The 59,139-nt window shown below is 38.8% G+C and overlaps 6 protein-coding genes across 6 annotated transcripts; 2 read left to right on the top strand and 4 right to left on the bottom strand.

Moving 5' to 3' along the window:
- Positions 1-1,050: 1,050 nt before the first annotated feature.
- LOC145485954 (mediator of RNA polymerase II transcription subunit 17-like) lies at positions 1,051-16,956 on the bottom strand. Its single transcript, XM_081464621.1, has 14 exons — positions 16,829-16,956; positions 15,482-15,646; positions 15,000-15,135; positions 14,006-14,201; positions 9,124-9,315; positions 8,243-8,349; positions 7,073-7,144; positions 6,858-6,929; positions 5,884-6,086; positions 4,702-4,758; positions 3,616-3,753; positions 2,226-2,340; positions 1,944-2,092; positions 1,051-1,630 (listed from the first exon to the last, which is right to left on the bottom strand). Exons 1-14 carry the CDS (start codon positions 16,954-16,956, stop codon positions 1,423-1,425), a joined length of 1,938 nt encoding a protein of 645 aa, XP_081320747.1. The 3' UTR covers positions 1,051-1,422.
- Positions 16,957-21,381: 4,425 nt separating this feature from the next.
- LOC145485950 (uncharacterized) lies at positions 21,382-25,406 on the top strand. The gene has a single exon (XM_081464615.1). The coding sequence runs from the start codon at positions 21,382-21,384 to the stop codon at positions 24,550-24,552; it is 3,171 nt and encodes a 1,056-aa protein (XP_081320741.1). The 3' UTR covers positions 24,553-25,406.
- A 1,046-nt stretch (positions 25,407-26,452) lies between these two features.
- On the top strand, positions 26,453-28,861 carry LOC145484904 (tRNA-splicing endonuclease subunit Sen34-like). The gene has a single exon (XM_081463523.1). The coding sequence runs from the start codon at positions 26,626-26,628 to the stop codon at positions 27,697-27,699; it is 1,074 nt and encodes a 357-aa protein (XP_081319649.1). The 5' UTR covers positions 26,453-26,625; the 3' UTR covers positions 27,700-28,861.
- An 81-nt stretch (positions 28,862-28,942) lies between these two features.
- Positions 28,943-36,500, bottom strand: LOC145485948 (uncharacterized). Its single transcript, XM_081464613.1, has 2 exons — positions 35,076-36,500; positions 28,943-33,683 (listed from the first exon to the last, which is right to left on the bottom strand). The coding sequence occupies exons 1-2, from the start codon at positions 35,363-35,365 to the stop codon at positions 33,119-33,121; spliced, it is 855 nt and encodes a 284-aa protein (XP_081320739.1). The 5' UTR covers positions 35,366-36,500; the 3' UTR covers positions 28,943-33,118.
- A 2,986-nt stretch (positions 36,501-39,486) lies between these two features.
- Positions 39,487-42,853, bottom strand: LOC145484939 (uncharacterized). Its single transcript, XM_081463558.1, has 2 exons — positions 42,416-42,853; positions 39,487-40,224 (listed from the first exon to the last, which is right to left on the bottom strand). The coding sequence occupies exons 1-2, from the start codon at positions 42,709-42,711 to the stop codon at positions 39,600-39,602; spliced, it is 921 nt and encodes a 306-aa protein (XP_081319684.1). The 5' UTR covers positions 42,712-42,853; the 3' UTR covers positions 39,487-39,599.
- An 8,222-nt stretch (positions 42,854-51,075) lies between these two features.
- Positions 51,076-56,454, bottom strand: LOC145485963 (uncharacterized). The gene is made up of 2 exons (XM_081464632.1): positions 55,523-56,454; positions 51,076-53,503 (listed from the first exon to the last, which is right to left on the bottom strand). Exons 1-2 carry the CDS (start codon positions 55,816-55,818, stop codon positions 52,909-52,911), a joined length of 891 nt encoding a protein of 296 aa, XP_081320758.1. The 5' UTR covers positions 55,819-56,454; the 3' UTR covers positions 51,076-52,908.
- Positions 56,455-59,139: the final 2,685 nt, after the last annotated feature.

Here is a 59,139-nt window from a genome sequence, read left to right as displayed (position 1 = left end):
GATGATCCTGGAAGCTGATTTACACTTGCTTGTGTCAAAGCGAGGGAATCTATTTGACGAGAACTTTGACGGAGTTCAATACTTCAGTAATTGCTGTGACTAAGATGATAACTTATAAGTTTCTTTGTGGTGTTCTGCTCAGGATGCATGGCAGATCTGCCGATGGTGTTTTTTACTTAGCGATTTTAGCTTTACTTAAGACTAGGCAAACTTTGATTGTTTTTCACTAGTGCCCGCCAAGATTACCGACTGGTAAGTCATCTATATAAATTTTATTAAAGAAATATCTCTAAACTTTTAGCTACTGATATTCTCGTACTAATTGTAATCGGCTTTCATCGCTTCAATGCGCTTGAATTTTCAGAACCGGGCTCTTCCTAATTTGCATAATCCGTAATCGGCCCGTGGGCATTACGGGAGAATAATGCCCTACAATTCAGTGACAATTAACCAATCAGAGCGCGCGTAATATCGGCCACAAGTCAAAGCCATATAATAATCAGCTGTAAATAACCAGTTTTATAATTGAGACAAAATTTCACCTGAAAAATACCTCTGGACATGCGAAAGCCATTTTTACCTTTGTTTTTGTTTTCTCACACAACTACAAGTGTCTTTGATATAATTTTTGGCTGTAGTCCATGAACGATTTTTTTCCAAGGAAATGTCAACCTCGTCCTCAGGGCTTTTCCCTGGAAGGTGAGGGAAAAGCCCTGGGGACGAGGTTGAGGAATGTAAGATGCAGCAATACAGACTATTTTTAACAAATCGAAAAACTCCCGTAAAACCTGAGAAAATTAAGATACGGTACTTATTTCTGTCACATTACAGGTTTCGGTTTAGCACTCTAATGCGGATGGCGAGGTCGCCTCACAGTGTGTTTGTCTACAAACCAAACTGTTTTCTTGGGCAAGACACTAAACCGTGTCACAATTCCTCTCCAACCACGTGTATTGCTGCCAGGGTAACCCCCATTTCAAGAATCCTGTACAATTAGAACAGACGGATCAAGCTGGACACTGGAATTGTACAGTTAAAACAACTACGAAATTCAGACAATATTTCGATAAATTTAATCACTTCTTTTTCCTATAATTTAATATAAAAAATACATGTGATAGCATTACTGTTTTGCTCCAGGAAGATGATAAAACTCACCAATCTTCATCTTTACCATTGGGAGCCTGTAGGCACGTCACGCGGGTTACGAGTGAGTCACGCGTGTTTTCTCGCGCCGCACGTATTTTGCGCTCGACAGGAAGTGTGTTTGTGTGTGCGTGTTGTACATGTATGTTTCCAGCTATCCGTTATGTGTCTAACGATTTACAGCATTAAACCTGTAGTCATTCTTGTTGTTGTTGTTGTTGTTGTTGTAGCATTATTTTATCACACATGGAGAGGAGATATTCCTCACAAGTGTGATCAGTACATTTCTGTTGCCAACAATAAAAACAATTTCTGTACAAAGGTTCTTCCTGGCATTTTAGACCAGTGTACTTCAATGAAATCTCCACCTAAGCTCTCCCAGTTCATGCTCCCTAGTAACACTGGCGCCACTCCATGAGGGACTTGAGGGCGCCTGACCAGAATGCGCACACCGCTGGTCGGCCCTGTGCGGACTGCAATAGCTCTGGAACAAAAAGATGAAAAAAAATGCCGCATATTTAATATACGAGGGTCCCACAAGTAGACAGAAAGAAACCGTCTGGTATACCTTACTGATCATGACAAGTGAAAGAACATGTAAGCTAAATAGACCTTTCCAGCAATCCACTTCAGTGCATAAGAACAATAGCATCAGAGCGAGGTTGGAATGGACATTTTTTTGTTGTATTTTTGTCCACCCTTGGCCTCGACTGGGCCCCATTGTTTGTTGGAATGCGGGAACGGTTTAATTGTCAAATACATAACTAAAAAAATGGTTTAACTTATTTCATTCTTACTTGGAGCCATTTGGAGATTTGACCATCAATCCACCCACGTGACCCTGCCGTTCTTTTGGTCCAGTGCCCACGTGACGGCTATAGTGGATCACGTGCCAGCCCAGGCCCTGTGCCAGCGAGTGTGCTACTGACAAGCGATGATAGCAGACCTGTAAAATCAGAATTATGAAAATCTCACGTGAGTTCAGTCCACAAACAACAATATAATGACTTCTAGTAGAGAAAGATTATCTTGACCAATGATTACCAGTTCTAAAGCCAAGATAAATGTTTTAAGCACACCTGACTAAGAATGAAATCTTCAAAATCTTGAGCGTGAGTGGACAAGTCCAAACTCTCGCCATCACCATTGACAACATGTATATCTCGTACTCCCACATGCAGCTGAAATGATGATCTGTTAATAACAAATCACATCCTTTGATTAACATCAAGATTCTCAACACTGGGTTTCTTACATCTTTTCTAATTCCTTTAAGAGAATTTTATTCTTAATCAGAGGCAGAGTTACCTTTGCTCTTCCTGAGTTTCCATTATTTTGCATTAATGTTTTGTTTTGTTTTGCAGCTGACCTCTGTTATAGCGAGATCAGTGGATTAGGTGTCTTGTGTCGGTGACAAGTGAAGACAATGAGTTAACTATCAACTTCAAGTTGGAGGAGTTAACTGTCACTTAAAGCCTTCTTTAGAGGTAATTTAATGTGATAAAGCGATGACCAAATGGTGGATACCTAACAAAGCCTATATTATTCGACTTGTAGGCTAACAGCAGAGGGTTTGTTCTCTAGTCTGCGTTTCTTTGTATCCAAATATATATATATTTTTTTAAGAAATGGTAGACAACGGGAAGTTCTTAAAATCGAAATGTTAATTTCTGGAACTCTTTAGCGTCTACTTAAAATCTCTGCAAAACTGTGGCAAATTGAATTGAAAGTTCTTAGAAGAATAATTCTAATCATCTCAATTTTTATTTCATTTAGGACTGATTTCCTTTATAAAGTCCTGTATTCTAAGTTTTCAATTAACCAAATGGAAATATTTTTTCACCTTTTTAACTTCTTGTAAATACTGTAGTTCATGTAAAAAGTTAAATTATCCCTTTCTAATAGTAAATACTGTTCTTGAAAAGCCCCATTGAGAAGGTGTGATGAAGTATGTATGTTGTGTTGGCTAGGAACCCAGGTTAAGATGGATTCCGCTCAAAGTTCGAGCAATAAAAGTGCAAAAATTATTTACTTAAAATCTACTCATAGCGCGGTAACTTTTTGAATACTATTTAAAACATCTCACTTTAATTAATTTCTCCTAGCAACCCCGCAATTAAATTCTCAAGCATTCTCGAAAAAGTTCATGTCAAACCTCGTAAGAATGCTTAATGCGTGTGTTATTGTGTTTTCAACTAACGCGAAACGTCCGTTTCAATTGAAATAAATTATGGATAACTTCAAGTTCAATTTTCTCTCGCGGAATCAGCTTGAGTCTCAATAAGTTCTTCTTACCTTTATTCAAAACATTACCGTGCTATGTGGTTTTTTGGTAACTTTATGTTTGCTATTATTGCTCGAATGTTCTGCAGGAAATCATCTTAATATGTGGAGTGCAGTTAGTTAATTAATAATGAGTGTTTTAACCAGAGCTGAGTTCAACTAATATGGTCCCAAGAGCCTTCCAACCTTGCAAGATGTCCAACCTCTGGAGATGTGATGTGAATAGTCGCTAATGTAGTTGTATCAAAGCCGACACTGCTCCAATGACATGTAATACACGGATCAGTTAGTCTCGCCTTCACTGAATCAACCACCTCTACAACCCTGTAGTAAAGTATAAAAGAAAGAATGAATGCAGTTAAATGCAATTTAACAGAGTCAACAACAAAGAGCACTTGCGCTCCCCTGGTAGTCAGCGGTGTCGACACATATGCGCATGTGTCGGAATTCCACGTGCTTGCGGATCGTAGCGTGGAGTAAGTACAGGAGGCGTTTTCTGGCATTTTTTGTAGTGTGGCAGCTCATTGCCCAGGCAGTTCCCCTCCCACCCCTTTCCCTCCCTCTTTCCACTGTTTCAACAGTGTGATGGGTGCCTGTTCCTCTTACTGCATGGGGGCTCATGGCTGGGTTTCCAGGATTTGCCAGCCATGGGAGCAGTCTTCATCTAGGAGCTGGCTGCCAATAGTGGAAGCTCCTGGATGTCTCAGGAAGCCAATCTCCATTTTCGCGATGCAGTTGTTAAAGCAATATTCTGAGGCCAAACCATTTATATGTTTATCTGAAAGTACAGGTATTGTGTTTGAGAATTGTTTTCCCACCTCTCCTCAAGTTACAACCATTTAGCCTTATTTTGCCTTCTTTCAAGTACAGTAAAAACCTGCATGTAAGAACCTTGTGGTTTAAGAACCTGCTAGCAGAAATCTGCCATTTTAATACCCAAAAATATAAGAACCTGTACAGCCAAACAAGATCACGCACGTTCTTGTATACGTGGGTTACAGTTAAATTATGATAAACATTTCAACCAAGTTAGGAGAATAAACTTAAAGTTGTGAATAAAATAATAGTGCATATTCAAGGACCAATACCACGTTTATTTATTGTTTCTGGTAATCAACAACCATATCTCCTTCATAGAAATTAACATGCTAATTAAGCATCTACTTGGCCTAAATTGCCAATAACTGCCCCAAAATACAAGAACCTATTTTGCTAGACTTAAAATATAGGTTCTTGTAAACATGGGGATTTTTACTGTACTCAAGAGCTTACCCTCTTTGAAGCACCTTGTGCCTTGAAATATTCAAAACAGTTTCCAATAGCCCATCACTGTGGAGTGAAACAAAAAGAAAAACTGTTGACCAATATGTCCGAGAGTAATGACAGTGTGAAACAAAATGATCATTCAAACAGAAAGTACAACCCATCAGCCATGTAGCTGGGTTGAAACCTCCCACCTGATGGATTCCTAAAATGGTTAACAATGTATGTTTGTAATGAGTAATATTAATATCAATTTCACGAAAGACTGTGTTAATGACCAGATTTCCAAACACTGAGAAGAGAGTTGAAAATGCGATGCGCAGTGGAGTATTTTTGACGCACTTTGAGGCGTTTGGAAGTGTGGTCAAACTCCATCTGGAGTGTTTGATATATCTTCTCAGTACAAACTAAAGCTAAGGAAAATAGAGAAATAAAATCGTAGAATCTATGCTAATTAAGATCAGATATTCAAACACCATCACAGTCATGGTGTCCTTTGTTTCTGGCAGTGATTTCCCTTGTTAAAACTTGATGAATTATTGACGAGTTTGAGAACCACCGATAATAAACATTTTGTACAGTGTACAATGTACCTAGCACGTTTCATAAGCACAGCCAAGAAGCATGTGTATGTATTCACTAGCCTGAGAAAACAGATTGAAATGTCATCTGTATGCAAGCTGAATTCTTCAATCATAGACATAGCAACAGACAGAGATTACGTATTTTCCTTGGTCGCACACTCAGCCATGGTAATAATGGTGTGTCTCATACACTTGACAAGTAGTCTACCAGACGCACCAGCTAGTTTACAGGTGCACGAAGAAAACAAGACCCAAGACCTGTCTGAGATTCTAACTCACACATTAATTCCACACTGATGACATATAGGTAGCTCTACAGAGGGTCTTGGATTCGCTGTTACCTGTACACAAAATTTCAACTGAGTACTAAGAAACCCGAGACATTAATCCCTGTAGAGCTACGTCAGCAGTTTGGAATCTTTTGGGTCAAATGTCTGACGTAAATAAAGTTGTTATATGTAAGAGGAATCATCCTTTTCAGGCTAAGATATTACCGGAGTATCTGGTCAGCCAAACAGACCCACATTAAACTGAAACATTGTGAAGACAGCTTGCAGTGTAGATCCATTCATTTAATAGGACAGTTCACAGTGTAAGTTCCACAAACCTTTGTAGATATGGAGTTACCTCAGCTGCTGTCATCGCCGAGGCCCCAGCAAGGCAGAGTCTCTTATTCCCACCCTGCATGGGGTATGCTGTGACAGGACGAGGGGTTACCAGAGTCTGTGTCTGATGGTGCTGCTTTCTGAGAAGAGAGTGAAGAGCATACTCCAGGGAATGTACGCGAGGGGCTTTCTCTTTCTCTGCTGACTGCAATTTACCACATGAAATGAACAACAACAGTTTGACATTCAGAGATTCAAAATATTACCAAATGGCTAGTAATAACATAAATGGAAACTGAATAAACAGTGACAAAACAAAACTACATTTTTGCAGCTACAAGTGAAATAACAGTAAACAATAGAAAGCTCTGTATAACAGAAATGTACACTTTGCTATTATATACAAATAAAATACAAATTAAAAACGCCCCCAAAATATAGAAAACTAAACTAAAATAAAATATAATGTCAAAAAAAAACATGCATATGCTTACCACATAATAATAATTATAATAAAAATAATAAAAATAATAATATTAATAATATTTGTATATACACAAGATAACCCTGTCAATGTAATAAACACTGGCATCTGGTATCAAAGGAGGTCCTGTTATTAGAGTACATAAGTAAAAATACGAAAGGTTGAAAAGGTAAATATTCACTAAGAACATTGTCACACCGCCAAAAAAATATAAAAGAAGTATGCATCTGCACATAAAACACATTTGCAAAGCATGGTATAATAGCACACAATCCATGATGGCTAAGCCAATGAAAATTCTGGAAATACATTATCCAATGATCCAGCTTTTAATAAATGATAATAATAATAATTTACCATGCTTGGTGATTCTCTTTATTCTCATCACCTTTCTACTGAACAATCTATCGACATTTAAAGGAGAAATAAGATATTGATCATCCTAATAGGAATTCGGCTCAATGGCTACAACAAACATTTTAGATGTTGTACCTTTTTACTATTTTGCTCTGAATTGTCTTTTTTGCAACTGTATGTGATGCAAAGATCTGTCCCTGGAAAAATCTGTGGAATGAAATAAATAAGTCTGTATCTAATTCAAAATCTGACTTAAAATTACTTTGAAATTTAAAAGTATACAAAATTACATGAGTATGTATTTCCAAAACTGAATAAAGATCAAGATTAGTACAGAATTGGACACTCACCTCAGCTCTAATTTCGTTTGCCATCACAAGGTGTGGTCTGTTTTCTTTTGTGCTGTAAGCTCCTTGTGAGAGCTGTTGATGAAAGAAAATAAGGGAGACTAAATAAATTAATAAGACTTTGTTATTCAAAAATTAACAAGTAAATTTATTTAACATTTTCATGCTTTTATAACATTAAATAATACTGTGGTCTCCTATTGGGATACAGATATAAACTTTAACATAACAAAAACATTTGACATAAATATATACACCTGCAAGATGTAGCAACTACATGTATCATCAATAAGTAAGTAAATAAATAAAAGGTAGATAGATATAACAAGATTTTTTTGATGTGCACTGAATATCCATGTATGTCCATCCCATAAATGGTAAAAAAAAAAAATAAAACAAACAATAAAAGAAACGTCTGAGATTTGGTCTTCAGAATAGCTTTTTATTATATAGACATGAGTGTTTTACTGGAAAATACACCACTCCTAAATTAAAATTCATACAAAACCACATCTGGGACTCGGGTAGCATATTTTCAATACCCTCACCAGTGAAGATATCAATGATTTCACTGATATCAAGTTTGCCTCTTCAATTGTACCTAAATTCGTTGGTGTATGATCAAAACATTTTCGGGTCTTCCTCAAAATGCTTCGACAATATTAATCTTCAGCGATCTTCGGTAATCGTCGGAAATTTTCGGAAAATGTTCGACAACGTTCGTGTGACCTAATCCAACAAGTTTTGGAGAATCTTCGGAAATCTTCCGAAAATCGTAACAAAATGCGGTCATCAGTATGTCTGTGTAATAAAAAGAACATTACACATTAGCTCGAAGATATGAATTTTATGTTCTCGTGGCAAGAACAATATCTCACTCATGAGATATTGTTCCTGCCACTCGAACATAAAATTCATATCTTCTCGCCACCGTTTAAGATCCTCTACATGTATATATCCAGCAAAAATCAGATGAGCTAAAATCACAACCAAACCTTACTTTTGAAGTGGTTCAAACGTAAATTTTACAATAATTACATTGTAACATGAACCAATTCTCAAGGCAGCAATGATGGAAAAAATAATCATACAGTCAGGTATATTTGCCAAAATGAGACTTGGGGATAACAATTAAGCAATGTTGACATAACATGCACAAGGCCTGCATTCAACCTGCACAAAGAGCTCCTTGCAAAACAGGTTTGAGTGCGCTGATTCCAGCTTCTGTTGCCAGGATGGGATGACTGTTGGCATGTTATCATAGCAACCACTCATCAAACCTAACAGAAACACAATTTAATTTACAGTTTGATCCTCAAAAAGAAAACAGGTAAAACAACATGACTAAATTTTAATTTATAAGAATGACACATCATAATAATAATAACAGTTATGCACTGAGTTTTTACAACTTTGTAAGCTCAAGGTTTAAAGAGATTATGATTACAACTTTTCACAATTCCTTCTATACATATACTTAACAGTTGAAAACAGCATTTACATTAGAGCCAGCATTTTCACCTCAGTGATGACTACCACCTTCATTAAGATTTGTTGGTGTTAACTAAAGATACATTTTCAGTTGATAAGTATAGTCAATTATTTACTACACTTAACAATTAGATTATGAGCAGAAGATTTCTATCACATGATAATTGGTGAGGGCGCAGCCCAAGTCAACTATCACGTAAACAAATCGAGAACAAATACAGTGTAACCATTTTTTTTTCCTTATAAATCTACTATTCAACTAGCAAATATCTAAAGCTTCTCTACAGACACTTCAAAAATGCAAAGAAGCGTCCGCCATTTTGTAACAACTGCACAAAATTATGCTAGGCTACTCAACTGTCTACAACAGAATATATAGTGAGTAGTACAGCCACTAAGATAACAGTATTCTTGATAGAATGCTTGTAGATGTATACAATAATAACATGTATATAGCTTGGCTATAGCACATCACTTTATTGCAGATTGTGATTTTAACACAAATTGTACATCAAGTTGGATGTCTGTACTTGGAATTTTGAAATATAGTTAACAGCTCTTACCTCTAACTGTGGCAATTTCTAGCTCTTTTCCAGACTGAACAATAGCAACTCTGATTTCTGCTGTCCCCTCCAAATCACTTCCTACAGCCACCTCAAGTGCTCTGTTATCTTCAGTGGATTGCTCAGTTCTTTCTCCAGCTCTTGCTGCTTTTGTGACTTCAAATAAACCTGGATTTCTAAACTGGGAACCAGCTGGTGAGAGGGATGGCATTTAAATCATGTACAATGCTTTCCACATTACCATACATGTATGCAAATTTGCTAAATGTCAATGGGTGAAATCATCACCTTCTTTAGACTGGTCAAGAAAGGCTTATCATGCGATCATTAGACAGGCATGAAAATATTGAACCCTAGAGTGATCAGTATATTATTTCTCCTGACAGTATAAATGCATTGTGCAGAAGACAGGTTGTGAGAATAAAGGAATCATCACCTAATGGTAGGAGATGTTGTCTTGATGTAATATAAAATTCTCAAAACTAGATGTTTATGAAAGGAAATTTTGTATTGAAATCAACAAGGAGAATTAACACCAATGGAAGCTTGGGATCTGTTACTTAACTGGACTTCACAGTAGACTTTTTTGTTACCTTTATATTGACTTCAATCTGCATGAGCACATCTGTACGTACTGTAAATGTTTACCAGCTATACATGTAATTAAAAACCTAAGCTGTGAACTTTTGTTAAAGTCTGTATAAATTTAACAAGATCACTCTGTATCAGTTTAAATTAATTGGTGTGATACAGTCATAACATTTCAATAATTGAAATGACACAAGGATGTCTATGGCAAGCCATTTGTAGCAAAATTTAATCCTTACAATATATGTTTAATCCTTTAAATAACGGTTTTATTTAAAGATAGAAAAAGGCATTCAATCCAATGGTAAATAAAATTTTTGGTTCAATTCAATCTTTTAATTTTCATGATTCAATCCAATACCTGGAATATTGATTCAATCCAATACCTAAAATATTGATTCAATCCAATACCTAAAATATTGATTCAATCCAATACCTGGAATATTGATTCAATCCAATACCTAACATATTGATTCAATCCAATACCTGGAATATTGATTCAATCCAATACCTCAAATATTGATTCAATCCAATACCTGAAATATTGATTCAATCCAATACCTCAAATATTGATTCAATCCAATACCTCAAATATTGATGCAATCTTCCTGGGCTGAGCGCAGCCAACAGGAATGAGAGTAACTGAGCACTAGAGAGCACTGAAAACATGGTGGACGAAGGAGAACTAGATTTAGAAGTTGAGTTTCCTAAGTTTCTTGCAGACATCTTGGATAAAACGGAAATAATTTTTGAGAATTTTGACTCAGAAATTGGAATCATGGAAGACCATTTCTTAAAATTCCCGTTGAGGTGCTCGAGGAACTTTGAGGACTAGGATTCATCTGGACAACGATAACAAAGATGATTGGAGTTTGGAGACGGACAATTCACAGAAGATTGACAGAGTATGGCTGAGAAGATATGAGGGGTTTCAACAGCTTACCTGATAAGGAACCGAAATCATTCAAGAGTATGGATATAATTTCATTGCAGGTTTCTTTAAGTCCATCGGGTTACGGGTTCAACGGAGAAGAATAAGAGAAAGGTTAGCAAAATTAGATCCCCAAAATACTGTTTTGAGATGGGGTGCGTAAATTCACTTTGGCATCTGGATGGACATCACTCTCTGATCCAATAGAAAATACTAATTCGGCTGTATAGACGGATTTTCTCAGAGAATAATGTTTTTGAAATGTAGTGCCAACAATAAAGCAGAAACAGTTCTTGAATTGTTTCTGGATGCCGTTAAGAGGGATGGAGAATTTTGGCCTTCAAGAGTACGAGTAGATCATGGTGTTGAAAACGTTGGTGTGTGCGATACAATGGAACAGGTTAGAAGAGAGGAGAGGGGCAGCTTCACTGCAGCGCCATCAACACAACCAACGAATTGAAAGATTGTGGAGGGATGTTTCCGTTGTACTTCCCACTTGTACTTTTACACTTTTTGTAGTATGGAATTGTCAGGCATCCTGGACACTGATAATTCAGTGCATCTTTCCACCTTACACTTAGTTTTTCAACCAAGGATAAACCTTGCTCTTTGCCAGTCCACTGAAGCTTTATATCACCAAAATGTAAGAACAGAAAAAAAAACTGGTTGCCATACCAAATGTGGCCTAAAAACCCCCTTTCAAATGGAAAGTCATATGATTTTGAATACTATGGTGATGACCCTGATGGTCCAACTCCATTGGACAGTGATAACAATGTTGTAGTTGAAGAAATTGACCTGGGACAACATGATTCAGTGCAGTCATTTGTATTGGAAAGGCTAGATCCCTAGAGCCAAGGTTTAACTCCGTGAAATATGGTAAGCACTTGATCAGATATCTAGGACCCAAATTGTGGTCAAAATTACCAAAGAGCATAAGAGAGGCCACATCTCTCAGCACTTTTAAGACGAACATCAGAAATCTCAACAATCTTGATGCATTATTAGATGATGGCTGCAGAGGCTGTCCGCTCTACTCCTCCTAAAGAATTTTTTTAAGTATGTATTATTGTATTATAAAATCCCCTGTACATAGTTTCATAACATTTTTTAACTTGGATTTAAATTTTACCATTGTAAATAGCTATAGGTTTTTTTTGTTTTTGTTTTTGTTTTTGGTATTTAACCCGTTTTTGTTATGTCCCCGTATTAGTAGGGGAGTTTTTCCCCAGCTAGGTGGTTGATGACATTCTTAATAAAGTTTCTATCTATGTCAAATGGGAGTAGACATCTTCCAAGAGGCTCTAGAACTAGTGACAGTTAAACATGTGTGTGGGCTGGGTAAAGGAGATTATGGCCCTTAAAGTATTTTTGCAACTCAATTCACAACAGAAAACCTCACCCTGCATCAAGTAAATTATTTTCTCATCTTCCTTTTCATTGATATACAAAACTCAGAAACTGCTTGAATTACAGAATGCCTAACTTCTAGCAGCACAACTAAACTGAAGAGAAATCAGGGCATTTGATAACTGCCATGTGCACTACTCTGCCTTGTAGATTTTTCAGGTGCTTATCAAAACAGATGTTAAAATGTTGCAAGGTTAATTTGTTATCTTATTTTCAAAAGTACCCAGGACACAAGACTAACCTCTTGGTGCACTGGCGTAATGGCTACTAACAGGACTCATGTCACTAGCCAAAACTAACTTTGCACCAGCCAGCTTTTTTCATACACAGCTTCACTGACTTTTTTATAAGAGTGGTCAACCTTGGACATTTCTTGTTGCATCTAAAGTGTTAATAATAATCACTAAGAAAATTTCACTCCCACAAACACGAATCCTGCTTTTCTTGAATATGCTTATGTTCAATCCCTGATGTACTTTTATCAGTGTTGCCATTTTCTTTTATCTCCCTTTAATAGTTAAATATTTATCATATGCTTATTAAGGCAATTATTTCCATGAAATCCACTCATAGTTTCCCTATTTTCATTAGTTTCTATTCTCTTCAGTTTACTTTGTCAGGACAATTCTCAATTTTGTTTTCATCCAGTAGACCAGTACTCCATTCCATCGTGATTGTCACAATGGCAAGTGAAAGTGCAAAATCTACTATTCAAAACTGAAATGTGTGGCTAGTTGGCAGTAGTGTTAGCCTTGAGCGCTGGGTACGCGATAATATTCACAACAAATTGGTCCCATGTTTGTCATAGAATATCAAGAAAAACATCGTTTTTAGGAAAGAAGTACCACGTGTGGGTTAAATAATGCAAAACATGAGACAACAACATTGAAAAACTTAAAACACATCCCAATGTTCAATGATTGCTGTCTTGTAAAATGTAAAGGTTCTTATTTCAAAAATAACTTAAAGCCAGGTTTACACAAGCAGTTTTTGTGAGGAACATGTTTGACTGTGCACACGGCACAGCAAAAATTTTGTTTACAGTTCAAACTTTAGTGTGCCAGTAATGATTGGACAGCAGAAATATGCACAATACCAAAGACCAATGTGGTAGGAAAATTTGCCACAGTTTATGTTATTTGCCAAAAACGCTAGCACACACAGCTTTTGATAAACAAATATGTTTGTCACATAAAAATTGGTTAACTTACATCTACAAAAGCGGCAGTAATGGAATCTAAATTTTTCGTGTCCCTTGTGTCCCGGTTGTAGCAATGTCTCATTTACCTAAGCAGACTAATGGTTTGATCAAGAACTTCGGCATGCACTTCTGAAACTTCTGAGTCAAAATTCTCAAAAATTATTTCCGTTTTATCCAAGATGTCTGCAAGAAACTTAGGAAACTCAACTTCTAAATCTAGTTCTCCTTTGTCCACCATGTTTTCAGTGCTCTCTAGTGCTCAGTTACTCTCATTCCTGTTGGCCATGCTCGGCCCAGGAAGATTGCATCAATATTTGAGGTATTGGATTGAATCAATATTTGAGGTATTGGATTGAATCAATATTTCAGGTATTGGATTGCATCAATATTCGAGGTATTGGATTGAATCAATATTCCAGGTATTGGATTGAATCAATATGTTAGGTATTGGATTGAATCAATATTCCAGGTATTGGATTGAATTAATATTTTAGGTATTGGATTGAATCAATATTTTAGGTATTGGATTGAATCAATATTCCAGGTATTGGATTGAATCATGAAAATTAAAAGATTGAATTGAACCAAAAATTTTATTTACCATTGGATTGAATGCCTTTTTCTATCTTTAAATAAAACCGTTATTTAAAGGATTAAACATATATTGTAAGGATTAAATTTTGCTACAAACGGCTTGCCATAGATGTCATTTGCGTCAATAACCATTCATTAACCATTTACATCTTTTTTACCTGAGCGGTATGTCAAATCTCCAATTATGGATGCCCCTGTTCTTTTTAACCTCCATCTTTTTCGTAGCAACATAAGTTCTGAGTGAAAATCTTTCGCATTGCTTCCCTGGTTTGAGTGTTGATCAACTCTTTCTCTTACTGCATCTTCCATTCTCTGTGCTCCTCGCAGCAGAATATCTGCAGCATTGGTTAGACTCTATAAAGATAAGGCACAACATGCTTGAGCCTAATAGATGTAATCATTGTACACTTTATCTGATCAAAACACTGTGAAGCCATATCTAAATGAAAAAACAGGTCTTGGAGTTATGTCAAAGATGGTATATCTTAAACACTGTCAGATTAAATAAGTTTAGAGTAGGTAAAGTCTGCATATGAGCCAAGTGGCTCATCAGGCCAGAATGTATCCCAGTTTCTGTAACAGAAAGCGACTAGGAGTATTTCTACTCCCCTCTGGATGGTATACTAGTCCACTGCAGGGTACCCCCAGCATTAAGTTTGCCAGATTAACCCATTTCTACCCCTAGGTAGAAAGAGGCACTGTGAGAGTTTTAAAAGTGTCTTGCCCAAGAACACAACAAAATGTCCCCAGCCAGGGCTTGAACCCAGACCTCTCAATCTGGAGATGAGTGCACTAACCATGAGGCCACCCCACCTCCCAGAGTAGCTAGCCTAAATTTTCAAATTTTCAGCAAGTGACCATAATCATTATTACACTGTATTATTACAGATTATTATTACACTCAGTCTCGATCTCCTTAGCACATTTGTACATGTAGCCATCCTTCTTCTTTTGTATCTCTCTTTTTTATTATTATTACATTATTTTATCTTTGGGGTTTTTTCTTAACTTGGTAGACTATTATTCTCAGTTTCATTCATTTTGTATGGAAACTCTTTCCATCATTCTATCATCATTCATGGTGCCACCAGGTTTTCATTACGTGATACGGAAAAAAAAAAAATGACAGTCAACTCGTGTTCCTATACAAACCTTCTTTTTAGTAATCAGAGAGAGGGTAGCTTTAGGCGTGGCCTGGTTTTGAGAAACTGGGTCCAACACCATGTATTTCTTGTCACGCACTACATTCAGCACATCCGATAATACACAGACCTCAGTTAATGACTTCCTGTGGGATATGTAAAAACAGATTAGTCAGAATTTCTTTACACTGAAGCATGTATAATTGCCATGGATAAACAACTATGACAAGCACAAAACATTCACATACCTCCATATCTGACTACACATGCATTTGATAACACACTTTTAAAACATATCTAACACAATAGAATCTACTCCCTCCAGATGCAACTTGTTACAAATACATGCCAATCAATAGCAATCGATAAACAGTTTTTCATGTGACTGCCAATTGATCATCAACCAATACTAATTTTATTGACTGGCATTCATTGATTGATTGCTTTTCTAATCTTTGATCTTCACTGATTGATCACCCTGGAGAATATTACCTCAAGTTTTCTCTGACAGAATCCCAGGGCCACAGAGATGGTTGAAATGTGACAAGTGATTTCTCTTCATCCTCTTTATCAGCGTCTTCTTCTTGTCCTCTCACATCTGATAGAAAGTCTATTTTGTGTGCCAGCTTGGCCAGTTTCTCTGACATAGATAGCTGACTGATGGCGAGAGAAATCAACCATGAATGAAAATCATCATCATCATCATCATCATCATGCTTATTAATGCTGTGTTTAGACTTGAACGGTTTACCGAGGTATCAGAGTTTACTTACCTAGGTAAACATTTTCCGTGTGTAAACGCCAACTGATACTTTGGTAAATGCCGCAAAAGACAAAAGAAATTTAACCGAGGTAAAAGTTGTAATTACCCTGTGATCAGGCATGGTTACAGTTGGTAACCAAGGTCAAGATGACAGATATATCCGCTTGTGGCGGCGTAATATTTCATTTCCCGCGGTGTGCAGATTGTGTGACAAAATGTTTCTTTTCCAGTTTTGACAATCTTGACAAATAACATGGAAAAATTGGATCGATCTTCTTACGGCGAACAATCCGTCGCATAAAAGAAAGCATTGTATTTTTCATTCTCAGTATTATTTACAACTTTCTCTAGACAAACTTTGATCCTCTGTTATGTAATTATTGTCAATGTATTTTGCCACCTGGGAGGATGCTGCTGCATACACAACGTATCCACGTTTCTACGCATATAACAATGCTTACTCTGGGTATGATCAAGCAACTGAATTTTCACCGCAATATTATGTAATGCAGTCCTCGCCTATGAAAATGATGGCACCTCAATTTGCTCCTGTTCCACTACGGTGGGATCCTCGTGCAAGTTCGATTTCATGACGTTGTTAATGCAGCGCGCGCAAATGTTGAAAGATTAACTTGAGTTATTTGAGCCGGTATAAACACTGAACGAATGTACCAAGGTTAAGTAACTTGACCTTAGTAACTGTTTACCTTGGTAAAAGCTCAAATGTAAACACAGCATAAGTTAGTAAATTAAGTTGGTGAAGCATCACACCAAAAACTATAATTACCGGTATAGCAAAAGTTGCTTAGATTACAAAGAAAATTTTCCAAATAAATAACTGTAAGTCCACTGAGAAAATATATAAATAAATATTTATGATTAACAAATGCACCTATGCCCTTCCTTAAAAGTCAACGATCAAGGACCAGACCGTTGATGATGTAAATTAAACGGTCAATTAACTTTGTAGGTGATTTACAGCGCCGTATATCTGTGGAGGCAAGCCGGTCCGATCATGAAGGACCATGAAGGGACAGTCGCCCCTATATTTTGTCATTTTGGCAAGAAACACTCACGGCACATATTTCTCTTGTCCATCTCTAGAAATTTCCTCCACTTCATTTTCCAAAAGGCTTTCTATTGCGATATCCACAGCCAAGCGAGACGCCATTTTGAAAGATTTTGACATCCCGAAGTAGCGCATGTCATGGGATCATGTTATGGATCTAAAATCGCGGGCTCGTACATGCAGGTGTGAAATTGAAAAAACATGGCGAGCTGAGATGGCGATCTTTGAACAGTTGGGCGTCAACAGTTTCCCTACTGGAGGTGAATTTAGTACAATTTGCTGAAAAGGTTGGTCAATTTTAAGCGTATAATATTTGTACGTTTACAACATAAGCTTTTTGAGTTCCCTTTATAAAAAAGACAATATTTGTTCGTCATTCAATCGAGTTATTTTATAGTAACGCGAGTAGAATTTTTGGATAACGAGAAATGCTGTGGGAATACGAGCGGAAGGCAAGTAAGTGCCTCCGCAGATTTTTTCGAACTCTCTGAAACTTTCATAAGACTCCACAGAAACACAGAGGAATTGCTTTCTATTTCTTTTCGACTAAACTACGAGGAAAAGACATGATTTCGATTATCAAAAAGGAAATGCCATTGTTTTAGGGGAGATGTAATCTGATTGGCTGGGCTATCATACACTTCCAGCCATTTTGTATACAGTAGAAAGACGTCATATCCAAATTGGTGACAAATCAATCAAAACCCTATTTGAACGAAATTAGTAAGAATTTTTTCTATCCCGTGAGCAGAAGTCTGCTACTTCCTCTGTTTCACTCAAAAAAAAATGATGGCTGCAAATAGTTGTTGCTAATCGTGTTATTGTATCCTGCTGTTTAGGTTTTTTTGTTTTTTTTGGCGACCAAAATTTTTCTGTTAGTAGCCAGCTGGCTCCCGAACAAAAAAGTTAATTTCAAGCCCTGTTGTTAAAATATTGCCTTATAGAATTTGACACCACCTACGATTTGTGTTTTGCTAGTACAAATTGTGTTAGCTTATTTCTCTTGCAAGATAGTTTAACTTTTAAATTCCCCCTGAACTTCAACAAGATTTCTGTTGTTCTGTGCTTCCAAAGGATGTAAAATGCAACACACAAATTAAACATGTTCAGGCAATCAAAAACCTGTCCAATGTAGGCAGCCGAACACCCTATATAGATTGTGTCAGGTCAGATATCGTGCTGATAGCTGGTCAGAGTCAGCACTGTCGTGCAACAATTGGCGTATGGTCGCCAAACTCCAGCAAAACATGTGGATACTGGAACACAGTTAATAATGGCAAGTCCCTGACAAAACTAAATCGATGACCAGTGACATTTAATCAATGGGTATTATCAATGGGTAATCAACTTATTAGTCTTTGATTATTGGCAATGATCATTGAGCAATGAATGACCAAAAATTTTTCTTGCCTATTGGTTACACATGAATACATTGATTACTCCTCAATGTCATAGATTATACACTGATGCTATCGAATACTCATCAATTACTTACTGATTACCTGTTGTTTACTGAATGATTGCACATATTGTATTATGCTGCACATCTATTATAATTTTCCAGCATTTTTCTTTATTGCAGCTGACTTTTCTTCCCTAAATTTGTATGTGAATTATGGTGTGAGATGATAATAACAGGCAAAGAGAAATAGTACATGTACCTTGAAAAATTTCTTTATTTTATTTCTTTACAATTTTTGATTTGGTATTGGGCCTACTCTCTTATCTACTATCACCTCATAGCGGGTCGTACAGGGGTATTCTTGTGATGTGTAATTAGCTGATTTTATTTTTCATGAAATATGAATGTAAGAAATTATTCTTCATGATCCGTGTCCTGAAGGTTTTGTTTGACCCATGAAGACCTTGAATTATTAAACGATATTTGTGATTTCACCACTCTATTCTTTGTGATTTTGAGACACAAGTCCAATGAAAGATTTGATGTTTCTTTGGGCTGTTACTATACAATGTATGAAGTGGACGAATGGTTAGAGTCGTATATCGAGAGTGATTTAGGTATGCGACTTAGCCTTTCACAATTTTGCTTTCTTCAAATACTCTTTCTAGTGTAAGAGCAGGGTTTTTAAAAAGAGTTCCTTGCTTATTTTCGTGATTTGGAAAGTGAAATTTTTATTTCCATGGTCAGCAATTCGCTATTTTTTTCATTCGTGAACCATTTCAGAGACCCTCCTGTACAACCCTCCTCATAGTCATAGATACTTCCAGTCCATAATCTAATTGTTAAACCGAGTGCAGTTACCAGCACAGTCTTCTTTACAGTGTGTTTTTGTTAGTAATAGTTGCAGAATATTTTTCATTATTTTAGCTATGGTTTCCTTCAGTTCTTTGCCTTCTGCATTGGAAGAAAACAGTCCATGCATAGTTTTGAGATCTCCTATGTCGCTAAGCAGAAAGAGGACACAATATTGTGGGAGAGAGTTTGCTTTGGGGTTACTTGCAATTGACTTAAGATGGTCACATTTTTGTGTCTCACTTAAGGACGGTGCCTACTTTTGTTAGTGCGCACACATTCTGCGCATTATGCAAGGCATGGTTTAAGCGCCAGGCGCGCGCTGGGTTGACATGATGCAATCAACTACGCTACCAAGTACACGACTAAATTGAATCAAAATTTTCCTACTGTGACCAAATCAAGTTTAATGAGCCTGTACTTAAACCAGAAACACCAGAACAGTAGCATATCGCTAACCACTAACTGTTAATGTCTTCCAGCTGAAAAACTAGCTGTTATTTGTCAAAAATTATACTGATTTCCAACTGTAAACATGTACCTGCAGATGGCGTAGTACGCGCGCAAAACGAGTTCAAGATAAGCAAATGTTTTACTTACTGGGGAGGTGACAGGAAAAAATGTAACAAGCACCGTAAAAAGTTTAAAAAAGGATCAATAACTTTAAAAAACGCGAGGTTACTCCTATATTTTATGTTATGAAATGGAAGTGGCAAGCCTATTCAGCACATAATTAGTTTCTGGTTGTGACCAAAAGATATTTAGACTGTATTTTAGCTGAAACGGAGGAAGGCTGTCAGAGATGCTAAAAGTGCTGTTGCAACGATTTTGTTATTAAAAACATACCAAAAATAGTTTTTATGGTACCATTTACCATGTAGTTTTCAGATCTTTATAAATGTGTTTGTTTTTCTGTATGTAAAGGCGAATTCTAAGGAAAGCTATGAAGAAATATCCTCTCCTTCTATTTTCAGAAAAATGCTGATGTCAGCATTTTTGTTGAGATTCAAGGCTAATTATCCCGAAAAAATGCGTGGCTACCCTCTTGTTTCTTTGTGGATTCCGAGAGCCCCTGCAAAGATCTACTTTTTCCGCAAGGTCCTAACCTGGCGCAAAAACCTTTGTATTTAGTAGGCACCATCCTTAAAGGCATAAAGTGGAAGGGGGGTGTTTGACCTTGGAAATCCAGGTGTGAGGGGCATCTAGCTTTCACGAAAATATGTCGGCTGAAGGGGGGTTCAAAAGAATCGTCCCATCCATCAGCGATGATTGGATTTTTTGTGGAAATATCAATAACCAATGTCTGTTGGAAAGTACTGAGAAGGTCCTAGTCCAAATTGAAAACTGGGTCAATTCCAGCCTTTGGGTATACATTTGGTATATGTTTCTTCAATAAAAATTGGATAATTGTAGATTTTTTGTTTTAAACTGAAAATAAGTCACCCGGAAGGTGTTAGTCAAGTTATCTCATTAGTACCAGCATTATGCATAGTTATGGTATTGTGTTATTTTATACTGCTGACTACGGAGCAAGGTTTCTGAATTGATTTATTATGATTTGAACAACGTAAGTAAATGATAAAGCATGTCAACCGAATTTTTGTCAGAATACTCGGCAAAGTTATTTACAAATTATGCGAAACTATTATTACCTATTTATTTAAACATCTTCACCTTATACAGAAGTCCGAGTGTGATTGTGAATAATTTCAGCGTATTTTTAGACGTGACGTCTCACTTTTGTTTACTTTCGGATTTTTCTGCCTTGATTATCAGCATGGGTTAATTGTCATTTTATGCTAATTGCCCTCTCGGGTGATTCAATTTTTCCATGAAACAAAGATGAATTTGCTTGCGGTCGGTGGAATATTATTAAACAGAATCAAACCTGACAAAAACATTGCCCCACGTATTGTTAAATTGTGACACAATGCGATATGAAATTTTGATCTTTGAAATGGAAATTGGCAACATGACACTGAATGCGAAATGCTTTTAATTGATGATATCATTTGTTTATTGTTTTTAAAAGTTTCAGGTTCTCCTTGTCATCTATTTACAGACCAGATCCGTCGCTGAGCGAACCCAGTGAAAGCTAAAGATCACTCATGCGGAACCAATAAGCTCATGGCGTGAGTCAAGTCAGCTGGAAACCCCGTCACGTGACGCGATAAGAAAACAACACTTCTCGAACGCTATTGTGAAGTTCATTCAAATCAAATATGTACGCAGCGCAATAAACACCGGTCGCCTTCAGGAGTAAAATAAATCGTTTTTAATTCCTTCTGGTCGCATTTCTGGACACTATGGATGGCCTATATCTTAAAATAACCCAGGATTTTACACCTGACCCCAAGGAAGCAAGGTTCGGTGGTAAAGATGCACCGATGGCTGTAGAAAAGGGCGATATTATTTTTGACGTTCGGAAACGCGGGGATGGATGGATGTATGGCAAGAATTTAAACAGTGGAAAGGTTGGAAAATTTCCTGAAAGTTGCGCGGCGAAACTGACTGGAAATAACAAGATGGGGAGCGGCTCGGGAAGTCCAGATTCTGACAAGAAAGACGAGAAAAAAGATGACAGAAAACCCGCCGTAAATAACGAATTAGGCAAAGAGAAGCCCGCGTGGCTTCAGAATCGAACGAATACGCCTATTACGAAGAAAGCGCCGCTTTACCCGAAACCTTTTGCCGGAAATATGAGGCAACCGCAAGAGAAAGAGAAAGAGGAAAGGAAGGAAACGTCGGGTGACTCAGGAGTTGTAGAAGATTCTCCAGATGGAAATTACTGCAATGATGATGAAAAGCCAACGAACCGAGACGCTTCGAAAACCGGAAATACTGTCAAGGATGATAAACATGAGCCAAAGATTGGACTGAGATCTCTTCAGACAGTTCACAAACAGAAACCAGAAGCTAAGGCGACTGAAACCGACCGAGTTAAGGCGATCGGAAGGCCTTTCAAATTGAACTTAAGCAAGAGTGGCGAAGGATCAAAACCGAGTGAACCCAGAGCTGTGCCACGGTTGAATACGAAGAATACAACAACGGCAGCGAGAGACACTCCGCGATCACTACAACCCACGCCACAGGAAGATTTGAACGAAGACCAAAACTACGAACCGATTGAAAAGAGCGAGAAGAAAAAACCTCAGGCCAAAGAAACGCCTAAACCTGTTCAACCGAAGGAAGAACCCAAAACAGCCGATATCACGGCGGCTAAAATTAATCCGATAGGCAACCAAAAGAAAGTTGACGAGAAAACTCAATCAAACGTGACCAACAAGAGCTCTGCTGGGGGCGCTGCAGTTAATATTCAAGAAAACCCTTTGTCGAAGGACGAAGGTAGTATTTATCAAGTACCCAGTGTTGTTCCTCCTAAACCTGCCCGATCGAACGTTCCAGGGTGCGCAGAGTGTAACGAACCTCACATCTACGACACGCCAATGCATTACAAGACTCCACCGTCATCGCCATCGACAGGCAAGCGAGATAACTATGAGCCAACGATCAAGAAACCGAAAGAGGAGAAATATAAAAGAAAAGGCGGTTCGACAAGTCTGAAGCCAACATCATCGGTGATCAGGAAAACGAAAGAGCAGATGAAGCACAGAATGGCTTCTTACGAGAGCATAGAAGCTGAAGGAAGACGCTCCACTGAGAGTATCAAAGATGCGGTGCGCGCGGTGAATGAAACCAAAGAGAAGTTACTAGCGCCGAACAAGCGGCCGAAGATACGAATTTTAATGGGCATGCTTTTAGGATTATTGCTGGGTGTGTTCATATTTTTGACGTTGTACCTCTTGGCTCAATTGCACGTTGTCGTTTGTGTCGTTTCCGCTCTGTTGATTGGTTTTGTTGTGGCTACAATCTTCGGTTTTCTGGACAGGACGCGTCTTCAGTGCATCACGTTGCTTGTCTTTCCAAGCTTGTTTGGCTGTGGCGGAAAAATTTCATTCTGGTTGCTTATCACGTTTTTTATCGTTTCTGGTCCAGCGTGCAATTTCATTGACAATGTACGCATCGTCACGCAAAGCAGGGCCTGTGTAATGGAAACGCACAACTTAGGAGTTAATCGCAGTTCTAATCTGTCTGATTTTGTTTTCCTGGATGGAAACAACCATGCCGTTGTACAGCGTGTACTCAAATATGAGAACATTTCGCACGCGGCGAGGAATTACATTGAAACTACTTTGCTGTCATCATCTGATCGCCAAGATAAGTCGTTTAAAAGCAATTATTCATCTGAGGTCATTTGCATGAGTTATCTACGTCGCGCATACAACATCTGTTCAAGTGAAGTGGACAACATGTACACCAACTGTATACGACTAAAGGCTTCAGTGAAATGCGAATTCCTGATGCCGAAGAACGCGTGTGATCACCTCTCTGACGCTCAAATCCAAGAAACGTGCGAACACATAAACAGCGCGAGTAACCACACGCTATGGCAAATTAAGAAAATTTTGGAACAAAGCCCCGAACGATTGAGAACAAAAGACATGCCTCCAGACAGTGACCATGCTACCATTATGGCGGGAGAGCTATGTGGATTTGTCAAGATTATCGCAATGCTGTTGCCTTTGCTAGCGTTCCTTGTGTTGTACGAAGCATACAGGTATCACAAACTGTACTTGTCCTGGAACGAATTTAACAATCATTTTCTTACGCTTCGCTTTAAAGCGATTGAGGACATGCGCAAGGCGAGCGGAGCCGCTGACTTGTTGGTACCTTTGAAAAAGGCTGAACTTCAGAAATTCGTTCAACCAACGGCCTGCCAACTGGCCAAGTCTGAGAAGCGAAGCATGCTGAAATATCTGCTGTTTTACTTCATTTACTTGATGTTCGCACTGATGATCATCCTCTTGGATCATTACTTCTTTGTCGTGATCACTGGCGATAACGAAGTGCAGTCCAATATTTCCAAGAGGTGTAATGGAGATCTCAAGAAGTTAAAGAAGACGTATATTATAATCCTATCTTCTCTGTTTGGAATCTTGCTGTTGATTATCCTCCTCCAAGCTTTCATCCTTCGCTTACGCCGCCTGATCTCCTCGCGTTTCTATCCAAGGAGAGAGAGAAAGCGTATCGCTTACCTTTACTACAAACTTCTTGAAGAACGTAAAACATTTTACAAGTCAGTCATTGAGAGTATGAATAACTTCTCCGAAGAAACTGAGATGCTCAATAGACTGGACGCAGTGTTGGTTCTTTGTAATACCTTCAGCTGGGTCAAAGCCGTGTTTGAGTTTGTTGGCATCAATATCCGCAGGTGTGCTGTGTGTGGAACGGGGCTGAACAAGAAGTACCTTTACTGTGACACTGAGGACTGCGATGTCATCTACTGCCGAACGTGCTTCTGGGACCTGGAAAACAAGTGCCTGGGGTGCATGCGCAGTAGCAAGATGACGTCACGTTCGTCAAGTTTGAGTGGCCAATCACAGAAGAGAAAGAACGATTACGTCAAACCTGTTTGATTTCACGATTAACATTGTTGTCCAGAACATCAGCCAAGCTATCAAGCAAACTGCCTAATAGCTGCCTATGAGACCGAATTGAGGGGAGTTGGCCCAAGTATTTAAACAATAGAAAACTGCGCTCTTTATAGAATAGTGACCTCGAGAAACATATTGAAGGAGATAACAACAAACGTTTTGCGCATATTTTAACAACAAACGTTTTGCGCATATTTCTTGATTAGTGCCATTTAAATTTACGAATTGTCAATGCGTTCGGTTTTCGTTAACTTTAAGTAGCTGATGTTGTTGCTTACAGTTTTACGGAGTTAGAAATCAAGGCTTAAGTTATCATCATTTACAAGAGTAAGGAGCAAAACAACGAATATACGATTTTTGAGATGAAGAACAGACTATTTAATGCTAAAGATAAAAAGCGGATTCGTAGTTGTGAGGAAAAAAGAGTAGAAAGAGGAACTGAAATAAGGATTTTCCCGCGTCGTTCTGGCCTTGACATGCAGTGAAGCTTCCCCCGTTTGGATCACTCTTTTTCCTGACTTATAGGCGGACTTCGCGTTCAGGTCACGCTTTCTCCTGCCAGGGTCACACTTTCTCCTAGGGTCACGCTTGCTTCGGCTTTATTTTAACACTACAGTGATCCAAAGGAGCTACTGGTCAGTTTTATTCACTTATGGATCTGACAAAACACGTTATGTGTTGAAAATACTTCGAATAATTTTATGCACGACAGCAATTTGTGAAACATGTTTGCCTTGCTTTGCTTTGCTTTGCTTGTTAACATGTTTAGCAAAATTTCTTAATTTGATCGGAAATGATATCGTCAATAAAGGCCATGAAGAGTTAGACTGTTTTTTTCGTGTTGTCGAGTTTGTAACCTGCGGGACAAGTGGTTTGAGGTTCCTTCGAAGAAAAGCTGTTTTAAAGCGATTTTTCCTTGTATGGGGTCGTGTCAAGCACCCAACACCCGTCCCCACCCCCCCCCCCTCCCCTTTCTCGATTTCCGCCGCTCTTTTTCGTCCGGTCTACGCTCCTTCCCGAGAGGAGACGGCCGAACGCGTGAGCGGCAAAGCATGTCTTAAATCAGTTGAACGGTTTGACAATTTTTGCAGTTTCTGACACGAAATTCACGCATGATTCAAGAGGGACATTTGTAAACTTCAGCATGCTGCGAAGCCCATAGCTTTGTAAGGGAATCTGGGTGGGGCTATAACTTAGGGCGGTGATATCCGGGGAATGCTTAAAGAAACCTTATGGAAAAGAGCTGGCAAGGATTGGATGTGCAACATTTTTAGCCCCACTACACTACTATTTACTGTCATCGGCTTTAGTAGTACACGGGTTCAAAGGCACGAAGGGCCAACCCTCAAACGTTTTGCCGCGGCACGACTTTTCACAGTCGAAATTAAGAGAGCTCATCTTGACCTTTTTCTCTTTGACGCCTTTTTTTACCACTAGATCTGCCTTTAGTAACCACTTATTGTGGATTTAGGCGAAAATATTAGAAAATCCAGAGCTACGTAGAGACTGCTTTTGTTTTTGTTTTTTTAATTGATTTATCGATACTTGTTCTGTTTTGATTGGTGGCTTTTTGTCTTATCGCCGTTGAAATCCAGCTCAATTAATTTACTGACAGCTACAGTCATGTCAGTAGAGGGCTCCTGCCACAGTACAGTACAGGGAGCGGAAAGAAGACTGTATGTCTGCTGATGCATGGTCATATCTGCTCCGACCAGAATTATTTATAAAATAAATTAAACCAACTCCTTGAAACGATTAGGATTCTCTCGGCTAGGGTAACAAAAGAGGCCTTATTATCATCCTCTGGCATGCAGGTAAAAAGCTCCCCCCCCCCCCACCCCCCCTCCCCGAACCTTTCTGGCAAGGTATTTTTAATTTGCTTCTTTGTTTGTTTTTTGTCCAGGTTTTGAACAATAGGTTTCTGGCGGGCGCGTGTCGGTATGCTAAGTCGTAGTCGGGTTCGGTCGATCGGCCGAAAGAAGAACTTGCAGTCGCCGCGCCCGCAATTGTTATAGTTTGGCTCTGCGGAGTTTTAATGAAACTGGAAAATCCAATATGGCGGACGAAATGGAAGAAACCCCTCTAAATTTATTTTCTCGTTTCGGTAAAGTTTTCGTTTGGAACGCAGACGATGCGCTTAAGATACGTTCAAAATATCGCATAGTCGGCTCTTTGATCGGCTCGTTCCCCCAAAGACCGAGGCAAAATCACTGTTTCTCCTTGCCGCTTCTCCTTTCGGAAGACGAGGCCACACTGTTGCTTCACAAAGGACTGGCAAGAATCTGTAATACGCCGAAAAGTTTCCCTGCTCCGTCAAAGGAGGAAGTTGAAACGTTTAATGAGCTACGTCGTGATAGCGTGGTTAAGCAAATTGAATTGTTTCAAAGAGGACGGGAAGAGAAACGACTGGAATTAGCGAAAGTCATCGAGGAAGGAAGGCGAAGAAAACGAAAGCGCAAAAAAGGTGATAATGCAGGACAGGAAATCCTCGCCGCAAAAAAACTGAAAAGCGAAGAAATAAGCAATAAGAAGGCTGAAGAATGCACGGAGGAACAAGAGATTACTCAGTTAAATGTAAAATGTGATGAAGGCAGCATTGCCACAAAAGGAGATCTGGATACATGCAGCAGAGCTGAAGTTATGGAATATTACCCAGGGACGCCTCCAACTCTAGATTATAAAGAACAGGAAACCAAAGATAGGCTTCAAGATAAAAGTGATATTAATTATGAAGAAACAAAGCCTTTTTCAGAACTGGGAACTTTAATTCACATTCCAACTGTAATGCCTCAAAGATTTCAGTCATTTCCTTCTGTGGGTTGGACATACCCTCAAACAGAAAGTGAAAAGCTACATTATCGTGTATTTTTAGACCTCTGGGAGAAAGGTTATTACTTAACAACTGGTGCCAAATTTGGAGGTGATCTGCTTGCATATCCAGGAGATCCCATGAGGTATCATTCATTTTACATTGTTATAATTATCCCTTGGGGAAAGAAAGTCACTCCATTTGAGATAATCTCAGCTGGAAGACTGGGTGCTACTGTTAAGAAAACAGCTCTTCTTTGCTCGGTGAGTGACACTAATGAAGTTGTGTACACATCTGTGAAGTGGAGTGGAATAAGCTAAATATATGAAATCACAAAGTGTCGATGATGCAGTTCTACATTAAGGCCCTGTTTATGAGGAGGTAGGATAATCCTATTGCTAGGGTTACCCTTGCAAAACGGTTACCCTAGCACTCCCACAATTATTCTTTTTTTCATAGATGTGTTTACAAGGGAGGTAGGGTTACCCAGGCACTAGGGTAACCCTAGCTGAGCACTATGGTTACCCCACCTACCTTGCAAATGTTCTGCTAGAGACAACTCAACTACCCAGGACAACTTTAATTGGGCTCCAAGAATCAAAACATGGTAATAATACTGGCAAAACAAACAAATTGTGACTTCATAAAGATTGTATTCATTCAAAATCCTTTTGGTTATTCTTTGGATGGAACAAATTTCAAATAATGGCTTTTTGTAACAAAATTTTTTGCAATAATGTTTGTTGCTACGGTCACTGCTACTGTCAGGGATTTTGAGTGAGCTTAGAAATAGAAATGATTTCAACGAAACTGAGAAACTATCAAATTCAAGTGAAAAAGGTATGGGCAATAAAGTTATTTTCAGTTATGAATGTTATTTACCAGGTTAACTAAAGCGTGACTGGCCAGAGTTCTCCCAGGTAACAGGGTAACCCTGCCTGAAAATTTTGCTTGTAAATGCGGGTTATCTTTGACCCTCTTGCTAGGGTAACCCTAGCACTAGGGTTACCATTCCTGCTTGTAAATAGGGGCCTAACAGAAAAATATTTTCCCCATCCCTAGTCCAGTTCTGGTCCTTTCCACATTAAAACACATGTAAGGAAGTAGTACTGCGTGAATCACAAAACAGTGGGTGTAATATCAGTTTCCCAAGTGAAATCTGACATGAGCTAGGCAACTGATTACATTAAATGTGTAGACTGCTGATTTTATAAATTCCTCTAAGAATGGTCATATAGTTGGCTCCGTCACACACTTTAAGAAGTGGAAGGCAATCCACAAACAAGTTAGGAGCCAGACATACTATGCTTGATATACCTCTCTTTGTTAATTAGTCAAAATGGAACTGTACATGAATAATGTATGCTCTGAGGTGTGCATAACTGTCATAAGTTTTGCCAAACTAAAGATTTTGATTCAATTTTACAAAGAAAACTATTAACATTATCACAATTACACCATAGGGAAGAATCTGGGTTATAACATGAAGTGTGCATATATATATATATATATATATATATATATATATATATATATATATATATATATATATATATATATATATATATATATATATATAAAACGGTTATAAAATGCCTCAAGCCAACAAAGAATGCCACTGCCTCAGGAGGATCAATGAAGATTCACAGTCCAAGCCTCACCGCAAAAATGAATTTAAAAACGTTTGATAAAGCAAGGACGGACAACTTCTGACGGTAAAAAAAGTTTAAAAGTTAAAAATTTAATAGAAAAACGTTTCGGTCTTAGACCTTCATCAGTTACAAGAGAAAAAGGACGAAAACTAAGTTTAAATACGGTTACAGTGTGGGAGATTACGTAACGAAATGAAAAATACAATATTGTGCTATTAATACATCGTGATTAATACAATACAGGAAGAAAATGCAAAACAAGAAATACAATGCTGTACTATAAATTGCGTCATACAGGGTGATAATTAATAGACCAAACGAAAAGAATACAATACTGTGCATAAATTACATTATAGAGCGTGATAATTGCAGAACTAGGTTAAATTCAACCTAAAAACTAAAAGAGTTAAAATAGATAAAACGGACTCTTGCAATGCGGTAAATATAAAAGAAGAAACCTACGTTTACGCTGGACAAGGTTAATAACAAAATCCCAAATCGAGGCCTTTGGAGCATTAAAGGGTTGACAAACAACAAAATCCCTGGAGGGGCCCTTAAACAATAAGCTGTAGTAAGATCCCAGGCAGGGCCTTTGAGCATACCTAACACCCAAAAAGCTGACAAAATCCAAGGAAGGGCCTTTGAACTGCCTTATGGCGCGAACGCATATTTACACAAGAGAAAGTTAATTATAACAAATTCTGTTTTTGGAGTGAAATTCTTTTCTTTTATTTAAGCCATGGGGAGCCAAAGAGAACAGTTGAGCACTCCAATAAGCCTCTTTCGTAATTAAAAACCTATCGATCTCGTCTGAGTCATTAGGGGCCTGCACCTGATCAATGCATTGGAATTCAAAATCATCCAAGGAGTGTGGAATTTTATTGAAATGTACTGCTACCTCACAAGTGGTTTTGTTTGTGAGCATAGCAGACTTGTGGTTACGAAACCTAACCCGAAAATCGGTGGTAGTTGATCCTATATACTGTAAAAGACATTTCTTGCAGGAAACTAAATAGATCACGTTTTTAGAATCACAAGAAAGCCTTGAATGAATGGTGTATTTTCTGCCCGTTTTAAAACTTAGAAATCATTTAGATTCAACAAAGAAATTTCGACAGAGATCGCATCTATTTCTTTCACATTTAAAGCAGCCATTATTTGGCTGAATTGTTTGTCCCTCATCGGCGGTGTTAAAACGAGATGGTGCTAATAATTCTTTCAGGTTTTTTGTTCTACGAAAAGATGGTATGATAGAGCCTTGAGGGAAAAGTTCTTTCAATTTAGGGTTGGATTGCAAAATCAACAAATGCTTTCTAATTATGCTACTCACATTAGGTAAATTAGGATTAAATGTGAGAACAAATGGAAATAATTTCTTCGATTGTTTTCCGCGTTGCCGTAGTAAATCATTCCTAGAAATGGTGGAGGCTTTGGAGAATTGATCGTCAACTAATTTGGAAGGATAACCCTGATTAACAAGATAACCCTTGTACTCAACTGTTCTCTCGGCAAGGAAAGTTTCTTCAGAGCAATTTCTCTTCAATCTAGTCGCTACTCCAAAAGGAATAGCCTTGAAGACATGCTTGGGATGGCAGCTAGAAGGTGGAAGATATAAATGACTATCTGTAGGTTTAGAATAAACATCAGTTCTAATAAACCCATCCACAAGATGTAAAGTAAGATCAAGTACGTGAAGCTCACGTTCAGAAAAAACTAACTCGAATTTAATAGTAGGGTATAGAGAATTAATGTAATCAGTAAATTGATGTAAGGCATTAAGGCCTTGCTGCCAAAGATCAAAGACATCGTCACAATAACGCCACCACAAGGACGGCTTTATCGGACCAGAAAACTTAGCTTTAAGATCAATTGAATCTAAATGATTTCTAAGTTTTAAAACGGGCAGAAAATACACCATTCATTCAAGGCTTTCTTGTGATTCTAAAAACGTGATCTATTTAGTTTCCTGCAAGAAATGTCTTTTACAGTACATAGGATCAACTACCACCGATTTTCGGGTTAGGTTTCGTAACCACAAGTCTGTTATGCTCACAAACAAAACCACTTGTGAGGTAGCAGTACATTTCAATAAAATTCCACACTCCTTGGATGATTTTGAATTCCAATGCATTGATCAGGTGCAGGCCCCTAATGACTCAGACGAGATCGATAGGTTTTTAATTACGAAAGAGGCTTATTGGAGTGCTCAACTGTTCTCTTTGGCTCCCCATGGCTTAAATAAAAGAAAAGAATTTCACTCCAAAAACAGAATTTGTTATAATTAACTTTCTCTTGTGTAAATATGCGTTCGCGCCATAAGGCAGTTCAAAGGCCCTTCCTTGGATTTTGTCAGCTTTTTGGGTGTTAGGTATGCTCAAAGGCCCTGCCTGGGATCTTATTACAGCTTATTGTTTAAGGGCCCCTCCAGGGATTTTGTTGTTTGTCAACCTTTAATGCTCCAAAGGCCTCGATTTGGGATTTTGTTATTAACCTTGTCCAGCGTAAACGTAGGTTTCTTCTTTTATATTTACCACATTGCAAGAGTCCGTTTTATCTATTTTAACTCTTTTAGTTTTTAGGTTGAATTTAACCTAGTTCTGCAATTATCACGCTCTATAATGTAATTTATGCACAGTATTGTATTCTTTTCGTTTGGTCTATTAATTATCACCCTGTATGACGCAATTTATAGTACAGCATTGTATTTCTCGTTTTGCCTTTTCTTCCTGTATTGTATTAATCACGATGTATTAATAGCACAATATTGTATTTTTCATTTCGTTACGTAATCTCCCACACTGTAACCGGATTTAAACTTAGTTTTCGTCCTTTTTCTCTTGTAACTGATGAAGGTCTAAGACCGAAACGTTTTTCTATTAAATTTTTAACTTTTTAACTTTTTTTACCGTCAGAAGTTGTCCGTCCTTGCTTTATCAAACGTTTTTAAATTCATTTTTGCGGTGAGGCTTGGACTGTGAATCTTCATTGATCCTCCTGAGGCAGTGGCATTCTTTGTTGGCTTGAGGCATTTTATAACCGTTTATATATATATATATATATATATATATATATATATATATATATATATATATATATATATATATATATTTGGTTTTTTTTTGTTTTTGTTTTTGTTTTGGAACTTCTCAGACTAAGCAGATTGCTAATAATTATTAGGCTAAAAGGAGTGCCAATAAGGGTTGGCAATGGTCTGTTGGCTGGAGTGCTAATCAGGCTAACCAGGCTGCTTTTAGGCAGAAAACAGTGACTAATGTAGATACTTGAACTTGAACTAGAAACTCAGCTCCAAGATCCAAACTCTGACACAAGTTTGAGTTCATGAAATGAAAATCTCTGCTCTGTGCATAAACAATCCCTTCTGTAGGGGAAGTATGGATATTTTCTGGAACTACACATTTCAGTATTACCTAATTCAACCTCTTTCCTAAAGCGAGTCTTGGTGTCCATCAAAGAGGAGCTTAGGGCAACTCGGAAATAGGCTGTTCCTTGTTGCCCAGGCTGAGGAGCACATTATTTTAAGAGTAGACATGCTATAGCAGACTTGATACAATCAAACCTCTTTGATATGGACAGATCCAAGGGGCAGATCTGAGTGTCCCTAGTATGGACTGGGGAATGCCGTATTTTAGAGGAAGAGATGACGTGAATTCTGGTTTGGCTGGGATCAAGTGAACTGTCCTTAATATAGAGATGTCTGTAAATGTGCGAGGAGAAGTTTAACTGTATTGTGTGCACTGTTTGAAAAATACATAAGCCTCCTTAAACTCCATAGAATGCATGACTGCTGTTCCAGTGTTGTGAATTGAGATCATTTTAGTTATTAATACTTCCTGCAGAAATCTTGGTTTTACAAAACAGCTTTGCCAAAACTCAAGAAGAATTAAGATTTTAAAAGAACAAATGCATCTAGTAACTTGCAACCAAAAAAAACCTTAAAGGTATGTAATTTTTGCAACCAACCTTAAATTAAACTTAAAATTTAATTTCTTTTTTAACTATGGAACAGAATACTCTTATTGAAGTGATGACTTTGAGTAGTAAATAAATGAGCTTTTGAAGGCTTTTGTTAACATGTCACGTAACTATCACAAGTAAACTCGTAAAACCATGGGACGAGACAATGCGCGCCCAGAGGATTTTTATCACAACACATATCGTGCTTATAACATCCCGAATACCAACAGCAATCTCCACACACCCATGTCCAGCACGTGCAGCTAGGACCACACATGCCTGTACAAGTGTTGTTATGTGGATCACTTGTCAGACTGCTGCAACGCTTATTTCTTTTGCCGAGCTGTTCAGCGGTTTCATCATCTAAGTCATACCCAGCTCTCAGCTCGACTGGAGTCTGAATGTTAGACGTCTTCAGGAGATTGAAACACAGGGCATGAAACGGCTTCAGAATGTCCAGTTGGGTGGAGTTGTTGTTCAGCGCTACGGACACGAGTTCTAGAAGTTGAACTTCCTGAACGTAGTGCAAATCCCGCACAGCTTCTTGGTAGTTTGTTTTTAGCGCCTCAAATTCTGTGGCTGTTTTCTCGGCGGTTTGGGCCGTCACCAGAAACTCACGGATTTCAGTCACCACGCTAAGAATGTCATCGGGAACGTAAATCATTGACGGACCGTATCTGCAAATCAGATAATATGACGTCACGTTGGTTTTGTGTACAGCGCGTGTTTTAGACCTTTAGATCCACGTTTACTGCGGTTTGAGATTAGAAGTTTGCCGTTCGCTGTTGTTAAGTTGATCGATTTAGATTGCCGTTGCAGTAAACTGGAGCGAATAGAAATCATCCTGTCAATGCATTGGAACTTTTCGAAAGTACACCAAAAAAAGAATGAAAGAAAATAGTATGTTTTTCAGCACGCTTAGCTTTCTAAAGAAATAGAGTATCACAAAACACGCATCCACCATAATGGATTTCCACTAAGGATCATCAGTGCCTTTCTACCTCTTTCTACAAACAACAACAAAAGGCTAAGGTAATTGCTTATTTGGCTAAAAATTATAACCAATTTGTAGAAAAAAGGTTACTGTATTCAAAATAACACGCAAACTGCGGTGATAAACATGGCAATAAAACGCATGTTAAAAAACAAAGTTCATCTACTTGACGTTTCGCATGTTTCAACATACATCTTCAGAAGTGACCGTTGGGAATAGAAGTAACACCTAAATTTCAATTTAAAATAAGTAACTAATTAACAATAACAATGACAGAAGCTGAGAAAAATTTGCATATAAACAATGCAAACTAATAAAGATAAAGCTTTTCGCTGCTTACATTATCACTAGTTAGGGCGGGTTTTAATTCCCTTATTAGCAGAGTCTCTTTTATCTTGCTAAATGATAATGTAAGCAGCGAAAAGCTTTATTCGTTTGCATTGTTTATATGCAAATTTTTCTCAGCTTCTGTCATTGTTATTGTTAATTAGTTACTTATTTTAAATTGAAATTTAGGTGTTACTTCTATTCCTAACGGTCACTTCTGAAGATGTATGTTGAAACATACGAAACGTCAAGTAAATGAACTTTGTTTTTTAACTTGCGTTTTATTGCCATGTTTATCACCGCAATTTGCGTGTTATTTCTTATTAAGCTACGATGGCCAAAGAAAAAGAGTATTTACTGTATTCGCTTTCAGTGTTTGTACGTGGCATACAATAAAATTCAAGACAATAAAGCCTGAGGTAAATGACTTGAAAACTCTACGTACCTCTTGGTGTGAAACGCGAGTCGGAATCCTCGAACGTGACGTCTGGCTCTGGTCACGTGACCCCTAGCCATTCGCCGTGTGCGGTAAACGTGGATCTTAAACATATGAGTCTCTAAAACTTGAACTTTGGAACCTGATTTCTTATGTTTGAATTCCTACGTTTTTAGCCTAAATTTCTTGGCTCAGCCATGTCAAGCTACTGAAGAAAAGCGCCTACAAGCTATATTGCAGGGTATTGTTCGAAAGCCACACGGAAAGAACTGAAATAAGCGAAAGATGAAACAGGAAGAGACTTGAACTCACCCGATAAATCCTCGGCCTAAAACGTTGTAGTAGAACATATTTGGACCAAGTTCCATATGAAACACAATTTCTTCTCCTGTCTTCGTAGCTAATTTCATGAAGTCTTTGCCAACATCAAAGCAAATGCTCAAGGTCTGATTGTAGTTGTAACATCCTTTGACTTGCTCCTCTGAGTAGCTCTCCAAACGAAGTCCATGAACTGTAGGTTTACAGTCAGAACGTAACATCAATGAGCACAGAACCGCAGCCGCGACTGAAACGATGGAAATAGCAGCGTTTGAAAGAGCCATCAGAGAAGGCGTAAATTGGTACAGTCTTTTGACTGAAACCCGGTTCAGTTAGATTTCAAGAGTTTCTTTTATGATGATCGCTGATCGTGACCGGCTCGCACTTATCTTTACGACTTCCCGGCTGGGGCTTCAGCTCAGTTCAGCGCTTCCTCGGCTCAGTCCGTGGCTGAAGAAACAAATTCCTTAGTGTATGGCACGTTTTCATTCACAAAATTTGTTTAGCTTGTAATACGGAAAATTGATGATGCAGTCTTTTAGTTACTTAATAATATTGGCTAAGAAATGAATATGTAGAAAATTGGCCCCTTTACCATACCGTGTTCATTGTTCTAAGTTCTGAAGTACACTGATGTTGCACTTAGGGACGTCGTACTTAGGAAGAATTGGAGAAGGTCAGCAGTATTTCCGTAATTGATCAATATTTTACTAGGTAACTTTATACAATAATACTTAAAAATTTTAAAATAGCATTAAAATATTGGTTTTTAAGAGATATCATGCCGAAGAGAAGCATTTTGAACCGGCCCGGAGCGTCACAGATTCAGCAAAACAAAGCACTGAGTCAAAATGAAAATGTGCCGCACGGAGGAAAATTCATTTCCGACGAGGAGAGAATTGAACAGCAAATGGCATGGGATAAAATTAATCATCACCATTTCAATATCGATGATATCACAAGAAACCTGACTCGAAGGGACGAGTCGTGGCAGCACAGATGTATATGCCTGGGGGGTACTCCCAGAAAAATCGGGTGGGGGTGTGCGGCCCGGCTCCCAAAACCCTTACCCCATTTATGACCAAAATCTGCGATTTTTCCCACCCTATTTTTGACCTGACCTAAAATTCGATACCCCATTTATGGCCTGACCCTTAAATCAATACTCTGTTTCAGACCTGCCTTACATAATTATTTCCTTAGTTCAGACTGATGTGCCGTAATTTGAGAAGGGCTTTTTTGTTGATGGTCTTATCGAAAATGATGAAAAAGTAGCTTCTTCTTAAACCGTACCCAATTGTATACTAGAGTGCAAAATCCATACCCTATTTATGACCAAAACGGCTGAAAGCCCATACCATGTGGGGCCGCACATACTTACGTAGCACATATCATCACAGAATACCCCCCTCCCCCCTCCGGGTGTATACGTCAGTCATGCCAGCTTTTACAGGCGAAATTTTACTAAGTCCTGAGAACGAGGTTGTACTTGGCATTCAGTTCAAGAGCTTCGTGATGATTTTTCCTTCAAATGAATGTCAGAGAATCATGTGGACCTTGAAAGATAAAGGTGTTAGTTTCGTTTATAAATGATATTTGATCTCTAGGTCACGGCAATGAGTCGCCACTCCAGACGATCAAACATCGCTCTCATTTATTAGCCAATCAGAATGAGGGGATTCACAATAATAACAAAATATCATTATATCAAGGACCAGTTTTACAGTGTAATATCCACACAATGTCACACAAAACGACAGTTAGTGATGAAGGTAATCATCAACTACCCGGTATTAACCTCTCAGCTCTAAGATTAAATCAATTTAGGAGGTGAATCGTGGTTGTCGCTTCTAAAGTTTGAGTTATAAATGTTTATGTCTCTTCAGAACAAATTTTCAAAATGAAACGCTAGGACTTCCTGAATATCACTCGAATATTCCCCAGTTTTAGCTGGGGCATAGTTAGACTATTTACGCACGTCACGCGTTTAGTTGCTTTTAGACTAATCGCGTTCAAGCGAAAATTTTGGATGGATTTTAAATAAACAATAGCCTCCATTTAGCGCGAAAGTATGCTCGGATATTTGTCCGCGGACATTATCTGCTCCGCTCTCGGAAAACTGTGAGCTTTGAGGAACACATAATACGCAGGACAAATATTCGAGCTCATTTTTGCACTAAATGGAGGCTATTGTGTGTATTATCCTTCAAATATTTTTGCGCAGTTTTGAAAATTGGGGAATAATGGAAAACTCAATCGTTTTAACAAACTAGTAAGGCCTCATAAGATAATCATTTTGACGGCCGAGATCACCCAAACAGAGAAGAAAACATTAAGTTCCAATCAGCTTCAAAACAAAATACTGATATTTGCCCTGGGACATCTCGAACCTTGCAGTCTTCCCGTAGCTTCGCTCTGGATAAGCTGTTCGTTTCTCAGAATACATAACATCCGCTGGCATATTTATATTCACACCAAAAGGAGGTGAGTGTGTGATATTAACCCCGAGGTTTGACTGTGTCGTACATTCAGACCAATCGTGATGGAGACACGGTGCTAAAAGAATCATAAAACACGATATATCAAGAACTGAAATTTCATAGTAGAAAATAAAGTAACCTGATAAAAGAAAAAATGCATGATAAATTTTTGAAGAAGCGAGAATTAAGGCAGATAACCCAACTGAAAGAAATAACCCCATTTACATGCACCCGTCATATCGAACAGCAGAACAAATACTGATGGTACGTCTGCATACATAAAGAGATATTGAATCTTAAAGTCTATCTATCTATCTATTCATTCATTTATTCATTCATTCATTCAATCATTTATTCGATCATTCATTTCTTCAATAATTCATTCATTCATTTAATCATTCATTCATTCATTCATTCAATCAATCATTCATTCATTCATTCATTCATTCATTCATTTATTCATTTATTTATTTATTTATTTATTTATTTATTTATTTATTTATTTATTTATTCAATCATTCATTCATTTAATCAGAACTGTCTTGAAACCCAGAATAGATCATCAACAAGTTCAAGAGAGAAATTTACACAAAAGGAAGTTAAAATAACTATCAATTTGAAAACTACCTGACATTAATTACAAAGCCAGCACACAGAATTAGTCTGACAAGGCTTTGTTAAAGCGACCTTTGGGGAAACTAGCTCATCACTCCAACACTCTCTTGTTTGGTTACTTCACTTTTAATTTCCAATGATCTCGCTAGTACAGTTGTCCCAACGTTCTTCTAAAATTGTTCTTGATTGCTACAATAACTACTTTAACAACTGGGAGTACACTCGTCACGTTCCTTTTTAAGCGACAACCACATTGTCCATCAAATCACTGTCAAACTGTCAATTAGGCTAACGTAAAGTCATGCGCAGTTTGCATGAGGTTCTATTGCGACCGTGCGCAAAGCTTGCCTACTTAGCATATTTTCCTTCAGTTCGAGGTTATCGAGGTTGACTAAAATATTTTCTACCTTGATTTTAACCGACTATTCCTAAGTGGTTGACCAAAATAAGGTAACGTGAGTAATATAAAAGGTACAATCTTGGTTTTTATTGATTAAAAGTTAAGGATAATACTAAGTGTAACTGATACTAACAAAACAATTGCACAATCCCAAATTCGTGGGTTGGCCTTTCTCGAATTCTAAACCCGCCTAGTCCATATTATTAACTGTACGTGCTCTCGAGTTTAAATATATTCAAGGAATCACCACCATATATCAGCGGCAAGGACACGTTTCTTTTCATCTTGTGCGAAGCGTGCTAAGTGTTAGTAAATTTTAATTAAACGACCGTATTTCCATGTCCAAAAAGGACGACGTAAATGAACAAAGTTTAACTGAAAAATAACTCAACAAAATCCTGATAAGTTATAGAATCCAAAATGATTATTTCCAGGGAGAACGTTTCCAAAAACTAGACATCAATTTCATTTCATTATCTCGATTGACGCCAAAAATAAACTAACCATAGCAACGGTAAACACAGCTTAAAATTCCTAGATGATGGTGTTCAATGGAATATGAATAAACTCAAGTTTTCCTTCTAAGGCAAAAACTACATAATAACATAGTATAAGAGGAAAATATAATTTGATCAGTAATGAAATAGAAAATCAAGAACCTATTTTATGCTCTGAAATATCCCACGATTATATTATCCTGCACCAAAAACAAGTTTTCCCTTAGCAATTTAATAACGAATATAAGTAACTTTATAGAATACATTCTGCCTTGCATTTTTATTCTCTAACACCGGACTCTAACACCTTTGGTGAGTAAGGCGCAATAAAGATTTACTATTACTGTTACTAATCAATCAGTCAATCAATCAATCAATCATTCATTCATTCATTCATTCATTATGTTCATTCATTCATGCAACAATATTCATTCATCCATTTATTCTCATGTGGAAAAACCAATTTAAACTAAGTTGCTTTTCAGGTGTCTTTCTAGAGCGCTGCAAACTAAGCTTATGTCATCTCTTATTTGCCCCAATTCCAAAAACTTACCCTCATGCATTTGGGATAACCGCCAAATCTAGAACAACCGAAGTTATAAAAAAATGGCGTGAGACAATAGGTACTGTACCCCCTTTTTTCGCAGCACTTATCGTGCTCGTAACACCCCCGGTTAAAACAGCAATCACCACAAACCCAAAACCAACACGTACATCCTTTACCACACATGCCGAGACAGTCGTTGTTATTGGGGTTGCCTAACAAACTCCGGCATTGTTCATAATAGAGCCGTCGTTTCTTTCTGTTAGCTTGCTCATCATTGGTTTTATCATCTGAGTCATGCGCAGCTCTCAGCTCTGCCGGGGTCTGAATGTCCGAATTCTTCAGGAGATTGAAGCACAGAGCATGAAATCGCTGTAGAATTTGCCAGTGAGTGCTGGAGTTGTAACTTAGTGCGAAGGACAGAAGTTCCAGGAGCTGTGTCTCTGGAACGTAGTGCAGCTCACTTACGGCTTCTTGATAATGGAGCTTCAGCAGCTCGAGTTCTTCGGGTGCTTCTTCATCGTTTTGCTTCATCGCTTGAAACTCACGAAGCACCTGCGGTACTCTAGGAATGTTATCGGGAACATAAATCAGCGATGATCCGTGACTGCAAAAGATTATTGTGAAAACACTTCAGCCTTACTTAAAGTTTACTTTTCTTTACTTTCCTTTTCAGTTGATTTACTTTTAGTAACTAAATCTTCCTTAAATTTTCTCTTAAGCCTGTAGTGGACTTTCAAGCACGTTGGAGGGGGCCCATAACAGAGAGAAGTGGCCTTATTAACTTAAAACGAGACGCTAGCAAGTTGTCAGCTGTCAGTATTGTCTCCCCAACGATCGCGACTGCTATACACAGAGGAATTTGCGTCCAACTCGCGCCATAAAACTACGTCTGTCCTGTCGTTTTTGTAAACAAATAGGAGGGAGGGAAGAGGAATTTATTCCTGAGAGTGGAATTAATACATTTCCAGGTCCAAAAAATAAGAGCAGGACTTCTTTAAGAGGGAGAATAAAGAATTTACGGCATATCAATAATCATGACAAAGAAGCCTTGCAGGGCAAAGCAAGGTCTCATGCGTTTTAAATTCTACTCAGACAATACGTGAGCAGTGCAGTTCAAGTGTAACACGAGTGCAAATTGCACATCGTAATTCTGGATTATGATTGGCTGAAAGAAAATAGGAAATTTTCTAAGCCAATGATATCACATAAAATGATGACGACAATTTTGTGCGAAAACTTTGAAAAACGTTTTCTCGAATGAGACAAAATGGCTTCAAGAAAGATCTTCCGGCCCTTCCTCCACGCGAATTTGTTCATGTTTATGTTAGTAAAAAGTAATTATACGGTTTTTCTCGTTCAATTTGGAATTAATTTGCACTTGTATGTTTTTAAAGAAGCTCACTCGTGCAAATCAATTCCAAACTGAACTCGAAACTGTATGATCACCTATTCTAAATAATTAATTAATTATACGAAAAAGAAGTGGCGGATCGGCCCTAGTGACTTAGAAAAACATTTGACTATAAAAAAAATTGCGACATAACATTTCTTAAAAGCATTCTGATGTTTAATAATCTAAAAAGCTGGATTAAAAATCGACGACGTTTCGACGTTACCGTAACGTCATTATCGTTATCATTATGCGGCCAGTTTTTATAAGCAAGAAATCAGAGCAAGATCTTAAACCTAAAGAAGCCAAGCCGTCAATTTGTCAATCAGCAATGCGTTGTTTATCTCGCCGACACCTTTTTCAGCGTGTTGCTGAACACAAAAATTTGGCAGTCGGCAAACATTTTCGTGAAGCGCACGGTAGGAGTGATCTTTTGAATTAGCCATTTCAAGATTCTGAGAAAGTGCCCAGGCAAATTGGATTGTTAGTGTTTGAAATTCTTTACATCAAGAAATTGAAACGTAATTTGAACGTCTAAACGGACTCCATAAGTGCAAACCTTTTTGTTTTAATTTGACTCATAACTTTTGTAATTATTTTCATCGCGTATTGTTCGTCTTAGTATTTATAGAACCTAGTTTTTTATACATTTTTGACTTGATAATGACGTTACGGTAACGTTGAAACGTCGTCGATTTTTAATCGAGCTTTTTAGTTTTTAGAATGCTTATAAGAAATGCTATGTCGCAATTTTTTTATAGTCAAATTAAGTAATTAATTTACCTTTACTATGATTTTTTTTTAGATATTACTAGTTTTGGCGGTTGGGCGGTTACTTTACCTTCGTAAGCTTTTAATATCCCTGGGCACTCAACTAGAGCTAGTTAAAGCTGTTTTTGTTGCCAAAATGTTTCGTGATTTATCGCCAAGTGTTCTTAACTTTTATAACAAGTTAAAGTTTAAAACTTTCTTTTACTTATGAAATTGTATATTAAAACCTGCTTACGACTTAAGAGTCACTTAACAACGATTTCAAATTGACTTGTTTTGCTTTCGAAGTGCGTCAGAAATTTGAAGCCGTTCCGCTTGAATAAAAATCGTTCCCGAACCCGTCAGACACACAGTAGAGATAAAATAAATATTTTACTAACCTCGTTTTCTCGGTTACGGGATCCTCGTTTTTCCCCTTCGATTTATGAACCACGCGCTTCGCGCTTGGGCCATCATAAATCAATGGGGAAAAAAACTCGGTCCGTAACTTACAGTACAGCCCTTGAACTCGGTTAGTAAGAGGTATGTATTATTAATACTGTTTAAATTTTAGCGGACTTTACAGTAGAATACGGCTTGCTAAATTGGCCAATCACAGCGCGCAAGAAAGAAGATTAATGTATACGTAATTTACCCGATAAATCCTTGGTCTACAACCTGGTAATAGAACATGTTTGGACCAAGTTCCATGTAAAACACGATTTTTTCGCCTGTTGTCTTCAGTAATTTCATGGAGCTTTTGCGAAGGTCAAAGCAAATTCCCAGGGTTTGATTGTAGTTATAGCATCCTTTGACTTGCTTCTCGGAGTAAGTTGTCAAGCGAAGGCCTTGAGGAACTGAAGCTTCTAACTCCGAGCTTGCCATCACAGATAACAGACTCCCTGCGACTAGAAGCATTGCAGAGAGAATGGAACCAGTTGAAAGAGGCATCTTTATCGTTCTGGGGCTGTCTTGACAGTCACTTGAATTGCAGATGGGTCACTTCAGTCACTTTTATACCGATCTCATCGCTCGGTAAAGCTTCCTCATTCTAACATGTGTGATGGCTTACGTTCAGCAATAAAGTCGTTTGTACTGAACATCATTTACTTGGTGTTAATGAACTACGTGATGGCATCATTGTGCGTATTCGTGATTTCCTTCACCGTTGAGGCGACGATAAATTTCAAGTGAATTCCTGTTCTTGTTTTCATCTGGGAGATGTTTTCACGGTGGGATAGACAGGGGTTAGACCCTAATATAGCTGGCGCCAAAAGGTATGGTTTTTTAGCTGTTTTGTTCTGAAACGGGTATAGATTTTGACCGCCGGTTATTTTGGTCTCAAATGGGGCATGTTGCGCAGACCACGTGCACTAAAGTCAGCAATTTGGTATGATTCTTAGAGGAAACTATTTTTATCATGATTGTTATGAAGTGCGATCGTGGCATCGTGAATTTGAACCCCTTCATGTTTACCGGAAGGTTTCTTAGACTCGCACTCCACCACGCATCCCCAACTGAACAATGTTACGGTTAAAACGTGTTTCAGTTCAATAATTCCTTAATTGTTTTTTTAAAAACACCTTAAATTTCTAGCTCATACCAATTTTAAAAGACGAAAACAACTTTCACAATCAACAATAGCGTAACAGACCGTTAGACTGATCCACGTTTAGCGCAAACGTCTGACTGCCGTTTGAGATTCGATGTTTGCCGTTCGCCGTTCGCACGTTAGTCGATTTAGATTAGACTAGATTGGAATGAATGTAAATCATCCTGTCAATGCATTGGAAATTCTTAAAATTAAGCCAATTAAAAAAAAAAATAGGTTTCTTAGCATGTGTAGCTTTCTGAAGAAATGAAGCGTCATAGATATCCACTTAGGATCAGTGCCTTCACGGCTACAAACCACAACAAAAAGACGGGTAATTGCTTATTTGCCTAAAAATTATAACCAATTTGTAGAACTTAAGGGTTACTTTATTCGATTTCTGCATTTGTAAGTTGCATTAAATAAAGTCGAATGCAATAAAGCTTGAGGTGACTGAATTATGTGATTCAAAACGTGAGTCGAAAAACGTGACGTCTGGCCCTGGTCACGCTACCCGACCCCAATTACCAGACTCTAGTTGTTCGGCGCCACGGTAAATGTGCTTTTCAAGCGCTGTTTTCTCAAAACTTTATTTTCGCTGGATGGGGACACTTTGACTAGTTATAACTAAAATTAACATGATTTGTGCGATCTCAGTCAAATTCGGTTCGTTGAAAGATTAACCTATCGTCAACAAAAGCGTGTTGGAATTTGACAATTCTAAAATTTATTTCGTACAAACCCAACAAGATTTCTAAGCTTTTGAGTTTTGGACCCAGACAAAAAAATAAAACTCCTTGAATCATGTGGTAAAGCTTCCTCATTCCAGCATGTGTGATGGGTTTACGTTCGTTCAGCAATAAAGTCATTCGTATTGATTTCCTTTAACGCACAAAGAACATCATTTACTTGGTTTAATGAACAAGGTGATGGCATCATTGTGCGTATTCGTGATTTCCCTCACTGCTGAGGCGATGATAAATTTCAAGTGAATTCCTATTCTTGTTTTCACCTGGGAGATGTTTTCACCCCGGTATGATAGACAGGGGGTAGTCTCTTACATAGCTGGCGTCAAAGGGTATGATTTTGTAGCCGTTTTGTTCTGAAACGGGTATAGATTTTGACTGCCGGTTATTTTGGTCTCAAATGGGGCATGTTGCGCAGATCACACGCACTAAAGTCAGCAATTAGGTATGATTCTTAGAGGAAACTATTTTTATCATGATTGTTATGAAGTGCGATTTAATTGGCATCGTGAATTTGGACCCCTTCATGTTCACCGGAAGGTTTCTGTGAGAAGTGCATTCACCAAGCATCCCCAAGCAATGTTAAGGTTAAAACGTGTTTCAGTTCAATAATTCCTTAATTGTTTATTTCTGAAACACCTTAATTTCTAGATCATACCAATTTTAAAAGTCAATAACAACTTTCGCAGTCAACAATAGCAAAATAGACCGTTAGACTGATCCATGTTTAGCGCAGACGTCTACCTGAGGTTTGAGATTAGATGTTTGCCGTTCGCCGTTCGCACGTTAGTCGATTTAGATCAGAGTAAATTGGAATGAATGTAAATCATCCTGTCAATGCATTGGAAATTCTCAAAATTAAGCCAATTAAAACAAATACAGCGTTTCCTAGCATGTGTAGCTTTCTGAAGAAATAAAGCATCATAGATGTCCACTTTGGATCAGTGCTGGAGAAGAACGCAAAACAAGTAAGCGTCACTCGCGAGCGGCGATGCCGCTAGCAGCGCGGGCGTCGGAAGGCAAGCGAAAAGAGGCCGAACGACGCCCGCGCTACCGTTGCTCGCACGTCACCCTCACAGCCACGCTCGCACGCTTACATGTTTTGCGATCTTCCGTACGGATTTTCGAGGAAAAGAGAGACTGCTTGCAGTCTAGCTTGAACAAAGATTGTTCTCTGTGTTCTATAAAATAACAGCTTTAAAGTTTTCTTGTCACGATCTTTTGCAAATAGTATTTTGTATAAATCGCTATTTCTTCGCTGTTAATTGTATACACCGCCAGTTTTTCGTTTGTAAATAGAGGTTTTTCATTGGAGATGTTCATGTCTTCGAAACGAAGTCGTCGCCTACGTGGATCCGGACGGAAGCGTTATTTTAATTGCCGGGGGGGGCACTGCCATATATGAGCTATATAGGTATGTGCCGCTGTGAAGGGTATGGTTTTCAAGCAGTTTACTCTAGGATAGGGTATATAAATGAGAGCGTTTGGGTCTAGAATAGGGTATCACTTTTCACAAAACTGACTGGTTGGTTGAAGATTTTATCTAGAGTAAGGAAACCAGGAATTGCCACTGAAAAAATGTAAAAAATCAAATCGGCAAGTTTAAATTTACGTAAATCAGCCTCAAAAGTGTCGATAGAAGGGGGGATTTGGGGAGTTTGCTCTAGTATAGGTTAGCAAAATTCAGCTGAACTAGCTCTGGTATAGGCTAAGGATTCCAGAGTCCCAGCGGCACATGCCCAGCCAGAAATTCCTAAAGTATCCCCCGGGTTTTAATTCTGGTGAAGCTTTTGTAGATGAACTTCACCAGGAGATTTATAGTTCAACGGTGGTGAACAAAGATGTCTCAGAGGCCTTCCTACAACTCTGATCAACCCTGTTCCATGCATATTTCTTCGTACTCGATTAGAAGACTTCCAGCTGTTGGCCTGTCACTAGAACTTACGCCCTCTCTGAGGGAAACCACATCCGGGCTACCTGGACTTCGTTTAACTTGTAAGAAGCCCTCGTGGTGAAATTAGCAGTAAAGATTGTTCTTGGTGTTGTTGGAGTCGTTTATGCCGGCTAACATGGTGTCAGGAGTGGGATTGACCCGATAAATCGACAAGAGAAGCATTCACGGAAACCAAAGGTACATTTAGCAAACCTACTACTGTCAACTCGTCAAACAGCGATGGCGAACCTCAAACGACCTGACTTGAAACTTGGCGGAAATATGTCAGAAAATTTCAAGAACTTTGAAATCAGATTCCACGACTACTGTATCCAAGCCGACTACAGAAACTGGGCAAAAGACCCTGAGACGGAGAGAGAAGATCATTTCAAGAAACCTTTGCTGGAAATACGGCGCTTCGATCGGCAATGCCAGACAAAGCTTTGCAGGTGATCCGTTACACATTTGAACCTCAGATAGCAGCTGATGAGCGGACAAAACCATGGATCTGGAATGACAAATTACGACTTCACTACACTAGATCTATCGGAAGCTCCCTCATGGTAAACAGATTTAAATTCTGGAACACTCAGCAAAGCCCAAACGAATCTGTTCAAGAATGGGAGGTTAAGGTCAGACAGGCGGGCAGCCTATGCTCGTTCAACGCGCTGACGGATGAAATGTGCCGTGGCCGAAGCCAAGGCCCTTGAGTCGGCTCAAAAAGCCAACAAACTCATTACAGAGCCACAAAAGGAATTGTGGAACAAGTAAATTATACTGGATAAGCCATAAAAGAAGAAACTAAAGCGAGACCATGGAACCTGCTTTTGGTGCGGAGATCGGCGTGGACCTGACGCTTGGAAAACATGCCCTGCAAATGGCAAAACATGTACTAAGTGTGAAATTAATGACCACTTTTACAGAGTCTGTCTAGAGCCAGCCCCCTCCCTCCTCCCCTCCCCCGCAACAAGCACAACCACGTAGAACTACTCAATGGCAAACTCAGGTCAGGGGTCGAGACAACAAAACCCCTCGCAGCTGGCCCCAACCGGGACCCCTCGTGAACAAAACATACATATGCTACACACGGCAAATGATCAAAACCCTGTGGAATACTACACTAATAACTACCAAGAACGGTGCTGCTCCCTGGAAACACCGCAAATACACAGTGTCCACACAGATCCAACCAAGTAAAAGTACTTTGTTACCCTGCCAGTGTCTGCAACTGGGAACAAATTCACCCCAGTGACATTCCAGATAGACACTGCCGCCACCTGCAATACCTTCTCTAAAGATGCTCTCCACAGGCTGATGCCAAACATGAAGGTAACAAAGTACCCCTACCTCCTTCACCCCTATGGCTATGCCAAGCCGCTGAAACCACTGACGCAGATTGACCTTCTGTGCGAAAGAAAAAAAAAAAGATATGAATCGCACACACTCCAGATACTTCCGAGAGACGTCACGATGAACAAACCAGCCTTTCTCTCTGGGTCTGACTGTGTGGCACTGGGGCTCATCATCATCAAAGCAGACGAAATATTTTCCCTGACTTCAGCAGTAAAAGACTCCACAGGCAAGAGAGGCCCCACCTACCAGACCAGCTCATTACAAACCAGTCCAGACCCAGGCAGCCCACCAATTCAAACCTGCAACAGCAAGGACAATCCTTACGGGGACCCAACAATGCCTTCACCCTCCTGTACCCTCCAAACCCATAATAATACCTTCCAAAAGTTAAAAGACGTCAATCGTATCCGCCTCCTTGCCGACTGTATGCAAAATGTACAAAAAAAAAACCTTGCAGCGGTCCACTCGGATAAATTATCATTTTACTTTCAGTATGAACGGCTAGCTCACTAAATACAAATTTAAAACTGATATTTGTAACTGTAATTTATAACTGAAGACTGGGAGGTCGGGTTTCTCAACGGCCATTCGCATGCGTGAATGACCACCATAAAGCAAATCTACAAATCCACTTTTGATTTATTTTGATTTCAAGACTCCAGGTGTGATTTATTTCAATTTCTGTCCAAATTTTTTTTTCCAAAATGTAAGTTGCCAAACTCGAATGCGGTTTATACGCTGGTGTTTACGGTGTAGATGTTTTATTTTATGAATAATTCATAAGTGTCACGTTGGCAAAGTGGTAAGGTTTATGTCAGAGGATCAGGGCTTAGCGGGTTGAGGCCGGCGGTTTGAATCCTGTTGCGGGGCTCTTTTTTTTTCCCTTCGAGCTTCTTTTTTTTCTCCTTCGAGCTAACTAGCTAGTGGATGGTTTGCGTTTACATAGGTACTGGAAAATGAAAATGCTCAAGCCATAAAGCAATGTAATTATAAAAGAAAATAAGACAGTATGGAAATTTGAAACGCTCGCCCCTTTTTTTCGTTCGTCCCCAACTACCGAGAACTATTCGCTCTCAAGCGTGAAAGTTTCGGTTAAAAGCCACCGTCAAAGTGGTCGATAGATCGAATTATACACCCACCCTTGTTGTATACCAACTAGCCTTGAATTTAATTTGGGAGTACTTGTTCGACTCCAAACACGAAAGATCATCGATAGCGATCATCGATATCGCTTTGGTAGCCTTTCGTAACGACCCATCGACTTATGACAGGGACCGTCGATGCTCTGATTGGCCACGAACACTATCCGAGGATTATGCGTGTATGAATTTGATTTGTTTGGCTACGAAAACTATTCGAAGAATTTGGTTACACGGATGGGTTTCGATTAGGGATACGGACGGACTTACTTACAAAAGTGATAACATTAGTAGCTACGCCTCTTCGAGGACGGTCGAAGCTTTGAATTTGAAGCTTTCAAAAACCGTACCCAATTGAAGACTAGAGCGCAAAAACCATACCCTATTTATGACCAAGATGGCCAAAATCGATACCCTATTTATTACCAAAACGGCTAAACACCATACCCTTTGGGGCCGCACATACCTATATAGTGCATATAACAGAGTACCACCCTCCCCCCTCCGGGTGTATTTGTCAGTCATGCCAGCTTAGTCCTGAGAACGAGGTTGTACTTGGCGTTCAGTTCATGAGCTTCGTGATGATATGTCCGTCAAGATAAATGTCACAGAATTATGTGAACCTTGAATTGAAAGATAAAGATCCTAGTTTCGTTTATAAATTATATTTTACCTCTAGGTCACGGCGCTGAGTCGCCACGATCAGACATCGCTCTCATTTATTAGCCAATCAGAATGAGGGGATTCATAACAATAATATAACAAAATACCAGTATATCAAGGACCATCGTAATGTCGACACAATGTCACACAAAACAACAGTTAGTGATGAAGGCCGGCAATCATCAACCTGATGGTATAGTAACCTCTCAGATCTAAGATTAAATCCATTTAAAGAAGAGAATCGTCGTTGTCGCTTCTAAAGTTTGAGTTGTAAATGTTTATGTCTCTTCAGAACCAATTTTCCAAATGAAACACAAGGACTGCCTGAATATCACTCGGATATTCCCCAGTTTTAGCTGGGGCATACTTACGCGTCACGCGTTTAGTTGCGTTTAGACTAATCGCGTTCGAGCGAAAATTTTGGATGAATTTTAAATAAACAATAGCCTCCATTTGGCTAACTTTCTTAGCAAGAGGGTAGGGGTAGGCGGAAATTGCAGAGAAAGGCCTGAAACAACCGTTTTAATTGGCTTACGTCGAACATCCAAAATCTGGATGTTACGCTGATTGGATAATACACAATGCAACATAACGTCGCACTACCGGAAGTGAAAGCATTTCGATTGGTGGTAAATTCTTTTCTGTCGGGATATTCATCAGGCTTGTTATTTCATCGTCGAGCTCAGAGTATTAGTCAGAAAACAGAGCTCTCTTTGTTGAAAGTCTTCGCTGTGCACCTTCAGCTTCATTTTCACAAGTGCTCTTTTTTGCCGCTTCGCCTTTGGCGTCACTCCAGTTAGAGATCTTCAGCCTCGAACAGGAATTGAACCCCTAGGACTGGCTCTCGAAGGAGTTCGTGGAGTGCTTTCCTTCGCCTCGTCGAGTGCCCTACCACCCGCCAATGCCTACCGTAACTCCGTGCATTTTTTACAGACAGACCTTTTGCCGTCTTCACTGTCTTGAATGACAACAATTCTTAACTCGAGAAATAATTCCACAAGAATGACAGGTTTTTCACACAAAACATTAGGAAACTCTTTGTTCGAAGTTTCAGAAAACAGCGGTACAGTGGCGACACACTTTCCATACTCTGTGTGAAAATTTTCGAGGCAAATTGTGCAAATATTCTCGGAAACCATTACAAACATGGACGAATCGAAACTGGATTACCACGATTATCAGTTGAGTAAGGCGCGACGAAAGTTTGGTCACCAAGTTTTAACGTAAAAATCATGTTGTTGCCACGAGCAACTGGCTCTGTATCCATTGACAACTTCTCGACATTTAACGTCATTGGCAGCAAAGCGCGCGAAATTGTAAGCGACGCGACAGGCGACCAACGGCTGTTGATATTGTTACCAACGGAAACGAGGCAAGTTTCCCGTGACAACATATAATTTTAAGGCCAAAACTTCGTAACCAAACTTCCCTCGTGCCTTACTCAACTGATAATCGTAGTATTTGCTCAAATTCTCGCCGTTGCAATCGTGATCTGTGATGCATGCAAAGTCAACATGACAACCGGAAATGATTCTGATTGGTTAATACGTACACTGACGCTTGTCACGCTGTGAGGGGGGGGGGAAGACTGCAAAAAGATCCTTGTGTCAGGCTTTTCTTTGCCAGATGTTTCCTCCTCCCCCTACCCCGCGAGTTAGAAAAGCCTAATACTCAGGCTACCATTTGGCGCGAAAGTACGCTCGGATATTTGTCCGTGGACATTATCTGTTCCGCTCTCGGAAAACTGTGAGCTTTGAGGAACACATGATGTCCAGGACAAATATCCGAGCACATTTTCGCGCCAAACGGAGACTATTGTGTTTATTATTCTTTAAATATTTTTTGCAGCACGCACAGTTTTGAAAATTGGGGAATATCACTGAGGGAGTGACATTCCCCAGTTTTAGCTGGAGCACGTAACGTGCTTAAACCAATCGCCTGCGAGCGAAAATATTTGATGGATTACAGGTCCCCTTATTTGCCTGCGAATAAAATTCTCCCCCCCCCCCAAAAAAAAAAAAAAGTAATAATGGATAACTCAATCGTTTTAACAAACTAGAAAGGCCTCATAAGATAATCATTTTAACGGCCGAGATCACCCAAACAGAGAAGAAAACGTTCAAGTTCCAATCAGCTTCAAAACAAAATACTGATATTTGCCCTGGGACATCTCGAACCTTGCAGTCTTCCCGTAGCTTCGCTCTGGATAAGCTGTTCGTTTCTCAGAATACATAATATCCGCTGCATGGCATGTTTATTTTCACACCGAGAGGAGGTAAGTGTGTGATATTTACCCCGAGGTTTGACTGTGTCGTGCATTCAGACCAATCGTGATGGAGACACGGCGCTAATAGATCCTAAAAGGATCATAAAACACGATATATCAAGACCTGAAATTTCCAGATGTACTTGAAATCAAATCAAAGGAGAGTTTAGATTGCCATAGCTTCATGGTAGAAACAAAAGTAAATTAAAAGAAAAGAAAAAATGCATGATATATTTTTGAAGACTCGGGAATTAAAACAGATAACCGGACTGAAAGAAATAACCTCAAGTAGAAAAAAAAGTCCAGATGATCACGCAGTGCACAGTTTTATTCAAAAACTTAGTGTGCGCCTGCAAGGCAGACATTTATGTAACACATCATGTACTTATTAAATTAATTACTTTTACAGATCTACGCAACTTTACATCACTCATGATATTACGCGTGTGATGGTACGTTTGCAGACATAAAAAGATATTGATCTTTAAGTCTATCTATCGATCTATTCATTCATTCATTCATTCATTCATTTATTCATTCATTTATTCAGTCATTCAATCAATCAGTCAATCATTTGTTCATTCATTCATTCATTCATTCATTCGTTCGTTCGTTCGTTCGTTCGTTCGTTCGTTCGTTTGTTCGTTTGTTCGTTCAATCAATCAATCGATCAATCATTCATTCATTCATTCTTTTACTCGTCCATTCGTTGTCATGCGGAAAACTAGTCCAGTCCCTGAACTCTCCTTTCTTCCCGTCCCATATAGGGACTGAACCGGGCGGTTAAAAAATAGAGTCGGTTATTGCTGGTTTTCAGTGTCACGCAATTCAAAATAGATCAAGACAAAAATCAAAACCGGTCAGTAGATAAAGTCCAGAATCTGGGAAATGAAAGAAGGGAAATATACAAGGACTCTCGCCAAAATTCTGGTCACAGCAATTTTTCTTATGCGAAATATGCGGAGAAATTTTTACCCAAATTTATAGAGATTTGTATGGAGACGCCATGTTGGTGCCCCTCCGTATGGGCACCAACATGGCGGCCGGAAACCAACAAAAACACCTGTCAATGAGTTTTGCTACAAAAGTGTGAATTTATCCCTCGAGGAACTCTAAAGCATTGAAATAATACTTTTTCTAAGACATGAACTGTAGCGTAGTGTATCACAAAACCAAGAACCCATTCGGAGCGAAATTTGTGTGCATATTAGTTTTCAGCTGCTCTTATACATCATTTAAGTAAAATCTCAGGAAGATCAATAGTTTTGTAGTTCGAATTTTAGTGACGTCACGTGAAAACCAGCTATAAAATGGAGTCTCCCTTTTCGCCCGCCCGGGTTCAGCTCCTATATGAGGTGGGAAGAAAGGAGAGTTCAGGGACTGGACTAGCCGGAAACTAATCTAAACTAAATTGCTTTTCACGTGTAAAGTACTGCAAACTAAGCTTATGTCATCTCTTATTTGCCCCAAAAATTTCCGCGCAGGCATTTGGGATAACCGCCAAATCCATAACAATGGAAGGAATGAAAAAATGGCGTGAGACAGTAAGTGCTGAAAAACCTTTTTTCGCAGCACTTATCGTGCTCGTAACACCCTCGGTGAGAACAGCAATCCCCACAGACAAAGGACCAACACGAACATCCTTTACCACACATGCCCTGACAATTGTCATTACCGGGATCACTTGCCAAACTGCATCGCCTCTTTCTTTTGCCGTGCTGATCAGTGGTTTCATCATCTGAATCATGCGCAGCTCCCAGTTCTGCTGGACTCTGAATGTCCGAAGTCTTCAGGAGATTGAACCAAAGGACACGAAATCGCTGTAGAATTTCCCAGTTGGTGGAGTTGTCACTTAGTGCTACTGACACCAGTTCCAAAAGATGAATCTCTGGAACATAGTGCAGCTCGCTGACGACTTCTTGATAATGGAACTTCAGCAACTCGAGTTCTTGGGGTGTTTCTTCATCGTTTTGCTTCATCGCTAGAAACTCGCGCAGCACCTGCGGTACTTTTGGAATGTTATCGGGCACATAAATCAGCGATGGTCCGTGCCTGCAACATATTATTATGAAAACATTTCAATCTGTGAAATCTTACACAGCGGTGGCTGTTTTTAATACGGATTTTTTACCACGATTTCACCGGAAATTTTCTTTAAGCCCCCTGGGGGCTTCAGTTTATGTCAAGCACTTTCGGAGCTGGCGGGGTGGGGGAGTACGGCACTATAATCAATGAAGGGCCTTATTCGATTCTGTTTTGGTGCAAATATAGGTAATATCTCCCAAAAGCTCGCTTTACTTCTATATGTATGTGAATTTGCGTCTGACTGGTAGAGCGAAAATCGTCGATAGTACCAAGTGTCTTTTGTTGTATTAGCTGTAAACGAACAGGAGGGAGAGGGAGGGTATTTATTTGAGAGAGGGGGTTCAATACATTTCCCAGTCCAAACAAAGAATTTACGGTATAAAACAAAGAAATATTGTCCGGCAGGGAGTCTCATTTTAAATTCTCTCAAAAGTGGCTGTTAATGACTTTGCCTGTATGCAAGTGAACATACGAAATCTACACATATAATATTTGACTTTACAGTTCGTTTGGCCACTTTACCTTCATAGGCTAAAAATATCCTAGCGAGGTCAATTGGAGGTAAACAGTATTGTTATACCTCCCAACTTAAATACGTTTTCCGATTGGAGGAGAACGTGTCACGTGTCGTGGATCAAAACTCACTAACTCCCTAGGGCAAACAAAACTCACCAACTCCCTAGGGAAACAACAACTTGAACTTTCGACTCACACGTGATCAGGTCGTGCTTCTTGAAACCGCGGCAAATTTGTGAGCCAGCCGACATCAAGCAAACGATTTCTTTGCAACTTTTTTTTTTCTATTCTTCAGTTGGAAAGTATAACAAAACACTTAATGACTGGTTCCACGGGAAGCAGTGAGTTTTGCTGGTTTTTTTTTTTTTTTTTTTTTATTAATTGCTACTTACACTGCTTACAATACAATATTAATGTAGTTACTTACACTACTTATTACTTATGCCACTTACGATACTAACACTTACACTAAACAATACGCATACTCACGCTACTAGCAATACTAATACTTACACTGCTTACAATACAACGTAATTAGATTACTTGCGCTACTTACAATTCTAGCACGGGAAGACCACACCAGTTTACTCCTGTCAGTAATTTAAATTCGGAATTGCGAAAATATGCGAAAATATGACAGCGAAAATATGTATGGTATATATGCGTTTCTTTTCCCTTCATTTTTATTTTCGTTTTCAGGGGACTAGGGTCAAGCTGTCAAGAGATTACAAACGAGTCAACAGAGCTCCCACTTTTTTAAAGCGATTGTAGTTGTATTTTTTTTGCATTTCATAGATATATTTTAAATACAGTAAGAAATGATATCGTTAAGTTTTGGAGAACATTTTTTCTGTTTACATAGCCAAATGTAATATTTAGCATTTAAGCAGCAGAAGTTAATTTGGAGTTTATGTTTAGAGCTATTCTGCCTTAGACCCAGTGCTGTATCAGGCTCTAAGGGTGTCTCTTTGACAATGACTTGGCAAGACTGTAGCTATACTTTAAAATTGGTCCAAAGATATTGAGTTTTTGGGCAAGCCCAAAATAAATGTGCAAGTTTCTCTGTTTCTCTTTCGCAGACAGTGCATTTCTCGCTATCGACGAGACCAATTTTTTTTCAAGAAGTTGTTTGTTGATATTCTTCTACGAAGAACGCCCCTTCTTTGTTGTCAGTAGCTACTTTAGAACCGTAAAGATTTTGGTAAAACGATTCACATTCTTTTACGATCTCTTTGTCTGTACAAATGAGGTCGTTGTCATTTACTTTGAGCTGGGCTATTGTTCCTTGTTTACAATGACTCTTTCCAGATTGAGAAAGTATTTGGTATTTTTCTCACCTTCATTGTACCATTGAGATTTAGCGAAGCCTCGGGGAACATTGAGGGTCTCAGAGAAACAAAACTCACTGTTTCCCTTGGGGCTAGTCATTAAGTGCTTATTAAACAAATATATATGATAAATGTAATTTACCCGATAAATCCTTGGTCTACAACCTGGTAGTAGAACATGTTTGGACCAAGGTCCATGTAAAACACGATTTTTTCGCCTGCCGTCTTCAGTAATTTCATGGAGCTTTTGCGGACATCAAAGCAAATTCCCAGGGTTTGATTGTAGTTGTAGCAACCTTTGACTTGCTTCTCAGAGTAAGCTGTCAGCCGAAGGCCTTGCGGAACTGAAGCTCTTAAATCCGAGCTTGCCATCACAGAGCATAGAGTCCCTGCGATTAGAAGTAATTTCGAGAGAATGGAACCAGTTGAAAGAGACATCTTAACACAGTTCTTAGGCTGTCTTGACAGTCAGTTCAATTGCAGATGGATCACTTTTATACTGATCTCATCGATCGGTAAGGCTTCCTCATTCCAACAAGTGTGATGGGTTTACGTTCCGCAAAAAGTCGTTTGTATTTCCTTCAGAGTGCGCGTACAAAAACATCATTTACTTGGTTTTTATGCAGCAAGTGATGACACTAGTGTGTGCAATCGTGATTTCCTTGTCTAAAGCGGTAGCAAATGTCAAGTCACTTGTTTTCATCTGGAACACGTTTTCGCCTAGATGGATGGGCAGATAACAGTCTCTTTATGTAAGCTATACAGGTGTGTGTAACACCAAAAGGTATGTTTACCCAAGATAAACACGCAGTCTATGGATTATTTACAGGCATGCAACTCAAGCAAAGCGAACAACATACCAGATAGCGTAGTTAGCCTGAACATTTCAAGTTCCGAGTCTCCCCGTACTGGTTGTGCATGTCCTAATCTTTCGCAATGTTTATCATTCCTGTTCATTAGCTTTGTGTGCCCGTTTGGTGTTTTATTTTGCCACTTCAGTAAAATATTATTTCGGATGCACCCTTCTATTTAAAGGTAATCAGTTGTACACCATGAAATGACTCAATGATTACTGATATATAATGCTAATTGAACTGAGTGGAGTGCAATTTGGTCTGAAATCATACGCGTGATTTCAAAATCGAACGAGCGAGTAGCGCGAGTTCGATTTGAAATCACAGGTATGATTTCAGACCAAAATTGCACGACATGAAGTTCAATTGCCACTTTATTAGATCCATTTTGAAATCGACAATTTCATCGCCTTAATTTTTAGACTTTTGGTGTATTGTTCCAGTAGCCGGTTTGTTAAAAAAAAGCAGAACCGGAAACGCCTTTACGTTCATTTAGTATGCAAAACGATGTCATGTGACGAAAACTCATCCGAGCATGACAAAGAAACAAGCGGTTTTGAAGTCAGAACGGAAATAGTCTGCTTCAGGTATAAAAGTTCAATTCTCGTCGCCTGAATCAATGATGGAAGGTCTTTCTTTCTTCTGTGGTTGAGGCTGAGACTTTTCATTGTCTTTGGAGAAGGAATTTGAAGGTGCATCCTGCGTAATTCTGCGATGGATTTCTTTTGAGTTGCGAAACTCCCTCGAGTGCACGATGCCCAGTGGATGGTACGTTTTTTTTCTTTCATACCGTTTAATGGCATGATTTTAAGGGAGTCCAGCTCGTTATCATCTCCGTTTCTTTTTGTGACCTCGGCGAAGGACTCAATACTCAGGACCTTGTCAAGTTCTTGCGGCGCCATTTGTTTCAAGATATTTCCAAGATGGCGGGACTAACACCAGCTTCGTAAGACGTTCATCATTCACTGTTTTGTGGAGCGGGGTGTATTTTGACTATGTTTATTCACAGCGACAGAGTTGAGCTCTTTTGTTGCTTCGTTTGAAACTACCAGAAACCTGGAAACATCTACCTTCTTGAGATGGCCCTGAATTTGTTGTTGTGTGGTTTTCGTTTGTTTATGTTTTACTGGACTCGGTATCATACGGATTTTGAGCAGATGTTGAAGAAAAATCGCCAAAATATTCGTCAAAATGGACACTGAAAGTTGGAAACTTCCATTAAAGTAGGTGTTCAGCCTGAAGGAGCTGATAATCGTCATTTAGAAACTGTAATTAATTACATTCGTCAAGTTTTTTGGAAAAAAAACACAACAACAAAGTTTTGGCAATACTAGTTGCTAAATTCTCCACACAATGGCTTTTTGCCTTTCATTTTCCTGAAATTTTATTGTTTACTTTAAACTAATATTGAAATCTGATTTGTTGTTTTGTTTTACTGTCCCATTCTCAATGGCTGAGAAAAAGATGCGATTAAGAGCAAAAAATAGTGCGATTCGTGAATAAATCGCACCATTGAGAGCCAATCAGATTGCAAGGATAACCAGTGATTTCAAAATGGATTTAATAAAGTGTTAAAACAACAATTGCGTGAGATGTATTAATCTCTTCCTCGTTTGATTGTCATCTCGCCAGCTGACGGTCTTGCAGTCCTCACTAACAAAATTTAGTACACGTAACGGCTGACTAACAGGGCTAAGGTCATATTACTCGGTCAATTTATTTTCGAAAACAGGGCTTTAATTAACTTTGGCGATTACAAGGGTAACTTTTGCATGGCCAACTGACTGGAACTGCGCCACATTGCTTCCTCATTTCATGGAAGTTGATACGAGGTCAATCAGTGTTACGTTTCATGGGAACTGCATCGACTGAGGAGATTTCTGTCATATTTCCTAACAGACATTGTTATTGCTATTTTAAACTTTCTAAGAAAATGACGGCTAATTAGCGTGCGTGCTCATCGCTACAAGGAAGTAACCTGCAATATTGAATTGTAATTAAATCTAGTCCAGTTTTTCTAATATCCTAATTCCTTTTTTTCCTGTTACATAATGAGGAGATATTACTTTTGGAACTTGTCTTGACACTGTTTAAATTAACCTAAGCACAACACAATGGCCGAAGTGGTAAAAGCTCTTGAGTACGCTGCTGCAACCTCGTCTAAAAGACCAAGAGTATATAAAAGCATTCAGGAGCGTGAACAGCTTCTGTTACGAACAAACAAGTAATTGATGCCTTCTATGTTTGTTGTCCAGTTAATGGTTTCACGCAACAAGATGTAGGATCCAACGGGCCCAAATTATTCATACCCCTACAGATATTTTGAAACCTCTTAGCATCTTTTGTAACTTCTTGGCAGAAAGCAGTGGCGGATCTAGGGGAGGGACCCCCCCCCCCCTTATTTTGGGTAAAAAAAGAAGAAATGACTGAAGGAAGAAAAGCCGGCAGGGCAAGTAAATTAAAACCGCCCCCCTCCCTCCCCCCCCCCCCCCCCCCCTTCAGCTCAAAGTTTGGGTCCGCCACTGGAAAGCCAAAAAAATTGGAGGATTGTCCGCGAAACACTGTAGAAAAACCATGCAGAAGGCCATATTGTTTCCAGAAGCATTAATCATCATAGTTGGCTAACAATTTAAGAAAAATGAACAACTCCTGACAAGTAAACGATACATCTGTGTACATAGCAGATCGATTTTTCTACAAGCAAAGCTAAGTTGACCTCTCAGAACTATGTAACTTGCAAATCTTGTACGGGTATACTGATTAAAGAATTTCGATGATCAGAGTTACAGAGATCTTGAATATTCTGGATATGACGAATTTAAGACTCACCCAATAATTTTTATTATCATACGTTGCTGCAGGGAAATTGTGGATTTATTGTGAAAATTACTGACGTCAGAACTTC

The sequence above is a fragment of the Orbicella franksi genome, chromosome 4, assembly GCF_964199315.1.
Source record: "Orbicella franksi chromosome 4, jaOrbFran1.1, whole genome shotgun sequence".
Taxonomy (NCBI): domain Eukaryota; kingdom Metazoa; phylum Cnidaria; class Anthozoa; order Scleractinia; family Merulinidae; genus Orbicella; species Orbicella franksi.
The sequence above is the reverse complement of the archived record's forward strand: the minus strand, read 5'-3'. Positions and strand labels throughout refer to the sequence as shown.

Coding starts and splice junctions, on each gene's coding strand:
- LOC145485948 (XM_081464613.1), bottom strand. CDS start 35,365: ATGGCTCTTTCAAACGCTGCTATTTCCATCGTTTCAGTCGCGGCTGCG. Junction 33,684..35,075: donor TTAGGCCGAGGATTTATCGG/GTGAGTTCAAGT, acceptor TCTGATTTGCAG/ATACGGTCCGTCAATGATTT.
- LOC145485963 (XM_081464632.1), bottom strand. CDS start 55,818: ATGTCTCTTTCAACTGGTTCCATTCTCTCGAAATTACTTCTAATCGCA. Junction 53,504..55,522: donor GTAGACCAAGGATTTATCGG/GTAAATTACATT, acceptor AATATGTTGCAG/GCACGGACCATCGCTGATTT.
- LOC145484904 (XM_081463523.1), top strand. CDS start 26,626: ATGGCGGACGAAATGGAAGAAACCCCTCTAAATTTATTTTCTCGTTTC.
- LOC145484939 (XM_081463558.1), bottom strand. CDS start 42,711: ATGCCTCTTTCAACTGGTTCCATTCTCTCTGCAATGCTTCTAGTCGCA. Junction 40,225..42,415: donor GTAGACCAAGGATTTATCGG/GTAAATTACGTA, acceptor AATCTTTTGCAG/TCACGGATCATCGCTGATTT.
- LOC145485950 (XM_081464615.1), top strand. CDS start 21,382: ATGGATGGCCTATATCTTAAAATAACCCAGGATTTTACACCTGACCCC.
- LOC145485954 (XM_081464621.1), bottom strand. CDS start 16,956: ATGCGCTACTTCGGGATGTCAAAATCTTTCAAAATGGCGTCTCGCTTG. Junction 3,754..4,701: donor CACAAGGTGCTTCAAAGAGG/GTAAGCTCTTGA, acceptor ACTTTACTACAG/GGTTGTAGAGGTGGTTGATT. Junction 2,341..3,615: donor GAGGTTGGACATCTTGCAAG/GTTGGAAGGCTC, acceptor TGTTATTAACAG/ATCATCATTTCAGCTGCATG.